Raw genomic sequence first — 59,873 nt, 5'->3', positions numbered from 1 at the left:
AGATGACTCCAATAGTTAAATTTTGTAGATCTTATTCTCCTCACTAAAACACCTAGAAACTTATCACGTGAATCTCAAGGGAAGACTGTCGATATTGTGGCATAATTTAATTGGGATGTTTACACTATTGTATAGCCGTCCACCAAAACAATAGCCGGCATATGTATATAGTTAATAACATAACACATATCGCTATGGATCAGCCATTGAAGGACTACTACTACTACTATCAGTTGGTACCTATATTTTTTCAGAAAGTATAACTAATCCAAAACTATTTTTCGCCCCATTAAAGTAACTTAAACTTTACTCACTAATTTTGTGACTTTGTATATAGTGGATATTATATGTGAAATTGACGCTCCACCAACTACGTAAGTCAATATTCGGGTAACAAATACTATCTGAAAATGCTTGTTCACTTTTTCCTTTTGTATTACCTAAAAATTAACCACAATCTTCAGATAAAAAGTTCTAATACACTTCAAAAACTACAGAAATCCTCATCCACATTTACTCTTCTTAATATACTATTCAAGACTTCAATTCCACAATGCAAAAGGTCAATGAAGATTATCACATTGGCATGAAGCTTACTAATTCTCTGGTGGTTAGATTGACACACACCATTATGGAAGAACCCAAAGCACTAAACTCTAAAGCATAGTTAGAAAAGAAAGGCATTTTTCATCTTCGTGTATAGGTGCATTGTGATATCGACTGTAAGGATTCACATAAAAACATGAACTATTGTACAGGTGGGTATAAGTAAAGGTGAATAATCATTTCAGCATCCTCCTAAAAATTAGTATAAGCGAACAACTAAGAAACAATAACATGGTCTTTTTTATTATCCAGTCATTCCCAATGTAATAAGCAACTACATATCAGAAAGAATAGATATATTTGTTCAAAATGCAAAACATAACATAACAGTTGAAAGACAACAGAACAAAGTAGAACAAATATACATCAAGAGTGTGATTTGATTCAGCAATGATTAGATTTGCTGTGTGAGGGCGAGGGATGAAATCATTTGTCAATCATGGCATGGAGAAACTATGAGGTGAGCAGGGCAGCAAAAGAAGAAAGCAACCATAACTTTCTGAAATGAAAAGAAACCAGAGGGTACAACCTATGTCAGCATAAAAGTTAACTGTCCAAACGAATTCATTCACACCTGTTTGAAAAGTGGAGTTCCGTCTGTCATCAGATGAAAACCAAAAAGAATTATCTATCTCTTCAAAATAATCGGCAGGGAAGCACCTCTTCCAAGTTGAGTAGACGACTCTCAAAAATATACTGAGTGATGTTGCTTCAGCATAGAATCCACTAGACTTCAGTGTCAAAAAGGCGGATTGCGACATTTGAAACCATTCTACGGGCAAAAGGAATATAACTTAAACTGTACCTGAAAACCAAACAATATAGCAAAATAGTAAAGATAACTCTGGTCGGTTGTTGGGAAGTTCCAAGCAAATCATTTTCAAAACAATTCTTTTCTCAATTCTCAGTTTCTTTAATTTTCAGATAATGTATAAAGTGCATATATCTGTTAACAAGAAAACATTTCCTCTTCAAGATCACTTTCTATCAAGTGTATAGGAATCACCTAGCAAACTAACACCACTTTTGTCTTAAGTAGGACCTACAAAATCAAGTGGAGTATACTGTATACTGACGTGTGTGCAGAGGAAGAGGAGTGATGGGCCGGTATGAGAAATGGGTGCCAGTGTACTGGACGCATATGAGATGGGGTGGAAAAATGAATTTGTTCATTCTCTGGTTGAAGCAGCTTCACTACAAGTTGGGTTTGGCTACCAGTGGTAGAATACAGTGGGTAAGTTAGTTTCAACTACCAAAATTAACTGATTCAACCCTTATACTTATCAATTCCACGCTGGGACTGTTTTAATTATGCCTGCTAATGGTGATTTTGGATAAAGATGAAATAGCAAGTAGGAGAAACCGATCCGGAGTTTAACTGAAATAAAACAAAATCAAAAGGCAGGAGCTCTAGCTGGTAACAAACTAAAGCTTCACATGTCTTCTTTTTTTCCAAGTTGAAAAGGGTTCAGGTTGAGCAAGACCAAGACAAAGTCGTTGGAGTAAAAGTTTAGTGACGTAACTCACGAGACAGATGTAGAAGTGAGGATTGATACGCAAGTCATTTCCAAGAGAGGAAATTTCAAGTACCTTGGGTCAATAATCCAAGGAAATGGAGAGATTGAAGATGATGTTACACATCATATTAGAGCGAGTGGATGACATGGAGGCTCACATCCGATGTTGTTTGTGATAAAGATGTCCCACCAAGACTTAAAAAGATGCCGTTCAAAACCTCGCACTTCTAGAAGATGAAAGTAGTGGAAATATGTATGATGAGATGGATGTGTAGCGTACAAGAAAGGATAGGATTAGGAACTAGAATACTCTAGACAAGGTGGGAGTGACCTTTGTGGTGGACAAGATAAAGGAAGCGAGGCAAAAATGATTTGGACATGTGAAAATGAGATGCCCCAATGAGGAGTTGTGAGATGTTGGCTATAGCAGGTCTGAAGAGAGGTAGAGTTAGTTGAAGAAGTATAGGGGAGAAGTGATTAGACAAGACATAACACACCTGCAACTTACCAAGGACATGGCCCTAGATAGGAGGATATGTAGGTTGAGAATTAGGAAAAAGGGTTAGTAGGTAGTCAAGTGTTGTTTAGTTTCCTTATCAATGTTGGTATTATTACTCTCTTAATATCTTATTCTTTGATTTTATTTTTACTTATTGTCTCCTTTATTTAAGTTATTGTATTACTTGTTGTTGATACCATTCTCTTCCCCATTATTTTAGGCATAGTGACATTCATTTTTGTATTCTTTTACTATTGTATTTCCTTTTCAAACCTACTTTGATATGCTTTACTTGAGACAGGGGTCTATCGGAAACAACCTCTCTATTTTTGCAAGGTAGGGGTAAGGTTTGCGTAAACACTACCCTCCACAAACCCCACTTGTGGGATTACACTGATTTGTTGTTGTTGTAAAAGAAAATAAAGCATGATCGCGAACGGCAGATAAACTGGTTAGCGGAGAATAACGATGACTAGTAGCACACTGAAATCTAATAAAAGGGGGAGTAGGTAGTCTTTAAAAACTAGGGTTGCTTTCGTTGTTGGTCTAATTCGCCATAAGGTGGAAACAGAACATCAACTCTCATTGCTGCTTGATAACCTATGTCAGTTGCGTTAAGCTTTCAGTTTTGCACAGAGTGCAGGTGGGCGTTGCTCTTTTGCCTATCTACCACCCTATGTCAATTCCTTTCTCACCCTTTCTAATGTACTAGCTTCAAAGCCTTACCATCTCTTCGCTGCCTACCACACAGAAAGATTGGTCACTTCCTTATTTTGGACTAGTCTCTTAACTCAAATTCTCCTCTAAAATGGTACAACAGATGATGCAGTGTTGTCTACGCATTAATTAGCTTCTAAAGCCTTCAGTTCAAGCTTTGAAGCTAAGTTCGGTTGTTAGGTGAGGAAAAGTGAGAAAATGATGAGAGTAGTTTTTGACTTTGTTATCCAAATATAGTGGCATGAACATAATGAACTAACCAGATTTTAGAGATGCTTTTTTTTTTTGGATAAGTCAGAGTCTGAACATTCCTTACAAAATTACTGAGAATATCTCAAGCTTCAACGAGTTGAAAGCTGAAGGTGAAAATTAACTCATCAATCTTACTCAAGATTTACTGGCATGTACTAAGAAAACCTGATCATGGAATCTCAACATTGTTAAGCAGCATTTTAACCATCCATATCTCCAGTTTCCCATTCATCCTCAATCCGGTGGCCTGGACTGCCTCAACCTATCAAAACAGCGAAAGAAACCCACCCACATCCTCCCTTTGACATATAAGTGCTCCAAATATACCAACCCCCCCTTATCTCTACTCTTTTACCTATTTCAGCATAAAACCATCTGACCTATGGGTGCTAAGAAATCACAGATGGAGACCCTTTTTAGCACTTTCTAATAATAACTAATTTCGGGTCAACATGACATATGTAAGGCAGGTTTAGGCACCAAAAAGTTTTGCTGAAAGAACCTGTATAAAATGATTGAAACAATAAAATCAAGTCTACTAATAAGTTGAAGTGGTGATGTAACTTCAACGGAGAGGTTGAGCGGATCTGAGTGCTATCTTTGCATTAATTGATAAATGCCTTCGTACCTCATGTACTACTATGACAATGCTGAGATATCCTTAAAGGAAAATCAAGTTTTTAATGATACTTTTGACCCAGCTTTGGTCGGCAAGCAACAAAGAATGGTCTATTAACCACAAATAAGACATTTGTTAAAACATTTTCCCCTTAATTCCTTATTGTAATTTGTGCAATTAAATTTGAATTTCAACTTCACATTTAAGATGGAAACACATAGCTTTATCCTAACACTAGAACCCTGTCATCTCCTTTCCTACTTTTGGGATAAAATGTAACTTATAAGGTTAAAAAGGATGTAGATTGTATAAAAACAGTACATGCAAGAAAAACTATGCTAGATAGATAAGGAGTTAAGCAACTGACCAGACAAGGGCACATATTTCGCATATGATTGCAAGTAGTGTCAGAATCTTACTGTGGATCTGCAGGAATACGTAAACAATAAACAGAAGAAAGATTGTACTTCAGATAACTATGATCAATGCATGTAACACAACAAGGTAGAGTGAATAGTGACATATATCTTTGATACTTGGACCATGTGAAGCAGCAACAAGGGCAGTAAAAGGGACATCAATGTTTTGCATCACATAGCAAGAAAATAATACACTTTTAGGATAAGATTTTCAACATCAACACCTTAAAACTACTATTAAACAAAATTTATCTCGCTATGTAAGTCATCTTCCTCTCATATCAAGAGAGGGTTTCTTGTCAAACTGGCCATAAATAATAATAACAATAATAATAATAATAATATCTTTCTACTTTCTAGATATCTTCTCTCAAGCAGAAATGAGAGGAGGGATGACCATTAGTTTAGTTGATCTCTTATCTATCTAAGAAAAAAGAATATTGGGACGCAGAATAATTTTTTCCTTGTATTGGATTTTTAACAACACTATATTTATTTACCTATAACTACAACTTCCTCGTAGAAAGAAGGAACTCCTACACGATAACCTTCACCTTGGAAAGGAGACTAGGCAAGGAAGAAGATATCTCTACTGCAGTGTATGAATTATCGCATTGTCTTCCTTCAAAAAGGAGGAGAGCAACTGATTTGTGACATGCCCAAAAAAAGATGAGTGCAAATCAAAGAAAAGAGTACTGGATTACCTTGTATATCAGAGGAAGTGAACTCTAATATATAATCCATCTTATGTTACTATTTAGCACTACTATTTAGGAAGAGGATCACTCTAATAGATAAATCCATTGTATAGAAAAGACACTTACCCAGAGTGCACAAATGAGAGCTAAAACAACACATCCCACATACATGGATGTGGCATAGGCACGAACTGGATCCATCGTCATTGAAAGTTGCTGCATAGGTCCAATGAGAAAAGTTGTGCTGCAATGAGAATATCCAAGTTCAAAACACAATAAACTGTAAGATGAATGAAATTCAAACGCATGGCTTACATACAACAACATAAATCTACCCAGATACTAAAAAACTGGTTATACTTGAAGAATTGGAAATTTTGAGCAACTCCATGCAAAAGCAATTTGCTGCTATTGGTTAGAGAGACACATTTCTATTTCTAAGCCCGACCTTCTAGCAACCAGACATAGGGATAAATTGGCAAGAATTAGAAATGAGAGGAAATAAAGGGAAATGAAAGAAAATGGAGAAAATGGTCATATTTTGACTTTAAAATGCACTTCTTCTTAAATCTTACCTTCACTTCATTTTGATTCCTTCAAAACAATATATCCCGCAGAATTCATTTTTCACAATGCAAAGTAGAAGTAAAACCAAATCTTTAACAATTTTAAAATGGCAACAACCAACTGCATGGTTAATTAGTTCCAACAATTCATATTTCTATAACCAAGCAGATTGTGGCATACCTTCCAATGGCCAACATGTTGCCAAAAGTAAATAACAAGGCAAATTTAATGGGCTTGATGAACACAATCATTGACTGCATGCAAAAAGTAAAATAAAGAGAAAAACAACAATCAGCTGAAGAATTTGTCACTGAAAACGGCAGTAGAATGATTACAACAACTGAATAAGTGGTCATACCAGGAACATACAAATAAAGCCAGCGAGAAGACAAGCCGCGAAACCATAAACTCTCTGCACAATCAAAATCCAGAAAGCCACCATAAATCATCAACTTAGGTTTTAGGAGAAAAAAATTTGGATCTTGTCCATAAAAACAGTACCTGTAAAGGGGAAACAGAGCAGAGGGCTTCTTGGTCACCAAACAGATTATCTTGCTGCTCTTCATTTTCCCCCAAAATGGATTCGCTTAGCCTCCACATTTCGTTGAGAGTTGGGTTTATTACTCAGCGGATCATCAATACCTTACACCCTACCAGAAAACTCAACAAGTTATTGCAATTAATCAGAGCACAATGATAAATCCTTGAGAAAAAGTCCAAATTAGTTCTTTATTCTTGGGTTAAGACACAAAATAATCTTTTAAAATTTCACATGGAGCACTAATAGTCCTCATGTTTGCAATATTGGTGCACTTTTGGTCCTCCCCAAACTTGTCTATTTTTTAGATGAATTGACACATATATACAACTCTTAGATTAAATTGGTGCCAAATAAATATTTAACAAATAAAAGCCTAAAAAGAATTGGCATATAATAGCCATACATCTATTTTGCACAAAAATAGGAAAAAATTCCTATTCATGCCCACCTCTCTCTTCAAATTATTTTTATTTAAAATATAAAAAATATTTGCTACCATCTCTCTCTTTTAACTTCCAACCATTTTGTTACGCCCCGAGCCAAGAGGGGGTGGCCAAGAACCCTATGAACACATGTTATACAATTGACCTGTACTAAGTGGAGAGAAATTACTATTCATAAGACGATATTAAAGGACTGTACATAAACAATATTGTACATCTAGCCGAACAACTACAATAAACAACTAAGACTATTACTACACATGATAATTTAACACTCTCCATGAACCCTCTAATAGAATTCGTAGCTATACAATGACGTATGATCGAGCAGGGCATCGACATACTCAAATTATAACTAAAAGTATGAATAAAGAGTACTTGACATCCATTTGCTTAACATATAATGTGTTATACCTTGTTCGTTATTTTAGATCACCTAATAGTTTGCCTAGGTGGTGTCCTGTGGAAATTTTAATACAAATGATCATATGATGGCCTAACAAAGGTGATCTATGTTAATGTATGGCATGTGTTGCATAAATACTTATGATTATGATTTCATACTCATAATTTTAATCCATTGTGGGCTCGCATATGAGGGTCTTGCCCGCAGGACATATATGTCATCTATTGGCTCGAGTCAGGGGAACCAGTGCATGACATTCCTGTTGACTCCAAATCAAATGATGCCACAAGGGTGGGTACACCACAATCTTTAGGCTCACTATAATGGTCTAGTCTCAATCATGTGCATAGAATCACGTCACACATGTGTGTCAAGTAAAACCTATGAAACCCTCCCCTCGATAAGGGTAGATTTTATCAAGTGATGCCTTCAAGGCCTATGACAAGTAGATTACGATAAAATCATTTTTACTCTCAAGTATGATATTTGTATAACAGTTGGCTTCTTTAATCATGCTATCTAATTATGATAGCGTTAGTTCTTGGTTTTATTTTATGTCTATGTTGTCAATGAAATCAAATATACACGTGGATCTGTGATATGGCCATTTATTCTCATTTATAACACGAGACAGATATACCATATGACTTGTAAGGATTTCGAGTAAAGACATTTACGGTCATGCGAAACATTATAAGTACTCAACTCGAAGGAGTAATATGAATATTGTGACTTCAATAAATAGACGTAAGACGTGAAGACAAGAAAGTTTAAGTGGGACGAGAATATAGGTATTTTACCATATTCGACATATTGTCATGTGTTTGGCATGTAGAAAATGAAGGACATATTCACCTATATCAAGTAAACTATATTGACTCTTTTAGGAGAAACAAGTGACTAATTAAGGTTGTGCCTTAACGGTGGATAAGATTTTAGCTTTCCATATCTTTGGTACCTTCCTAGCTAATCGAAGTACCACAAGTCTCCAACAACTCAACCCACAGGGTGTAGCCTTTACATAGCCCACTATTACCTTTAATCATACAATAGGCAACAATTTTACTACAAAAATATGTATACTTTCATTCATAACTCGTAGGTTCATCTAATAATTTACCCCAAAATTCATCACTTATGTTCAAACCCAATCAAATTCCTTAACAATCATTTGGAGTAAATTCTTTATTTTTAACTTACAAAGTTCGATTTTAAATCTGTCCCATCAATAGGAACACCCAAAACCTCCACCTTTATCATAATTTCATCTTTTCCCCTTTTCAAGAACCCTAATTAACCAGACCTATTTCAAGAGCTAGTATGAAATTCAAATCAAATGGTGACTACCACTTTATAGTACCTCCCAAATATGTAATCTATAATTGAATTTGAGTAAGTGGTAGAGAAATTACCTAATTGAAAACAAATTTCAAGTTGAAATCTTGAAAAATTTCCACAATTCTTGAATATTGATGGATAGGTGTCTATGAGGTATGGCCAATGTATGCCCCCTTATTCTTTGAGAATTATTGATCAACTTTTGAGTTCTCTTCACGTTGAATCCACTGAAGAAGTGGGGGCAGAAGAGTACTTGTGGGCATATTTCCTTCATTTTCTCTCCCTTTAGTTATTTACTTCACCTAAAATACTCATTCAGTTCACTTTTAACTTCTCGTTATTTGACTTGGCATACAATTTAGAAAATAATTAGAGCTCATTTAGTAGAGTATATAAAAATAATATTAAATAGAGTGTATTAGTAATATTTATATTAGCAATATATATATTAGTTTTATTTGCATTAATTATACATAGATTATTTTTATGCATTGTTTGATTTGATTCATTAAAAATAGTATGCATTGCATTAAAAAATTATTTACCTAGATACCCTTCACCATTATGATGGAAAAGATATAAAAAGGTATTGAAGAGCAATTGGATTTTTAATTGAGTTAATGCATGCATTAATACTATTGCATTGCTAATACCTAAAAATCCATGGTATTAGCAATCACACCTTAATACACAATACAATGTATATTAGTTATACATTTGATATTGTATTTCACTAATAATTTGAAGAATAAGTATTTAATGTTGAGGGTAAAACATGAGGGAAAAAAAATATGTTTTCTTGATATGTCAAAAGTGACAAGTAAAAATAAACATCTATTTTAGAAATAAGTAATAAATGAAAGTGAATGGAGGGAGTAATAATGAGTTAATGACCCACTTACCAAGTATTGATATGTTAAGTGACGTCACTTAGAGCCTGTTTAGGTGGACTTAAAAAATTTGGTCAAATCTATTTTAAAGTTATTTTATGTTTTTAAGAATATTTATCAAGGTTAAAAATAATTTAACATAAGTTTAAATGACATTTAAAAAAGTTAAAAATCAAAAGTAGAATTTTCCTACTTTTTATTTTTTTTACTTTAAAATGTTTGACTTTTATTTTTTGATTTAAAAACTTTTTTTTAAAAATCAATCCAAACCAAATGTTAATTTTGTTTTCCGAGCAATCCATAAAGTGCACAAATACCCACTAACAACCAAATAATACATACTTACTTAATATTTGCGCGTAGTATAGTAATGCACTTGGGAAAATAATCATATAAACATCTTTGTATACCTCTTTTATTACCTCCAAAAGATTTAGAACGGAAATTACTATTTGTATTTCATCTAGAACTTCTCAAGTGTCAATCTATTTATGCAGCTAGGAGGTAGATTTAAAGATCATTAATTTAGTTTAGGGAAAAGACATAGAGTCCCCTCTGAACTTGTCCTGAAAAATTAGTTACACGTTTAAACTATCATGGTGATCTATTACATACCTTAACTATTCAAAAGTGAATTTATTACAACCCTGAGACGTGTAACACCACTCTTACGTTATGTGGTGTATTACACTCGCTGCCACATCAACGATGCGTCAGTGTCATGTCATAAATTATAATTTTTTGTTTTGTTTCCTTTATTAATTAACTTTTCTTTTGTTAACTATATTTTACTCTAACTAATCCCTAATTAATTGTTTTAATTCTCTAATAATTATATCTTCTTCATCACTAATCCCACTAATTTTCAATTCTCATTTCATCGGAAAATCATATTCAGCCCCACATTCACTATTGATTTTGTTCTTCACCATCACTATATCACCTTTAATTCTTCTTCTTCTTTGTCACCCAACACCAAATATCACCACCACCATTATCAATATCTATTTTTTCTTCTTCACCACCTTCAATTACCTCTTTTAATGTTCGTCACCCGCCACCCATCACCACCAAACCCATAAAGTTGTTATTATCACCAAAAGAAAAAATTGATTAACAATCAAAAATTCTTTAACAAAGTCCAAAAATGAAAAAGATAGAAACAATCGGTCAAAAATTTTCTAGATAAAATACAATTATTCACTAACAAATCTATGGGAATTAACCTAATTGTGAATATTAAAAAAATTGTGCTTTAAGATTGTGATAAAAAATAAAGAATGAAGAAGAAGAGGTGTGGGGTGGAAAAGAGGATCCTACCTTTTTTTTAACTTTAATTTCAAACAGACGCGCCTATTTTTTATTTTGTTTTATTTTTTTGCCACGTCAGTTTTAGGGGGTAAGAAAATTCACTTTTGAATAGTATAGGTGTGTAATAGGTCACTATGATAGTTTAAACGTGTAACTGACTTTTCAGAACAAGTTCAAGGGGGAATTTATGCCTTTTTTCCTTAAGTATATAGTGCACCACATGACCCTTCGAGAGTTATACTCGTCTAAAGTATAAAAATTAAATTAAATTTCCTTTTATTTAGGCTCTACACATTTCTCCTTAAAACTAATAAAATATTTATTTAGAACTATAAATCTCCTTAAAATTAGCAAAAATATTTAATCATGGCTATTCGTCTTTCAAAGGATATTCTTACTTGTAACTTATGAAATATCATATCAAAATATCTCTATACCAAAACTAAAACTAAAAATAAAATAAAATTGATATGTTAATTCAATATTTTCTAAAAGTATGCATGCGTTGGATATATCATAATTTGGATAAAAGAGAAGTGTTGGCCTTTAAATAGATATTGTAATTTGTTCAAGTAAATCATAGCTCACATACCATTGTAATAATCGAAAGCTTCACTATTTAATATAATATACATATAAATTATAATATATCCTTACTAATATTTCTCAAATATCTGTAAGTCGGAAGAACTAATTCGAGATTCTTATTTTAATTTTTCAAATCAAAAGATCCATAAATCGGGGTGCTTTTACGGACTCTACAAACCATTTGAAGTATCTTGTTTTGTTGTGCACTATGCTTTATTTCATGTAAAGAAAATAAAACCACCAACCTAACTAATCAAACTCATAGATGTGTGTTGTGGTGCACTGGGAATGTTTCACCCTTAATCAGATATTTTGAGTTCGAGTTTGAGTTTTGGATATGATGAAAATTATGTTGGGAGCGTCATCTCTGAATGAGCCCTGCAGTGTGCTATCTACATTTAGTCGGAGCTCCAAATATGAGCTCCGGATATCGGATGGAAACAAAAAAAATCAAACTCATACGTCATTTTAACCACCCCTAATTTCCCATTTAATTACACTGTGACCTCCTCTCTCATCATTTCCTCAAATTTCATCATAATAATCACACTCTTCGACACTTTCTCTCCCATAACCAACCACCCCAAATAATGGCGCGAGGCTCTTCTTCCCAATCCACCTCCTCCTCCACCACTCGCCCAGGGACCACCGCACCCCGTGGTTCTGCCGCCGCTACAGCTGGTATGCGCCGACGCAGGCTCGGTGCTTCTTCCTCTGCGGGCGGTGGTGGTGGTAACGCTGTAGTAGGCTCCGGCAACGCTAGCAACATGCTTCGTTTCTATACCGATGATTCTCCAGGTCTGAAGATCAGCCCGACTGTCGTCCTTGTGATGAGCCTATGCTTCATCGGATTCGTTACTACTCTCCATGTCCTCGGCAAATTCTACCGCTACCGATCTGGCTCTGGCTCCGGAGCCTGATTATTCGGGTTCGGATCTTTGATTTCGGATCATGGTGATTTTGAAACACACGTCATACAGGAAAAAATTAGTTTGTTTGTTGTTTTTAATTTCAGTTTTCGTTTCACGATCGTTTGCTGGTTCTGTTTCCGTTTTAGTTTTAGATGGCTGAATTTGACTCAGTATATTAGGAAGATGATAAAAGAAGCTTCCAATTAAGGGAATTTTGAACGTTTACATGTGCTTTTTGTTTGTTTTAATCAGTAATGCATAGTTTTTGTTCAGAAAAGGAATATCAATTCGGAATTTCGATCCATTTTACCTATATTTATTCGTTTGTCTTTTATGTTTTTCATGTGCTTTTGAATACGTGAAGATTTGGATTCATATGTGAGATTGATGAATACTGTGCTAAAGAACCATAATAGAATGAAATGCAGAGAAGTTAAAAAGCTGGCCATAACTAATTTGGGATTAAGGCCCTTCTTGTTTTAGCAATCACCACAATTCAGAGGCACTTGTAATTGTTCGTAGTTATAACACATGATTCTAATTGATTTTGGAGTAGCACAGATTTTTCTTTGTGCATTTTACAGTTACAAGTCTTAGAAATTTCTTATAGCTATTCTCCAACAGTTGCAAGGCTATGGAAATATCAACCGGAAATCCTTAGTTACCTTCCAGTTCCCTTTCATGGTAGTAATAAGTAGATTTAATACTATCAGATTAATCTATATAAAAATAAAAATATCTCTCAAATCATGGTATTTATTTTTTTAATTTTATGTTTTATATTTGTACTAATAAATTTATTTAAATAAGTTGGCTGATATTACTTACTCTATATTTTTTAAATTTAATAATTATAAACGTGAATAGAGAGCAACTTAGGGTCAAGATGACAATTTCGTAATTTAATCTATATTTAGTTGGCCACTAATTTCACTTTTAATTGTAGCTTCATTTTTGTGGTTTGCTCGATGACTGCCAAGTGGAGCTGCTAGAGCAAATTGGAAAACTGACCTGTCCTATTTTCCGTTCTATATTTATGTTTTTTTCCATTTTAATTTAACACACTTAAATACTGCTCCCTTCGTCTCATTTTATATGTCATTTCTCTCTATAAATAGCTGAACCACAATACTTATAATTTTATAAAATTTATGAATAAATTATCATATTTTGCCTATTATATCCTTGATAGAGTAGTTAATTAATTTTGAAAATATATTTATCATTTATTATAAAGTTGACTTAAGAAAATATTAAATAAGAATAGAAGGGTAAAGTTACATAATTTATTAATGCAAGTGCAAAGTAAAAATGTGACATATAAAATGAGACGAAAAAAGTAATTCTCAAGTCCAAATCCCACAATAAACTTCATGGAACGTCTAACAAAGTTGATTGAGATTAGCATTTGGACATGTAAATCTTCGAAGAAGACATAAAAAATTAAAAATACTTCCTTTGTTCTTTTTGTCATAATAAGATTTCACACAATTATTAAAAAAAAATTACTTTCTCTGTTTTTATTTATATATCACCAAGTTTATCTTTGTACTTTTTTTATTTTTATTTTTTATGACAAGGAAAACCCATAGCCGCTACCCTTTGGGTGCACATAGGGTAAAACCCCTGCTAGTATTCTCTTGAACTTAAATTTTTAATAAATAAATAAAAATTATTTTATTTTGATTAATTAATTGGCCAATGAACATGAATTAACCATTTAGTTTCTCTATGTTGGTCAAATTCATACTTTCAATGCTAATGACTCTCAAGGGTAAAATAAAAAAAAATAGTGTCATTTATACATTAATATTGTGAAATCCCAAATATTAAGAATTATCTATTTTTAATAAAGATGACATATAAATATGAATGGAGAAAGTAATATTATTGTTTAACTAATATATTTCCTTATTAATTCTTTAATTTTTATCTGGATACTCTCTCTATATATATATCTCTTAATTCTAGAATAATTATTGCTAAAGGCAAAATTGAAGAAAAAAGGATATACTGACAACTATATTTTAGAACAAATATTTTTAGTGACAAAAGAAAGGAGGAGCATCATTATATTTGAAACTAGTAAAATTACTCGCGCTTCGCGCGGAAATTTTATATCATGAAATTTATAAATAATACTTAAAATCTATCAATCATTAAAAGTAAAACACTATATTATTTTACATACAAGATTACGTAGTAACAAAATTAATAATGTAAAGAAAAATGAAAATTATTACATCTTATCATTTATCCTTATTCTTAATAACATAAGCAAAATTAATGACTGTAAAAATACATATCATGATCTGTAACATAAACAATGGTGTTAGTGAGCCACTCATCAGGAGCAAAGTGCACAGATATTTAATTGTGAAGAAGAATAAGAGATTCAGAATTTGTTGTTTTAAAATGAGAGGAAATTCGTCTATTTATAGAGAACAAAGGATAGTGTGAACAAATATTTATTGTGTCTTATAAAAAATGTTACAACTATTTGAAAAAATTGTAACCGTTCAAAAATGTGACAACTTTTCATAAAAATCGCAACTTCTCGTCACTTTTGCTCTAAATATGTAGTGCGTCAATTCATTTGTTAGGGTTCAAGATATATCAACACTCACTTCAATTCTTGAAATTTCTAGTATTTTGTTACTCGTGTCATTATTTATTTCTATCAGTAACTGTTTCTACATTGTGCAGGGACAAAGATCATGGTCTTGACTATGGAACCTTGTAAATATTCAACATATTTCTTGAAATTTAAAGAAGGGGAAGGTAATTCTTGTCGGCAGTATTGGTTCTGTTCCCCAATCATCTTTACCCAAACTGTGAGAGAGACTCCAAAGTCTTCCTATCACTTACTCATGAATGATTCCATGTCGCCATCATATTTTCCATTTCTTTCTAAAGGTTCAGTTGACTTACTTGTACTAATACTCATAGTTGAAGGTGTCACAAATAGTCTCCATATCACTTTCGCTTTAAATCCTTCAAATATGTACTGTGTCAATTCATTGCTAGGGTTCCACGACATCATACCCAGACTCTCTTTTAAGCATCATTATGGCGGCGACTAACAGAGTTCCAACGTCAATAAAGCATTCTGATTTCTGGGTAAAGTATGTCATGCTGTTTTCCTGATTTTTTTTAGACAATTCTCACACAGTTTTTTGCGCATATGGTACAGGGGTGCTACTATGTATGTGGTGAATTGTCCTCTTAGTTTGTCAAAGGTCAAGAAGATGCTAAGTATACAAAAGAGATGCTGTCAGCTTCATTACAATTGTCTATGCTATAGCAGGAAGCTGATAAGCTACACAAAGGTTATACTATAACTATTTAGAATGTTAGCCCAAAGAGGCGAAAAACTAGTCTATGGGCAACTCCCTCATAGGTTTGTACATATGCTTACTAACTGAACCCATTGTCTTGATTTGATAAGTAGATATCTCAAAAACTTTTGCCTGGGCCCTCTATAATGAAGATGTTGTTGGTAAACATTTGCTCCGTCTGGTTCTTGATTGATATATTCTTAACATTATGTTTGCTAGTGTGAATGTTAAATCATTAGAGGCTTCTGCACTCTTACATTTGAGACTTTCGTGAAGTTTGAACCTTTTGTGTATAGGTGCAATGGTTGAGTGCTTTGAATATCTGCCCTGTTACTTGTTATCACAGTACGCATTAAGAACTTTACCACTGAAATTGGAAGCTTTGTATTGATGCAATAGCATATGCATGCCAGAGAATATCTCCCCCTTAGACATTTAACCTTATATGGATGCTCATGCTGATAGATGCATCAGCCTTGATTTAAATGTAAATTGAAATGGTAAATTAACCAATCTATAACTTTTGTAAAGATATTGAATGATACCATGACCATAGTCCATACAAGTTGAGCTAATATCGTTTATGTAAAGGTGACTTGCTCGTGCTTTCCATTAATTTTCTATGCCCAACTTCAGGAAAGTAATCTTTACTTATTCTGCTCTGCATTTAAAGAAGAAGTGATCTAGAGTGTGGTATTCTATGTGATTTTCTGCAGTGGGATTCTCCAAGCATTTTGATTAATCTTATCCATACAAGTTTGTCTTTGTACATAACTAATGCAAGTTATACCGATACACTCTATTGTGTATTACTAATACCATGGATTTCTAGGTATTAGTAATACAAGAAATTTAATACATGCATTAGCATGGTTAAAGGCTCAGTTACCCCTCAATTTTTTTTTTTTACATCTTTTCCATCATAAACGACATCTTTGTAAATAAATATTGTTATGCAATGCATGCTATTTTTAATACACCAAACCAAACAATGCATAAGAAATAATCTATGTATAATTAATGCAAGCATTACTAGTACAAACATTATTAATGCAAGCATCACTAATACACTCTATTTAATATTATTACTCTACCAAACAACCCCTAAGTTTATTACATGCATGTCTTAATTTTGTATATTTATGCATGCTCCAAATTCAAAGCAGTGATTTTGGTTAAACCAGCCTAACTAGATTTGTCTCTGTACAGGACCCGAGACTTAGTTCCTTAACCTTTTTAGACCTTTTAATACGTGAGACCCCCTAGGTTCTTGGTGGCAACATATTTGATTTATTCAGTTTTCCCTTTCCTGTTATGTTTTTAGAAAAACAAATCTTTATTTCTTTTTTGAGAAGGAAAAAAATAATAATAAAGATTTGTATACTCGGATATTACTTCAATAGGCTATAATAGTTGTAGTGTCATGGACTAACATTGCATTCCACTACATTATCTATTGCAAGACCCGCTGCAAATGTATTTCTATTTCTGATACCCGAGATAGATTACAATACCGAGTATAATTTTCTTCTTTTATTACTTTCCTATTATATCCTAAAGTTGATATAGTTGCTAGCATAAACATTACTAATCCGAGTTTTAACATAAAAACGAATAAGGTCCGAGACTGAGAGCTTCTTACTGCTATTATCATCTTTATATTTCTTTTGATCTTTAGATTTTGGCGGTATTCGTTCATAGCCGAAGCACACAAAAAGGGTAGAGAAGAAGTGAATCTACACACTGTACAGATTACTGTAATCTTAGCAGGGCATTTATTAGTATACCCTTTTTGGCAAATTCCTTTAATTGAAACTCAATTTTAAGATGGCAAGCCTGAAAATTCATGCAGTTAAGACAACCTCAGTCCTACTCACACACTTAAAATTGTTCCTTAACAACACTAAAAGTCCTACTCACTCATTGACAGATGTGCGCTGCCTGTGCTGTATGCGCTCCAGTTTTCACATACCCCCTCTTTTTCTCTCCATCTCTCTCTTGCTTGTCCTTTGTAAACTAGTACTGGCGTTACCTTTTAGGTTTTTCTACACTTGCGTTTTTTCCTTTGCTCCCTGGTGATTTCTTTTGGATTTTTGAGACTTATAACCTGGTTTCTAAATTGCGGTGCTCTGGAAAAAGGAAATGATTTCCCTAGCTCGTGCTTCTGTGTCTGAGGAGGAATGCAACAAAAAGCTTCTTGAAGTTGGGAATGAGCTGCTTCAGCAACCCCCATCGTCTAAAGAGGAGCTTCTGGAGAAACTTGATGTGAGAGTGTTTTCCCTTTCCTTTTTCTTTCGTCAATGTCATAATTGAAAAGTACATAACAACCAATGATCCCTTTTTTATGTATGTAATGTAGATTGGTCATGGTTTGCATCAGTTGAAATTCTTATAAGCACCCCTAGTGAAAGATCATCTCCTATAAGAGGTTTATTTCTTTATCAGGACATTCTAGTAATTAAAAACTTGTCTATGTTTAATTAACTTAGCAAAGAGGGGCAAAGTCCAGATAAGGGATGCGGTAGGTTGATTCACTGATTCTCTTAATAGGGCTGAAATTGCGGAAGGGATACATAGGTTTCATACAGCTGACCCCCTCTAGTTTGGGATTGAATTGCAGGGCTTGTACAGCCAGATAATGTAATACCTTATCCTTCAATGAATATTATACCACATTGGATGGTTCTTAAGTTTTTGAACTTTGCTGATTGTTGGGTTGGGTTTTACTTTCTGATCTATTAAGTGTAAACAAATTTACCTAACCTAAAAGCTGGGCCTCGATTGTGATATCTACTATTATCATTATGTTCCTTGCACATAACTAGGGATTAAGGATCAGTCAACACGATCCATCTTGTATTATGTTTATTCTAAAGGAACTTGGCATAGCTTTTTTTCTTGTGCTTGAACTTAGGTTTTATCATAGATTAGGATTTCCATGTGACATTTCTTATTTACACTAAAGTGAATGTTCTCATTTCGGAAGTTATGTCGACTCAATTAAGTATTTAATTTACCCCTTAATTTGGACTTTCTTTGCAGGCACTGGGTTCTGTCTCAAACACCAAAAAAATCAATTTCCCCAAAGCCTGTAAAAAACAACGTAAACAACGTAAAAGGAAGTACTTTCTATCACAAGAAGAGGTAAACATCTGTTATCATTAATTTGATCTGGCTTTCAGCTATTAATATTAGCCTACTTTCTGTAAGTGCTTAGTAAAGTGAATGAATGTATTTGTTTTGGAATATTATGTCAATTCAAGTCAAGTGTTTGTTCTACCCCTTATTTTTCCTCAACCTTGTTGGATGCGCAAACTGATTCTAAATATGAGTTCTCCTAGGCATTAATTTATGATAATTGGTTCTTGTTATATCCTCTTAAATTAGTCTTTTTCACCCTGCACGACAACCATTTTGGTCTCTTAAAGTGTTCAATGTGTCATTGTGAATGGCAAACTGCAGCAGAAGTTTAGATGAGAAAGTAAACCTAGAAAGCATGCATGGCGAAGTGATAGAAATCTAAAAACATAATCTTAGTATTTATTTCATAACACTTGTCTATGCTCGAAAATTTGGCAGGGGGAAGCAACTGATGATCCGACTCCTCCAACAATGTAAGTTATTTATATCACATTTAGACCCTCTTTGCATAATAATGAATGTAATTCGAGCTGAACAAAGTTTTTTTTTGGTAGGACCATGCAACATAATTTAACTCCAAAAGGAGTACACGGAAATAAGGGGGTCAGGGTTGATGTGCATGGCTATAAAGTAAAAGTGAGCAGTGGTCCCATACTCACTGCCATTTTTGCCAAGTATGGTGACATTGCAGTCAATTGTCACTATAAATCACTGGCTTTCAGAGCTTCCCTTCTTGATATAGTTTGTGATGTTGTAAGGAGGCTGAAAACCGGTGATGTTGGCTCTACTTCCATCAAAGATATGAGAGCTTTGGTTTCTGCTGCAGCGAAGGTCAAGCTTGATGTAACTTGGCTGCAGCAGTATCTGGATGAGATTTCAGAAGAGGGAGATATGGAGAAGAAGTTATCGGATTTGATGGAGTTGAGCAAGACTACCATGCTTGTATCTATAGCAGCTAAAAAGGACATGGTAGAAAGGAATAGGAAGGTCTTCACTGCAGAGGAACGGCTCAAAAAGGCTGAAAAGCGCTTGCAAGAGGCCCGAAGCCGAGCAGGAGAGGTGGAAAGGTCTGTCAAAGTGCTTGAAACAGTGGGTGAAAAAATTCAGCAGGACATCAAGGAGGTTGAGGATCAAGCACAGTATCGACTAAGTAGGTTAAATGAGCTTTTGTAGAGCTGTTTTATCCTTGCTACTTTTCCTGAACACTATTGCCAAGTAAATCTAAAACATGTATTAGATCAACTTTTTAAATTTGATTTCTGGAATGGTGTATATACAAGTAAGTCTGTCCGTGTGGATATGGGATATTCTTGTTTGTTGAATTGTGGAGCAAGACAATTTCTCAGTAAAATGAGTTTATTAACATTCTTTTTACCAACACAAAGTTTTGTTGAATATCCTCTTCTCCAACAATATTTAGGATTCCTTGAACACATTCATGTATATTGCATAGCGTTACACATTAAATTGTGCACATTCATCACTTGAATTTTTTTATAATCCATGACATAGAGAACAATAATCCACAATCAATCTATTAATTCATCACTCAAATACTAATTCTACCGCCCAAATCCCACAATAACATCATGGAGCATCACATGAGACTAGCTATCGGGCTTGCAAAACCCAATAAGAAAATTATAACAACAATAAAATAAGGTGATAAACGAAATACAATAAAAACAAAATGCTATACAGGTAGAATAACTTTTTATATGACAATTTATTTTGAAATAATTAAATCCGTAATTTAGTTTCAACCAAACGATCCCGGTACGACTAGTCCTACGGAACAACGTATTGAAATTATGAAGCCAAAAGGTATGTAAAGCTTGACCTCCCGCCATTCAATCTTTTCCAAACCGGAGACGAACGCTTTCTTCTATACAAAGAAGTACTTCGGAAAGTCCTATCGTCTATTTCTCTTCATATTGCATTTTCTTGAAATTTCTTTGAAGTTACTTCGGTTACTTATTTCTATCAGTACTTTAGTAGTAACTGTTTCTATATTGTGGTGGACAAAGATCATGTTCTTGACTATGGAAACTTGTAATATTCATCTCCATATCACTTTCGCTCTAAATATGTACTTCATCAGTTCATTGCTAGGATTCAAGATACCAACACTCGCTTCAATTCTTGAAATTTAAAGAAGGAGAAGGTAACTCAGGAGGATTTCCAGTTACTTCTGATACTTTATTTCTATATTGTGCAGGGACAAAGATGGAAACTTGTAATATTCATCTCCATATCACTTAAGCTCTAAATTATTCTCACTTCTTCCTCATCCCATAAATATGTACCGTGTCAATTCATTGTTAGGGTTCCACGCCATTATCTCAAGAGTAGCTTCAAGATCTTTTAAGTACCATAATGGCAGTGACTAACGGAGTTCCAGTTGAGAACTTTTGATGGAATTATTTCAATTAGTAGCTGCATTAACTATTTCTAAATTATTATTTTGCTAGCACAAAGTAAGTCTGTTATGCGACCTTTGTACATCAATAGGCTATGGTCTTATCTGCATATGGTAGTTATGATGCCTGGAGTAGTTATTTTATGAAGAAGAGAATCAGTCGACTGTTGAAATAAAGATGTCCATGTGATTTATGAGGTAGGGGTAGAAATACTCTCAGTTGAGGATCTGTATTCTAAAAAATAAGTATTAGTACGTTTTTATCTTTCTAAATTGATCTTTCAGTTGACTTTGGAAACTTGTAATGGCTTCAGATATGATCAAGAGAATCAGCGGACGTTGAAATAACACTGTCATTTGTGATTTGTGAGGTAGGTTAGGCTAGTACTCTCAGTTGGAGAAGAATTATTTTGGGTAAAGTATGTTATGCATTTTTCCTTCTTTAGGAAAAATTATTGAGATCTCCTGAAACGTTTCAGGGGACAGCTTAAATTGGACTCTTGCGTAGGGCTTTGGGCATATTGTACATGGGTGCTACTATGTATGTGGTCACTGGTTCTCTTAGTTTGTCAAAGGTCAAGCATCCTCTTAGTTTTTTTAATTTTATGAAGTAAGTAGATTTATTGTTGGCATGAAGATACTAAGTGTACAAAAGAGATGCTGTCAAATTCATTATAATTGTCTATGCTATAAAAAGGTTATACAAAAATATTTAGAATGTTAGCCCAGTCCCCAATGAGGCAAAAGACTATTTTATGTGCAACTTCCTCTTAGGCTTGTATATGTGCTTTAGTATCCTTCAATAACTGAACCCATTGTCTTGGATTTGATCATTAGATATCTCAAGCAGTTCTCGTTATCTATTCATCTTTCTATCATTTACACTCCAAATTGTTCTCCCTTATGAATATGTACTATGTCAATGCATTTCTACGGTTCAAGAAACCAAGACTCGCTTCAATATGGCGGCGCCTGACAGAGTTAAATAATTCCATGTTGCCATTATTTTTCTTGAAATTTAAAGAACGAGAAGGTAACTCATGAGGATTTCCCGTTGATACATATAACTGTATTTGTTATGTTACTTATGTAGATCATATGATTATTTAGTTACTTTGATGGGATTATTTCTATTAGTAGCTGCATTAACTGTTTCTAAATTGTGCAGGGACAAAGATCATGGTTACAAATACTGTCAGTTGTGCAAGGACAACTATTTCTGTTATGCGACTGGTTCTCCCGTATTCTCACATTTGTCAAAGATCAAGCTTCCTCTTAGGCTTGCATATGTGCTTTAGTGGTCTTTAACTGTTCTCCTTCTGTAGCCGAACCCGTTGTCTTGGATTTGATCACTAGATATCTCAAAAGCTGCTATCTGGGCCTTCTAATATTGAAGATGTTGTTGGGAAACATTTCTCTATCTGGTTCTTGTTTGACGGTAATGCCCAGTGCTCCCTCAGGCATATATTTTCTTAAGATTATGTTCTTCAGTCTGAATGTTAAATCATTTGATGTTTCTGCACTTAGGGTGTGTTTGGTACATGGGAAAATGTTTTCCTAGACAATATTTTATTGGAAAATAAGTGGGTTTCTAGTAAGAAAAATAATATTATTCCAAGAGCATTTATATATGATCTAGCAAAACACTATGTGGCGGGATGAGGTAGGGATTTGGGGGTTCAGGGGTTGAATGATTAATGGGGTGGGGATTGGGGATGTTTGGTGGATGGGGAGGACACAATGAACTTGAAATGTCACTTATGAAACTTGTTTTCTCTACTTTCATTAGAGAAGTCTAGACTAAATGTTTTCCAAAATATTTTGACCAACTACACATGAGAATATTAGACAACATTTTCCAGAAAATGTTTTCCTCAATACAAAACACACTCTTAGTGAAGTTTGAAGCTTTTGAGTAAAGTTGCAGTGTCTTAGTGCTTTGAGTATCTGCCCTGTTACTTGTTATCACAATATTCAGCAAGAGCTTTACCACTGAAATCACTATTACAGGTTTTGCTAGTGAATGGCTCCGTCTTAGATATTTAACCTTAGACATGCTAAGGAAGATGGATAAATTGGCCTTGGTTTAAAGATAAATTGAAATGATAAATTAACCAATCTATGGCTTTTGTACAAATATTGCATGATACCATGTCCATATACATATGTTGAGCTAATATCATTTATGTAAAGGAGACTTACTTGTGCTTTCCATTGATTTTCTATGTCTAACTTCAAGAAAGGAATCCCTACTTTTCTGCTATGCATTTAAAGAAGTGATCTAGAGTGTGGTATTTTATGCGATTTTCTGCAGTGGCCTTCTCCAAGCATTTTGATTGATCTTATCCATACAAGTTTGTCTTTTCTACTGAAGGTTAAAGCTTTTCTCAGCTTAAGGTTTCCTTGATCGTCTTTATAGGGTAAGGATTTATTATTCTGAGAACCGTACGAATTTCGATAATATAGCTGAAGGGTTGATTCTGTTACACCAATGACGAGAAAACATCCTACTATTGTGTTAAGTGGAAGAAGCTATAAAGAAATGAAATCTACCTATTTAGAATGGAATTGTGCCAAAAGTCAACGCAGGACCAAATTGGTGGAGAAAATTATACTTATCAACCTTGTATAGCCGAGGGATGTAAAACCGAAAGTTAACTAGATTTCTTCTCTTTTACTTTACTGAGTTCAGTATACTCTAGATTTGATATAAACGCTCATTTGGAGCCTATTAGGTCTAACCTATTTGCTTAGCTTGCTGCCTTCATATATCAGTATAGGATCTAATATGTTTGGAGTAATCATTTCTAATAATTTACTGATCTTCAGGGCCGATGATATGGCCTTGGGACTCTGTGAACCAGATATGGAATGTTATGTCTATACTCGGTAGCTTCAAGATTTAAGCGGACACAGCACCTGTGTCTGATGCTCTCTTTACAAAGTACAGAGATGTTTCAACCAACTGTATGTCTATGCAAGTGCAAATCCACAACAGTATTGCTCAGGGTCATATGCAATACTGTTGAGTTTCTACAACTGAAATAGCATATGCATGCCAGTGAATGTCTCTCCCTTAGACATTTAACCTTATGGGGATGCTCATGTAGATAGATGAATCAGCCTTGATTTAAATGTTAATTGAAATGATAAATTAACCAATCTATAACTTCTGTAAAAGTATTGAATGATACCATGACGATACACGTTAAGCTAATTTCATTTATGTAAAGGTGACTTTCTCATGCTTTGCATTGATTTTCTATGTCCAACTTCAGGAAAGGAATCCCTTCTTTTCTGCTCTGCATTTAAAGAAGAAGTTATCTAGAGTGTGGTATTCTATGTGATTTTCTGCAGAGGGCTTCTCCAAGCATTTTGATTAATCTTATCCTTACAAGTTTGTCTTTTATGCAGAAGGTTCAATCTTTACTTAGATTAAGGTTTCCTTGATTGTCTTTGTAGGATAAGGATTTATTATGCTGAGAACTGTAGGAATTGTGATAGATATAGCAGAAGAATTGATTTAGTTTCGCCAATGACGAGGAAATCTTACTATTGTGTTAAATGGAAGAAGCTATAAAGAAATGTTATCTATCCATTTATAACGGAATTGCGCCAAGGAGGCAACACGTACCAAATCTGTGGAGATAATGCCTATTAACGTGTAGCTAAGTGATGTAAATTAAAAGTTAACTTTCTCTCTTTACCGTACTGAGTTTAGTATATCTGTATTTGATATAAACACTCATTTGCCGCCTATTAGGTCTAACCTATTTGCTTAGCTCGCTGCCTTCACATTTCAGTTAAGATCTTTTATGTTTGGAATAATCATTTCTAATAATTTGCTGATCTTCAGGACCGATGATTAGTCCTTGGGGCTCTCTGAACCAGATACGGAGATGCTATGTCTATGCTATACTCAGTAGCTACAAGATTAGAGCCGGCATTGCACCTGTGTCTGATAACATCTTTACAAAGTATAGTGATTTTACTGTCAACTGTATGTCTATTCAAGTGCAAATCCACGGAGCTGAACTCCTTCCTCAGGTAATATGCAATACTGTTGAGTTTCTACAATTGTATGCCCTTAAAGAAATGTATAACACGATCTAGGATGCAGAGTCTGATGGTCTTGAGATATCAAGGAAGCATAGGATGATAACAACAGGGTCATTGAGTGGGCAGCCACTAAGGTGATGAAAACATTGTTTACAAGAAAGCCAACTTGTGTGTACTGCACGTGAGTAATATATTTGCAATCCTTATCAGTAAGTTTATTATATCTGCATGTCTTAATTCTATAATTTATACATGATCCAGACTCAAAGCAGTGATTTTGAATAAACCAGTCCAACTAGATTTGTCTCTGAACAGGACCCAAGACTTTGTCCCCTTACCTTTTTAGACCTTTCAATATGTGGGTCTCCCTAGGTTCTTGGTGGCAACAAATTTGATTTAATCAGTTTTTCCTTTCCTGTTACGTTTTTAGAAAACAAATCTTTATTTCACATACTCGGATATTATTTCAATAGGTTATAACAGTTCTAATGTCTAACATTGCATTCAACTACATAATCTATTGCAAGACCTGCTGCAAATGTATTTATATTTCTGATACCCAAGATAGATTTACAATACTGAGTATAATTTTCTTCTTGGATTACTTTCCTATTTATATCCTTAAGTTGATATAGTTGCTAGCATAAACATTACTCATATGAGTTTCAACATAAAAACGAATAAAGTCCGAGACTGAGAGCTTCTTATTGTTATTACACCTTTACATTTCTTTTGATCTTTTGATGTTGGCGGAATACGTTCACAGCAGAAGCACACAGAAAGGGCAGAGAAGAAGTGAATCTATATAGATTACTGTAATCTAAGCAAGGCATTTATTAGTATACCCTTTTTGGCAAATTCTTTTAATTGAAACTCAATTTTAAGAGGGAAAACCTGAAAATTCACGCAGTTTAGACAACCTCAGTCCTACTCACACACATTGAAGTTTTTTCCTTAACAGCACAAAAGGTTGGGTTTTTGAATAACTCGTTGACAGATGTGCGCAGCCTGTTCTGTAGGCGCCCATTTTTCATAACCCTCTTTTCCTCTCTGCCTCTCTCTTACTTGTCTTTTGTATACTAGTACTGGCGTTACTTTTGAGGCCTTTCTGCACCGCCGTTTTCCCATTTTCTCTCTTGTAATTTCTTTAGGGGTTTTTTGCATCTTAAAACCTAGTTTCCAAATTGCAGTTCACTTCTTGTTCTTTGTGTGCTTTGAACAAAGGAAACGGTTTCCATGGCTCGTGCTTCTGTTTCTGAGGAGGAATGCATCAAAGGACTTCTTGAAGTTGGGAATGAGCTACTTCAGCAATTCCCATCTTCTAAAGAGGAGCTTTTGGAGAAACTTGATGTGAGAACCTTTTCTTTTTCTTTCCTCAATGTCATAAGCAAAAAGTACATAACCTTGTTGATTTTCATTGGGTTTTGATAACTGCAATTATTAACGTGTTCCTTGCACATAACTAGGGAAGAAAGATCAGTCAACATCATCCATCTTCAATCATGTTTATTCTGAAAGAACTTGGCCTAACTTTCCTTCTTGTGCTTCAACATATGTTTTATCATAAATTGGGATTTCCACTGTGACATTGCTTATTTGCTTGATCTGGCAGTCAATTATCTCGCTGTGTTTGTTTACTTCTTGTTGTTTAAAGGCAATAATCAGGCCTCCTGATGGATGAAAGAACATAAAACTGTGGAGAGAGAGATATGTTTGACCTTGTGATTTTGTTTAGAACTTTATCATTCTTTATTTTCTACCAAATCTCATGAATTATGATCTAGATTTCATTTGTTATCCAGAGAAGCGTTTCCAATGTATTTGACATAGTTCAATCACTTCTTTTTGGTATGCAATTTTCAGAACTTGGAGCATCTTTTGTCAATGGTGAAGCAAGTTCCCCCTGCATCGGTGCGAGATGCTATTAAGCCTGCAATGGAAGCACTGGTTACAGATGGAGTTCTACGGCATCCTGACATAGATGTGAAGGTGTCAGTTGCATCTTCCATGAGTGAGATCATTAGAATTACAGCTCCAGATCAACCATATAATGATACCAGACTTGTGGCAAGTACAACTCATACAGCCTTCTTTATTGAAATTGGAAGTCAGACTGGTTGCCAGTCTCTCTTCTAACTATGCTGTTTTGCTTTTTAATTGATGGTTCAGATTCTGTAGGTAGTTTTGCATATATGATTTTCTTGGATGCATGAATAGTATTTATATGTACTCTTGGTTTGGTTTCTTGCTCAATTGGCGGACAGGACTTTTTTGAGCTTGCAGTTTTGGCATTTGGGAAATTGTCTTGCTTGGAGGGTCGCTGTTATTCAAAGGCTGTCTCAATTATTGAAGTTCTTGCAAAGTACCAAACGTGCGTGCTGATGTTGGATCTCCAGTTAGATGCATTGATTGTTCAGATGTTTCAACATTTTTTAAATAGTATAAGGTATACCTCCAATTATGATATACATTCATAATTTTCCTATAGGTAAGAGGAATTGAAACCGACCACATGGTTGTTACTTTGCTGGTATTTTATCTATTATTGTTCATTTATTTCTGGTAATATGATATATGCTCTGTCCTTGCCACAAGTTTAGTTATTTGTGCACTAAGACCAGAAAATAACTGCAAACTGTCAACTTTAAAGAGCAGAACGCTCATGGATGAGAAGAGTAATTGCTTGTGACTAGTGCTATCTTGTGGTGGTTTAGTATATTTCAGTTAGCTACTTGGCTTAGAGTTTGTCTTGGTCAATTTCTGTCTTAGAAGAACTTTTATATAGGTGCCTCAGCTGTTGCATGTCCTTGAACAATCGCTCCAGCTGAGAACAACCAAATTCCGTGAGCCATTTTTTGAATATAAATTGTTCTATTTGATTTGACTTGGGCTTTGAAGGTGGTCAATCAATTATGCCCAATTCAGAACATGTAGAGCTAGTTAAATGGGAGTGGAAATGTGGAAAAGAACAGCAGTGATTTACAGTGTTGTTTTCCTCATTTTTGTTTTGGCGACATGAAGTAAGTTGGTATGTTGGTATTTGTGGATCAAATGATGGATTGAGTTAAGCCCCCAGGGATGAGCTCAACAGGCACCGGTTGAGGGACTTGTGTCTTAGGTTACAAGTTTGAGTCCTTCCCCAAGTGAACTAAATCCAATATTTAAGTGGAGAAGGATAGAGGAGAGGGCCCATCATCCCCAAGTTCCGAAGGTTGCATTTGGCCCAAAGGGTTGGCTCCAGATGGATTTTTCAATCTTAAATAAGATTGGTAGACTTGAAAAGTAAAAAAGGAAGGAAGTAATGGCTGAAAGACCAGGGGGAGTGGTAGAAACTTTGTCTCATTGCTGGCACTAATCAACTACTAAGTACAGTTTCAGCAGCTTCAATCATGTTGAAGAGAAGTCACTTCCAAATGAATTTACCCGCTCACCAGTTAATTAATCACCATTCTAGTCCATAATTAGTCAATATAACCTTATCCATGAAGCATGCACATTTTTGTCCGTATAAAATCTCCACAACTTACTCTAAGAGAATTGTATTATAGGTGGATAGTGGTCTAAGTCCTGCTCACTCCATTTGGGAACCATAATCTTCTTCCCCTCTCTAGTCTCTACTAGGTGAAGCTCGTATGACCCTTCTTTCCCTTCCAATAAAAATCACCAAATTGTTGAAACCCTTACAAGCATGCAAAGACAATATATTTAAAGCATGTGGGCATATTAAAGAGCGTTGATGTAAATACTGTTATCTTCCCTCCTTTGGTATCTAGTCTTCTCATCCACTATTTTTTTCTGAAATTTCTAAAGAACCGGCTGCCAACTTTTAAAAATTCAATGTTTGTGACTGTTCAAATTTGGATTCTGATAAGTTGATGTTTTCTTTATCAAGCTATCTCTTTGACTATTAATTAGATAGTTTTCAGCTATCACTAATTTATCACAAGTCAATTATACACCCTTAACTTGGACCAATCAAACACTGTTATAGCAAATGGTATGGAGGGAGTCTATGACAGTTTTAGCAGTATATTCACCGTGGTTATTCTTATATTGAATGCAGCATAAATGAAATTATATGCTAAGGTGCAAAGCATGTCAAAGTCTACCAGATTCTTTTTTCCTTCATAACATTCAAAGACTACCAGTTTCTCAATTTATCATTTTTTTCTTCTGGGGAATGGCTGACAACTGTTTTGTCTCTTTCCCTATTTTAAGGCCGGACCACCCAGATGAAGTATTCATGAACATGAAAGAAATAATGACCATGATAATAAAAGAGAGTGATGATATTCCAATGCAGCTTCTGAACATCCTTGTGAGCATCCTCATAAGTAGTGTAAAGAAGGAAAATCAGGTATTGCTTTTCCTCTATAAGGTTATTCTTTTATCTTTCTCATTGTTTTTAATGACGTCTTATTTTGGTTTAGAATGTTTCACCTCGTTCCTATGTGCTGGGAGAGAAAGTTCTTCAAGAAAGTGCTGTCAAACTTTATCCATATCTTCAAAAAGCAGTGACGGACCTTGGCATTTCCTTTAACAACTATTCAGAAGTTGTTGAATTAATGTGGAGGGAGGCGATTAAAACTAAAGCTATGGTGGGTCTATCTGATATTCAAAGTAATTGCTGCATTTATTTAAAAAATCTATGATTGTTTAGTTGTATAATTCTATGCTTCTCCTTTTCCTGTCTAATTTACAAAGAAATGGAAGCAGATAAACATGCAATAAACCGATCATGAAAAACTGAAGATCTAAGAATCTTAGGAAAATGAGGTGGGAAAAGAAAGAAATTTGATACTAACTATAAAAAAATAGAAGAGGAAAGAAAAATGTAATCCTTGATGTCAACAGTGACAGTTCCGATAAAGGAAATAATGACATGTTTGACCGTTCAAATAAGATGACTTGGACCCTCCTTGTTAATACGTTGAAGGCAATCTGTAGCATCAGCTGCGAGTATTTATCATGGATCATTACACAATGTGCTACAGTGCTTTTTAAACTTTGATCCCATGTTCTTTGTTAAATTTAAAGCATTGTGATCCTAACTTGTCAGGTGATGTTTCTCTTAAGTTCTTTTTACTTTTCCAAACTCAGGAATGTGTACACATGTAGTTTTCCACCAACCTGTCCTCATTCTTAGACTAGCTTGAGAAAGATATAAGGTCCTTTATGAGATAGTCAGAAGCTCTTGTTTTGCTGATTAATTGTTGATATAAAGGTGTGATAAGTAAAGGTAACTTCACTGATAATAAGTGATCTGGATTTATAGTAATGATGTGAATTCTTCCTGTGCTACACACTTGTCAGGTGGAAAGTGCTCCGGAAGAGCTTGCACCACATGCTGCGCATAAGAACGATGATGTTGTTCTAGAGACAGTTTCATCGTTAAAGGAATCAGAAGCAACCAAAGAAGCAGTAGATCCAGAAGCTACTCAAACTTCAAAGAAAAGAGGTTGGAAACCTACTTTTTTGAATAAAGCAGAGGAAGGATATGATGATGCTTGGATAAGTGGAGAAAGGAGATCAAATATAAGACGGCGGTCATCAGTTGGTGAATCAAGAGCTGAGGTAAATCAAACAGTTAGCATTAATTGACTGAGCTCGTTTAGGAAGTTGTGTATTTAAGTATATCATTTATTTCTGCCCCTTAGTTCTGGACTTATTATATACATAAATTAAATTGTACGGGCATTGGGCTCTGCCTTTTCAATCACCAAAGAAATCAATTTTTCCAAAACCTCTAAAGAACAATGTAAAAGTAAGAATTCGCTATCAGAAGAAATGGTCAACATTTATTTCAGTATCATTAATTAGAGCTGGCTTATTTAATTATATTAGAAAATCTTCAATAAGTGATTACACTGACGTGAATGTCCTCATTTCGAAAGTTATGTCGACTCAAGTAAAGTATTTAAGTTACCCCTTAATTTGGACTTATTATGTACATAAATTGATCTCTGCAGGTACTGGGTTCTGTCTCAAACACCAAAGAAATCAATTTCCCCAAAGCCTGTAAAAAACAACGTAAACAACGTAAAAGGAGGAGGAAGTACTTGGCATCACAAGAAGAGGTAAACATCTGTTATCATTAATTTGATCTGACTTTCAGTTATTAATATTAGCCTACTTTCAGTAAGTGCTTACTAAAGTGAATGAATGTAGTTGTTTTGGAATATTATGTCAATTCAAGTAAAGTGTTTGTTCTACCCCTTATTTTTCCTCAACCCTGTTTGAAGCTCAAACTGGTTCTAAATAGTGAGTTCTTGGTTCTTGTTTTATCCTCTTAAATTAGTCATTTTCACCTTGCACGACAACCATTCTGGTCTCTAAAAGTATTCAAGTGTATCATTGTGAATGGCAAATTGCTACAGAAGTTTAGATGAGAGAGAACCTAAAAGCATGCATGGTGAATCGATAGATATCTAAGAACTTAATCTTAGTATTTATTTCATAACACCTTTCTATGCTCTAAAATTTGGCAGGGGAAAGCAGCTGATGATCTGGCTCCTCCAACAACGCAAGTTATTAATATCGCATTTAGACCCCCTTAGCATAATAATGAATGTAATTCGAGCTGAACAACGTATTCTTTTTATGTTGCTGTAGGACCAAGCAGCATAATTTAACTCCAAAACGAGTGCGCCAAAATAATGAGGTCAAGGTGGATGTGCATGGCTATAAAGTAAAAGTTAGCAGTGCTCCCATATTGACTGCCATTTTTGCCAAGTATGGTGACATTGCAGTCAATTGTCACTACAAATCATTGGCTTCCAGAGCTTCCCTCCTTGATCTAGTTTGTGATGTTGTAAAGAGGCTGAAAGCTGGTGATGTTGTTTCTTCATCAATCAAACAGATGAAATCTTTTGTCTCTACTGCCGTGGAAGTCGAGCTTGATGTAGCTTGGCTGCAGCAGTATCTGGATGAGATTTCAAAAGAGGAGGATTTGGAGAAAAGGTTACATATGGATATCGATATCCTTCTTCATTGAATTGTGGAGCAAGACATCAATTTCTCTGTGAAATGAGTTTATTAACATTCTTTTTATCAACACATAATGTTTTTGTTGACGATCCTTTGCTCCAACAATATTAATTAGGATTCCTCAAACAATCTGATTGATATGTTTTGTGTCGGTGTGAATTAGCATACATGTAAATTGCATTGCGACGCACTTAAAATCGTTTGTGCTCATTCATCACTTGAAAATTTTCCTACATTTAATGTGAGTTTAATGTGCTGAATCTTTCCTTTGTCACCTGATTATGCACAATGAACTCTGGCCTTTCTTTTGAATATTTTCGTTATCATAATATTTTGCATAACCAAGTTATGCAGTAAGGCATTATAGTGACTCACAAGGCCAAAATATATATCCAAGAGAAAGAAAAAACAGACCCAAAAAAGCATAACTCTAGTTTCTAAGTACTACAACAACTTTGTGAAAATACTATTTATCTTATGTTCCGTAACTTAATTTCTATATAATATATGCGAGAAAAATAAAAGTTTTAAGTTTAGATAGCTCTAAACTTTTAAGGTATGAATAAATAAGGATACTTCAAATCTTTAATTCACAATCTTTTATTTAATGAACTGCAGGGATAAAAATTAAACATTTCAGAAATACGAAGGAAAACTAAAATAATAATCATTTGAGAACAGGATAATTTGTACAGAAACTTCATATTTTAGCTGAATGCAATCTAAATTGACTTATAAAAAAAATTTGTCTTGTTTTTTTTCAAAAGGGTGTATTTTTAATTTAATATAAACTTATATCAAGTAAAATTTATCTGTTAACTTAGGTGTAACATTATAAAAAAAAATCACAATTTTTTATCACTGAAAATATTCAGTGTCTATTATCACAAATATTTTGATTTAATCTATAAGAGAAAAAGAACTAATAGTATTTTTATATAAATGAAAACTGAATTTTTTTCCATTATTTCAATGAATTGATTTGAAAGGAAAAATTATATTATCAGAAATAAACCTTGAGAGACTGGAAAGTTCTCCTTTTCATCTTCTTGAAATCACTTTGGTCTCTACATCAAGAATATGTATATTTGCAATTCACTGCTAGGGCTTCCACTCTACCCAGACTCGCTTCAACATCTATGGCGGTGCCTAAAGGTCGCGAAATTTCTTTTAATTTAAAGTTATCACTATAATGCAGTTCTCAGTTGAAGATCATGGTCACGAATATTCATTGTTTTTCTTGAAATTTAAAGAACCCGAAGGTAACTCTAGTTGGAGGCATTGTTTCTGTTAATTCTATGATCTGTTACTTTTGGTGTAGTTATTATTCTGCAAGGACAGAGTAGGTTTTGTTATGTGACCTTTGTACATTAATAGGTCATATGGTAGTTAATACTAGTTATGAAGTTTGGAATCGTTCTTTTATGATGTAGAGAGTTAGTAGACTGTTGAAATAAAGCTGGAGTTATGAGAAAGGGGTAGAAATACTCTCAATTGAGGATGTGTACTCTAAAAAACTTTTAGGTTTTTTTTTATCTTTTTAAATTGATTGTTCGGTTGACTTTGGAAACTTGTAATGGCTTCAGATATGATCAAGAGAATCAATGGACCGATGAAATAACACTCTAGGTAATGATTTATTATGCTAAGAACTGTAGGAATTGTGATTAATATAGCAGAAAGGTAGGTTCAGTTACACCAATGACGAGAAAAAATCTTACTATTGTATTAAATGGAAGAAGCTATAAAGAAATGGTATCTGTCTATTTAAAACAGAATTACACCAAGGGGGCAATGCCGGAACAAATCTGTGGAGATAATGCTTATCGACCTTGTATAGCTGAGGGATGCTAAATTAAAAGTTAACTAGCTTTCTTTCTCTCTTACCTTTCTTGGTTCAGTATATTCTAGATTTGATATAAACACTCATTTGCTGCCTATTAGGTCTAACCTATTTCCTATTTCAGTTAGGGTCTTATAAGTTTGGACTAATCATTTCTAATAACTTGCTGATCTTCAGGGTCGATGATATGGCCTAGGGACTCTCTTAACCAGATATGGAGATACTATGTCTATACTCAGTAGCTACAAGATTGAAGCCGGTACTGCACTTATGTCTGATGTCATCTTTACAAAGTACAGTGATTTTACAGCCAAATGTGCGTCTATTCAAGTGCAAATCCACAAGAGCTTAATTCCTTGCTCATGGGCATATGCAATACTGTTGAGTTTCTACCACAATATGACCTTAAAGCCAATGTATAACGTGATCTCGGATGCAGAGTCTTCCATTCTTGAGATATCAAGGATGCATGGGACGATAACAATATGATCATTAAGTGGGCAACTGCTAAGGAGGTGGTACACAGGCAACACAAACCGCTATGTGGTCTTTCAACCTGTTCGTGAGAACTGTTTACAAGTAAGACAACTTATGCGTACATGCACGTGAGTAATATATTTGCTATCTTTATCAGTAAGTTTATTATATGTGCATGTCTACTTTAGAAATCATTTTGTAGATCTATACATACTTCAAACTCAAAGCAATGGTTTTGGTTAATCCCGCCTAACCAAATTTATCTCTGAACAGGAGCCGAGGCTTTGTTCCTTAACCTCTTTAGACCTTTTAGTACGTGGGACCCCTGAGGTTCTAGTTGCCAACAAAATTGATTTACTTGGTTTTTCCTTTTTTTATCCCAATTTTAGAATTGATCTATACACTAAAGTGAATGTTCTCATTTCGGAAGTTATGTAAAGTATTTAATTTACCCTTTATTTGGGCTTATTATGTACATAAATTGGTCTCTGCAGGTATTGGGTTCTGTCTCAAACATTAAAGAAATCAATTTCCCCAAAGCCTGTAAAAAACAACTTAAACAACATAAAAGGAAGAATCGGCCATAACAAGAAGAGGTAAACATCTGTTATCACTAATTTCATCTGGCTTATAGTTAATAATATTTGACAACCTTCAGAACGTGCTTACTAGAGTGAACGTACTTGTTTTGAAATTTTTTGTCGATTGAAGTGAAGTGTTTGTTCTACCCCTTCGTTTTGGACTTATTATTTACATAATTTGAGTTTTGCATGTATTGTGTTCCATTTCAATCTCCAACATGGTAGCTTTGTTTGATGTTACTCTTGTAAATTTACCTAGGGGTGTCAAAAGAATATGAAAAATCATCGAACCTAATCGAATCGATTTATATCATTTTTTAAATAAAATCGTGAACTTTTATTTAAGTGTATAACAGTCCCAAACAATAGGACTGATCTTTTTAATTTATAAAAAAATCCGAAAAATTTCCGAACCGGAACGAATAATCTTACGTATATGTAAATATATTTTATATATTAACAATATATTAAATTTAATATATAAATATATTTTATAATATTTTTCAAATATAAATAATATAACTTAAGTCCTAGGCCTATGGTGACGGGACGACTTTAGATCTTTGCTCTTTAATTAACATTTAATTAATTATGTTTAAAATTAAAAGAGACTATAATAGATACTTCATCAAACAATTCGACAAAATCTATACAAGCACTCCTATTAAATGTTTAAGATCAAACAATACGGCAACAAGGTTTTACATTCTTGACTTTTTGGTGAAGAATTGAAGTGTTTCTTCAAGAACATACTTGCGAAAGAAATATATTGATAATAATGTATTTTGAGGTGTTATTTTAAAAAATAAAAAAATGAAAATTAACTAAATTGTATTGATACCGAAGAGAAACCGATATGATATCATTTTACAAAAAATCTAATTTTGGTTATACATTATATAATACCCGAAAATTGGGATGACATAATTTTTTTAAAATAAACGACCAAACCGTCTCATTGACACCCCTACTCATACGTCCACACATAAATCTCTCAAAAAATTCTCTCTACTTTCCTACCGTTAGAATCTAAACTAGTTGCTACTCCTCCTCTTTGGTTTTGATGGGGACGCTGGCCAGCGGTCCTCTACCGGCTATAGTAGAAATAAACAATCCCCCGAAAGGGGATCCCTATAACCCCAAATTATCCAAAGATATATCTCCTACCTATGCTTCTTCAGTGACATATCCATATTCTAATATGACCACAAATCGTATGGAACAAGGGATTGCAATCTCTCGAAGAACTACTCACAATGGGATGCCAACTGTTATATTCAAAGCCTCGGATTACTACGGAGTGATGGCAACTTCGTGTAGAAGAACTATTGTGGGGAGATTCTTGAAGTCCCGACCTTAAATTGATACTATCAGATCGAGGTTCTCAGAAAAATTTCCTTTGAAGGGGTCTGTCAAAATTGGTGTGTATGACAATTTCAATATTTTTCTTACCTTCACCTAATGATGAAGACTTCAATTTAGTGTTATATAAGAGGGCAATTGAGCTGGAAGGGTTTCAAATTTGGCTACAAAAATGGACTCCGGATTTTAAATCGGAGGAAGATATCCCCATAGTTCCTGTCTGGGTTCTTCTCCCTGGTCTGCCTTTTCATATGCATAACTGGAACTATGTCAAACATATTATTAGGGAAGTGGGAAAACCGATCGAACTTGATATAACCATCAAGACGATGACTAGACCTAGTATGGCTAAAGCAAGGGTGGAAATCGATCTATTGAGGCCTCTTGTCCATAACGTTTGGGTGGGAACTGAAGATGACAACACTCCTTTAAGAGGGTTTTCTCAAAAAATCGAGTATGAAAATATCCCCAAATTTTGTAAACACTGCAGAAAGCTTGGACATAGTATGATCAATTGTAGAGTTCTAGAAAGGATAAAAGAGATTGAAAAGAAAGAGGCCCTACAAAAGGATCAACAAGGGAGAAATAAACAACAATAAAGAAATTCGGAACAAGACAACAGTGAAACAAAGCTGCCTGAAGAAGATGAAGTCACTCCCAACAGAGGAAGGGAAATGCAAAATAAAAGGGAGATCAACAAAGGAAAAACTAGAGGAAGAAGTGAACCCCCAAGGAAAGCTTATAAACCAACTGGGAACATCTTTGGAGTTGATAAATCTCATCCTACATCTACGACAGATTGTGAAACCAATGCAGAGATCACAAAGATTAATAGTGAAAACAAGGCACATGATCAGGCCAACAATCAACTTGTGTTCCTGAAAAACAAATTTGATATGGCTAATAGTGACATTTCCCCTGCATCAAAAGATAAAGAGTTGGAACATGAGGTTGCTAATACTGAACATGTCAATGAAACAGGTGATCAAGCAAAAGAGATTATCGTTGAGAATAATATGAATGATGGTAATCCGAAAAGCCTCACAACATCAGTTTTCAATAAAACCATACCCATTAAGAGTATCAACGAACTCACTGAGAATAATATGAATGATGGTAATCCGAAAAGCCTCACAACATCAGTTTTCAATAAAACCATACCCATTAAGAGTATCAACGAACTCACTGTTAATAATTTTGATGGGGAATGGGAAGAAGTTGTTGGCAGGAAAACCAAAGTGGGAACTTGCAAGAAAGCTAACACTCAAATTAGGAGACAACAAGTTAAAATTATGAATGAAGAGCAGGCTGCCGATATCAATCAAAATAGCTTTGATGAGTTGATGGTGGGAGATGAGGAACAATTGGCAAGTACTTGCAAAACTAGACTAAGAAACAACAAGAAGATTGACAATGATTACAATGGTGAAGAACCAGATTCCCAAGATGAATGGGCAGATATAACATCTTCAGAGGGAGAAGAAGAAGACGACACTTCGGAGGAATCTTCTGATGAGGAAGGAAACAAGCAAGAAAAGGGAGAAATGGCAGCAACATTAAACAAAAAGACATCGATGGGGCTAATCAAAGAACTGGAAATCAAGCTAGAGCTTACTTCAACGAAAATCAAACGAGCAAGATGGGTCGAAAGGAAAATACTAATCCTGACGTGAAAAAACAAAAAGGAAAATCACAAAAACCTCCTAAATTCAATTTTCATGATTAGTATTCTCAATTGGAATATTAGAGGCATGAAGTCTCATGCCTCTACTGCGAGGCTCAAGTTTTTGATTGATAATCATAAAGTCTCTTTAGTAGCTATTCAAGAACCTTTCATAAAAGAGACAAAAATTGAAATGTATGCGAAATGTCTTGGCATGCAAAACTCTTTTGCAAACTGTAGTAACAAGATCTGAATCTTTTGGAAACAAGAACTCAACTGTACAATCTATGCTAGTGAGAACCAAATCACAACTTGTAAGATTCAAAGTGAGGAACGTGCTCTCTTTCTCTCCATTGTTTATGCTAAATCGAAGTCCTCTGGTAGGGAAGATCTCTGGATGTACATGAGAGCTCTTGCCTCCGTCATCAACCATCCTTGGGCTGTCACAAGTGATTTCAACAGTATTTTAAGCAGGGAAGAAAAGCTAAGGGGCATACCACACACGCTAGGTAAAAGTATGGCCTTCATGGAATGTCTAAATGACTATGCACTTTCTGACATTGGATACACAGGTAGTGACTTTACTTGGTGTAATGAAAGAAGTGGTAAGGACATCATTTGGAAAAGATTAGACAGAATGGTTTGCAACACTACGTGGAGTGATGGTTTCTCTCAGAGTAGTGTGCACCATTTGCCTAGAGTAGGATCTGATCATTGTCCTTTGCTTATGAACTTTGGCAATATTGCTGACCATCACAACAAATATTTTAAATTCTTAAATTTTTGGCCTAACTTTGATGATTTTCTTGATGTAGTCAGGAAAACTAGATTTCTCAATCAGATGGCAATATTTTTTGGCAGGTTCATCAGAAAATGAAGATGACTGGTAGAGCTTTGAGTCATTGGTCTAAAATGAAAATTGGAAATATCTTTGAGAAGTCTCAGCAACTGGAGAAAGAGGCTGAACAAAGTGAAGAAAAGTACATGAAATCTATGGATCCTATTGACAGAATAAACATGAATAGAATAAAAGCAGAATTGATCACTCATCACAAGCATGTAGATACCTTTTGGAGACAAAAAGCAAATCTCAAATGGAACCTAGAGGGTGATGAGAACACTAGATACTTTCACTCCATCGCTATCAGATCCATAGAATTAAAGTTTATGAAAATTGGATTGAGGGGGATGATAACATTGACATTGCTGCTGCAGAGTTTTACCATGACTTGTTTTCTGAAGGAAAAAATAGGGTGGATAATAGCTTGCTTGACCTCATCCCTAATTGCATTAGCGAGCAAGACAATCAGATACTGATAAGAGATCCTACCATAGAGGAAATAAAACAAGTTGTTAGTAGTATTAACCCCAATAGCTCTCGTGGACCTGATGGTTTCAGTGGGCTTTTCTTCCAGAAAGCTTGGTGCATAATTGGTGAAGATATTACTCAGCTTGTCAAAACAGTGTTGAATGGACAACAAATGTCCAAGTACTTCACAGGCACTTGTTTGATTCTCATTCCGAAAGTGGAGTCTCCTTAATCTTTCTCTGAATTCAGACCCATCAGTCTTAGCAATGTTACTCAGAAAATTGTCTCTAAAATAATGAATCACAGGCTCACCCATATTCTTCCGAAGATCATCTCCCTCAATCAAAGTGGTTTCATTAAGGGTAGAGCTATAAGAGAGAATGTTCTTTTGGCTCAAGAAATTATTCATGAGATCAAGACCAAGAATAAAGGGGGAAATGTTATATTCAAGATTGACATGAACAAAGCTTACGACAGAATGGCCTGGCAGTTTATTTGCATTGTTATGAAAAGAATGGGTTTTGATGATAGATGGATTCATAATGTGTGGAATCTCCTTTCCAATAATTGGTATACCATCACAGTTAATGGCAAGAGACGTGGTTTTTTTCCAATCCAAAAAAGGAGTTAAACAGGGCGATCCAATTTCACCTTCTCTTTTCATTATTGCTGCTGAATCTCTTTCTCTAATGTTGAATAACTTATATGAAAATCCTTCCTTCAATGGATTTAGCATGGCTACCATCGGACCAAGGATCAACCACTTAGCTAATGCTGATGATTTAATTATTTTTTGTTCAGGTAAAACCAAAACATTGAAGCTCGTTGTAGATTGCCTGAGGAACTATGAAGAATGCTCTGGACAACAGATGAATAAAGGGAAGAGTTGCTTCATAATGGATAAAGATATCTCTACTAAAAGGATCAACATTGTTTCCAGAATTCTTCAAGTCAAAAAGGAAGAATTCCCAATCACCTACCTAGGATGTCCACTATTTATTGGGAAAAAGAAAAATGAATATTTTGCAGACATGGCCACAAAGATCATTAAAAAGATTAGTTCTTGGCAATGCAATAGACTCTCAACAGGGGGTAAGATTATTCTTATTAAGCATGCTTTGAATACTATGCCTATTTATCTTCTCTCAATGTGTCAGCCCACAAAAACAATCATGTATCAAATAAAGAAGATTTTTGCCAACTTCTTACGGGGAAGCAAAGAAGGAAAGCAAAAATACCATTGGGTAGCCTGGGACAAGTTATACTATCCAAAAAAGGAAGGAGACATTGGCATTAGATCTACTATGGACATCTCTGAAAGCCTGGGAGCCAAGATATGGTGGCAATTCAGAAACAAGGACACCATTTGGACCAGATTTATGAAAGCTAAATATTCAAAGAGAATCCATCCAATGGCTAGGAAAGTGAGTTACAAATACTCAAAATGTTGGAGAAGAATGATGATGATCAAGGAAGAAGTAGATCACCTAATCCAATAGAGATTGAATAAAGGAAATTCAAGCTTCTGGTGGGACAACTGGACATGTATTGGTAGACTTTCTCAATTTATTAAAGCATTTACCTCTATTAAAATTCCCGTCTCTGATTTTATTCATCATGGTAGGTGGAATACTTATAAGCTCAATCAACATCTTTCTGTTCACTTAGTTAATTTGATCCAAGGAATTATTATTAAATCTTCTAATCTAGATGATACTCCTTTCTTGAAGGCTAACTCGAATGGAAAATTTATTAGTAAATCTGCTTGGGATCTTATTAGGAAAAAAGGCAATGTCAATCTTACTAATAAAATGATTTGGCATAATAAGAACCCTTTTAAAATCTGTTTCTTTTTATGGAAAGTGTTGCGTAACAAAGTGGCTGTGGATCTAAATCTCACTAGATTTAAGGTCCACCTACCTTCTAGATGTTCTTGTTGTTACAGGATTTATGAAGAAGAAACAGTTGAACACTTATTCTACAAAGGTCAGATTACACAACAAGTTTGGAGACATTATAACAAACTATTTGAGATCACCCATAATCGTAATTATTTGATAAAACTATTGATAAACTGATGGATTTCAATGGAGAAGAATCCGGTCCAAAATTTCGTTCTTCAAATCCTTCCTAGTATTATAATTTGGCAAGTGTGGAAAGCAAGATGCAAGCATAGATATGAAGGCATAAAGATGAACTTCAAGAGCATCACATACAATATTAATAGTCAAATAATTACTATAGCCCACAAACAGTTCCAAAGCATTAATCCATTCATGGATTGGGAGAAGTTTTACAACATCGTCGAAATGGCTAGGGACAAGATCAGTCATGTTCTAGTTCTATGGTTAAGACCAAAACTAGACCTCTACAAGCTCAACACAGATGGTTGCTCCAAAGGAAATCCAGGACTAAGTGTAGGAGGCGGTATAATTAGAGACAATCAAGGTAGGATGAAAATTGCTTTCGCAGAGGCTTATGGAAGCACCAACCACAACATGGCAGAGACACTAGCTCTAGAAACAGGTATTCACTGGTGTGTCAAATGGAATTAGGAACCTGGAGGTGGAGGTTGATTCTAAACTTCTAGTGGATTGTATCTCAACCTTCAAGATACTTCATGGATCCTATGGGAGAAAATTATCACCATCAGGAATCTCCTTCAATGACTGGACAATTGGAGCCTTCAACATTGCGATAGGGAAGGAAACAAGGTGGTTGATTGCCTCGCCAATTGGGGTCTCCAGTGCGCTAACATAACATGGATCACTCATCATCATCAATTGCTAAGTCAAGCAAGAGGAGAACTGATTTTGACTAGAATAAGTGTTCCTTCCCTCAGAACGATTACCAAAAAGAACTCTTTCTCCCTAGATAGAGACTTGTATAGAATTTTCACTTTTGATGTTCCTTAAGGAACTTTTGTGCTGAGGTTTATACCTCATTTAGTTATTTTTTTTTTTAGAGCTTACATAGAAATCCTACATTGGTATATAGATTGGGGGTTGTCCCACTCTAAGTAGGTATTAGGATTTTTTCTCCCCTTTTTGTACTTCTTATGGTATCTATAAAAGCCAAAAATTAACTTAAAAAAAAAAAGACACCCCTACTCACACCATTTATAGAAAAATTAAATAATAGGATTATCTCAATAAATTTAGTCAATATTAGTATAAAGAATGTGATGTATATGATTCATCAATTGTTAATCAGATGTCTTGAATTCGAAAAAACTCTTAATAGGAAATGCTTCATTTTGCGAATCCAAGCTAATCGAGAATTTAATATAAAATATCAGACATTGAATGAAAAACACAGTTAATACAATTTACAATTTATTTTAAATTCCATTGAAATTGTTTTATTTAGAAGAATAATTTTTCTATAATAATAACTTCCATCGAAATTATTTTATTTAGAAAATAATAAATTTCTATAATAATAAATTGTCACACTTAATATGCCATTAAACTGTGTTGATTTTTTTACCTTTCATTATTAATGAGCTAGTCAAATGTGTATGCAATGAGAGTAAAAGTTTATCCAATTGTGTAATGCTAAATGACCAGAAATTTAAAAAGTTTATAATATCTTTTTTATTTTAAAATAAACTAATTTTTTTCTAATTAAAAGGTATTAAAGTTAAAAGGGTAAAAATGTTCAAAAAGGTAAAATAACATAGTGTGAAATATGTTATTTTACCATTCTGACCAAATTTTTTTGGACAAAAAGGATTTTTCCTTTCCAATTTAATAGTCAAAACATTTTTTTCCAATAAAAAAAAAGAGACAACAAAATACAAAGAAATCAAAGTTTGTTTTGCCGCTAAAAGTGTGTATGCAATAAAAGTAATTTTTTTCCAATTTTAGACATTTTTAAAATAGAAAAAGACCACCATTCAAGTAATTAAGTTCACTGTTCGAAGGACAGAACAGTCCAATAAATAAAGTGTCTCTCTTTTTCTGTGTCTTAAAAAGGTCTTTTCTTGAACTTCTTGAAACAAAAAATTTGGTGTCTTTTTGCACTTTTACAGAGCCACGTAGAGTGGAAATGCCAAATTAAGCAAACAGTACACGAGAAAAGCACAAACACCCTGAAAAAAGTTGTGAATTTCAAACTCAAAATTTGAGAAAAAAATGCAATTAACGTGAGTGGTTTATGTATGCCAATTTTGTCCCTAAATTTGCTCCCAAACACAAAACCCATTTGTATATAATCAGCATTTGTTGTGTCTGAGGTTGCATTTTCTTCCTAGGATGTTATTTATTTTTAGGGTTCTTGAAAGGGCAAATTTTTATACAAGTTTCTTGAGGTTTTGAGACCGAGAGTGAATGCTCCTTCCCAGAAAGAAATTGAAGATGGGCTAAAAGATTGTGGGAATAGCCTCATCAACATTCCTCATTCTACTGAAGAGCTCATCAGTCTTCTTGATGTAAAGATTCATTTTTTATCTTTCTCACGTTCTTGAAATATAAAATACTAGTTTTATCTGTGTGTTTTTGTGCCCTATTATTTTAGATTGATTTTATCTTGATAACAGTAAGAACTTTTTAGGGGAAGGGTTGTTTGTTAGATAAATTTGATGCCTGGTTTTCCTTATGTATCAAGATGCATTTTTGTCTCTAAATTGAAGCTTTTTGTTCTTAATCTAGTAAATGTGTGTTTTTGCCTCTTTTTGTGCCCTAATATATTAGATTGATTTTATTTTGATAACAGTAAGAACTTTTTAGGGGAAGGGTTGTTTGTTAGATAAATTTGATGCCTGGTTTTCCTTATGTATCAAGATGCATTTTTGTCTCTAAATTGAAGCTTTTTGTTCTTAATCTAGTAAATGTGTGTTTTTGCCTCTTTTTGTGCCCTAATATATTAGATTGATTTTATCTTGATTAACAGTAAGAACTTTTTAGGGGAAGGGTTGTTTGTTAGATAAATTTGATGCCTGGTTTTCCTTATATATCAGGATGCTTTTTGCCTCCAAATAGAAACTTTTTGTTCTTAATCTAGTAAATGTGTGTGTTTTGCCTCTTTTTGTGCGCTATTATATTAGATTGATTTTATCTTGATACAATAAGAACTTTTTAGGGGAAGGGTTGTTTGTTAGATAAATTTGATGCCTGGTTTTCCTTATATATCAGGATGCTTTTTGCCTCCAAATAGAAACTTTTTGTTCTTAATCTAGTAAATGTGTGTGTTTTGCCTCTTTTTGTGCGCTATTATATTAGATTGATTTTATCTTGATACAATAAGAACTTTTTAGGGGAAGGGTTGTTTGTTAGATAAATTTGATGCCTGATTTTCCTTATACTCTGAATGAATTGCTTTGTCATAAATTTCTGAATATGAATAATGCATCAGCTTCAGTTATGATGTCAATTATAGAAGTAGGTAAACATTTTGTCAATTGTAGGAACTAGATAACTCCTTTAAAGATTTGCTCTGTTTGAATCATGAAGACATACTGGCATACATTGGACCCCCAATTAACTGGACGGGGCAGAGAAGAGGGAATAGGATGGTCAACTGTAATCTTAAAGTCTCTCGCTATATGTCCAGGTTCATTTGTTGTTGGAAGATGTTGTTGCTCTACAAGAATGTGATGGACCTTCATCCGTAGAAGCATTTCATTTTTTAGATATAAAAGTAATCAGTTGAAGGACTGTTTTAAAGTACAAAATGTTTTTCTCTTAATAATACAATGAGGTTGGTCCAATTTTAAAACTGTATTAAAAAGAACATCATTTCTTAGATTCTTTTCTGCAATATTACTTTCCTATTCTAAATCTTAAACTCTATCATAAAGTTTAAAATTTAGTCAAATGCATAAAATATCAAATATTCAATAACTTAAACTATCTCCCCCCACCTTTCCCTTTGTTTTTGTTTAACTGTTTTAGGCTGCTTGCGTGTGTTTGTCAACTATACTTGTTGAGAGTTGAAATAGCAAGGATCTAGAAAGGTATAAAACAGAGATACTTCATAAGCTTCTTTGTTCATCTCTCCTCCCTTCTTGCTACACGTCCAGGTTCATCGTTGGTGCTACTAGAAGATGTTGTCGCTCTACAAGAATGTGATGGACCTTCATCCGTACGCTCAACCTTCAGCCTCTTAGCAGCCTGATCTGGGAATGACTTATGGGAGATTTGGATTTGTTATTATTAGGAGCTAGTTGAATTTCTTTGGCTGCAGCATCGTCACTATTTTTAAAATGAAACCTTGCCAAGCAATGTTGATGTATAAATTTCATAGAAATAACATAATTGGATGTGTGCAATGCATGGTTCGTCAAGCAGGGCTGGGAGTTAAAACTTGTATAGTACGGATCCAATTATGTTATCTTTGACCAAAGAAACTTAACCATCTCCTGATAATAACAAATTCAAAACTCCCAGTGAACCATCCTCAGACCAGACTGCTTAGAGGTGGAAGGTTGAGCGTACGGATGAAGGTTCATCATTCTTGTAGAGCGACGACATTTTCTAGCAGCAGCGATGAACCTAGACATGTAGCAAGGTAGGAGGAGAAACGAACGAAGAAGCTAATGAAGTACCTTTGTTTTATGCCTTTCTAAATCTTTGTTATTTCAACTCTCAACAAGTATAGTTGACAAACACATGGAAGCAAACCTTGGAACAGTTTAATAGAAATAAAGGAGAGGGTGGAGAGAGACAATTTAAGCTATTGAATACTTGATATTTTGTGCATTATACTAAATTTTAAACCTTATGATGAGTTTATAATTTAGAATAGGAAAGTAAATTCTGCAGAAAAAAATCTAAGAAATGATGTTCTCTTAAATATAGTTGTAAAATTGGAACAACCTTATTGTAATATCTAGTACTTTCTATAGTTCTGCAAATGGTTACTTTTATATTTAAGAATGATGTTTCTCTTTGCTACACGTCTATATTTATCGCTACTGCTGGAAGATGTCATCGCTCAGCCTCTTAGCAGCCTGATTTGGGGAGATTTGAATTTGTTATTATCAGGAGCTAGTTGAGGATCTTTGGTTGCAACATCATCACTCCCGTTAACAAGAAACCTTGCAATGCCGATATACAGATTTCAGAGAATTAACATAAGTGGATGTGTGCAATACAAGGTTCGTCAAGCTGATAGCTTTTAGAGATCTTTCCCTTTTCGTCGCGTGCCTTATTTTCTGACAAACAAGCCTCCCTTTTCAGAATGTGGTTGGGAGTTGCTCTTTTCTTTTGCTTTTTATTGAAAAAAACAATAGGCATGAATAGTTAATACTTCATTTTCAAGTTATTTACAGTTCCTTTCTAGCATTTTTGTTGATAGGGGATTTCTTTATATGGTAAATTTGAAAACAACTAAAAGTCAAGCACCGATGTATGTGAACAATAAATCAACAAAATAGTTTTATTTTGTACTGAAGTTCTTTTTTTTTTCTTTTTTTTATCCGTTTTGAAGTATTAATGAACTTCTGAAATAAAACCCAGTAAAAGAAGAATGTCCATGCAATTTTGGTGGGCGTTTGATATGTTTGCTGATTGTATTCCATGTTAATTGTACAATGGTTCAGATTTCAGTAAATTTTTCTAATGCATCAGCAGACTACTGGGACACTTCACGTAATGCAAAAACAAAGTCATTAAAAGTACTATGTTTTCTTATGAGCTTTGGGATAAGATACTATGTCACATTTTAAATTTCATAAAGTTTATGTTATACTTCGAAGCTATTTCTTTCTCAATTATCGATGTGAAACAATATTAGTGATTGATAAGTATTTTACATAAATTGTGAATGTGCAGGCGCCTTGATTGCATTATTGATTCATCTCGTCATATAAGGAAAAAGAAGAAGGTGAGAGTACTTGTTCTTATTAAAGTTTTCCTTACGAAGTCATGTCTATGAAGTGTTTGATTAATTGTTTGTTAAGGTTAATGTGTGTTTAATTGGAATGAGTAAGCTCCCATTTACTTATCGTGAGTCTGTCCATGTGACCAAGCCATAATGTCCCACTTCTCTAGACTAATGTGATTCTTGATTTTGGATACGGCAAAGCTCGTCAGTAGTGTTCCTTGAAAACCACATATATCAGCTCCAACCATTGGAGTTCTAAACAATTCAAAGTTTAAGATAGAAGGAATGGGATATGCCAAATCGTTCCAGGTAGCACCATTGTCTCCAGTCCAGTGTGACGTGTATTTGCCAGAGTCGAGAAAAGTTAGGCTTGCAAGAATAAATGGCCTTTTTCCAGTGTTGTCATCTAGCTAATGTTAAATAGTGCTTCAGTGATTTTAAATTTTAAAGTGTTTTAATATAACTGTAGAAAATGTGTAGCTGCTATGATTATGATAAAGTTAAAATGTTGAAACCTTAATGCGAACTCTGATAAATGGTAACCATATAAAGGGTTACTAATCTTGTTTTAACGAGGCATATCATAAATGGTAACTGTACAAAGAGTTACTAATTGCCAGAGCTGGGCGTAATTAATAAACGTTCAATTGACTGAAACAACTTAGAAAATGAAAAGAATGAACTAAGCTATAAGTTTTAGGTGATTGTTTCCTGCCTCATGGTTGTATAATACTTTAGAATGAATTGTGGCGTGTTTCCTCTCTTATCCCTTCATTACCCTCATTTTTTTATTCGAGGTCTCCTAGCGACTTTAGTGAGGAGAATGTTGAGACTCACTGAGTACCATTAGTGGTGTACTGACATTCTCTTTGTGAAACCTACATTGACCTATGTCAATGTAGACGCAGGTGTCATAGACGAGCAGATTACGAGATAGGTTGCTTTATTCTAAAAGTTTATTTGGTGAGCTCTGTCATTGACCGTGGAGCTTCTTCTCTTTCAGTTAGACAATTTTATTCATTTATCCGGTATTTGTATTGGAGATTAGCCAGGAAATCTCTGTCTTGTGCTTTCCTCTTAGCACTCCAGTCTAGACATATTTTTAGTTGGGTTATGGTTGATCACTTTACTTTGGATTATTTTAAGCACATTTTAGTATTTATAGATTTCAATTTTTATTTGAATTATTTTAAGAACTGTTGAATTGAAGGTTCTAACAAAGAGATTAGTTATTTATTTTTATATGCATGTGGGGCATGTGATATGAACGTACAAGTTAGAATAGTCAAGCCGGTTCGCTGGGTCAAGTATTGCACTGGTGCCGGTCACGGCTTTGTTTAGAGAACGGGTTGTGACAAGTGCTACCTTTGTATGGCAGCAAAGAGATGTAAAAGAATGTCCAAATTTTCACACTTGCTCTGTCCTCACACCATGGCTGCTCCATTTGTAGGTGAGCTGTGAGCTGTGGCTGTCAAATGCACTAGTATTTTCCTATGTGATTAGACTCTTGTTCATAAATTGAGATTAAAATTATTATCGCTCCTTTTGTAGTTTGTTTTTCAGGGTTTGGCTGGGGTTGTTAACAGGCCCCCATTTTGTAGTTTTCTTTATGCTGCAGCATTAGTAAAGTGGTTTATCTTTATTCTTTGAGTTCAAGAGAGCCGATGCTAAATAAACCAGCAAGAGAGTTCACATTGCTACTGAATATGTTGATTGTTCTTATGGCAAATTTTATGAAGAAGAAGCAGAAAAGTTTATATATGTAATGACGAGAGAGAGGCAGAATAAGTTCACATCTTCTACTGAATCTTTTCGCATGTAACACAAATTAACTCTAGTAATCTTTCTCTTCCGTAGATTCTCCACCATCTGGATCACTCCCCTCGTAATTAGCCAAGGGGTGGGTCCATACCACCAATATATGCGTGAAAAAAGAAAGTTTAGTGGTGAATTTGTGGATTAAATCCAACTTTGATATGATAATTTCGATTCAGTTCAATAATTCGCACCAAAATTGATTTTGGCAAACAAATTCATAAATTGCACCCAGAATGAAAAGACCTTGTCAATGCACTACTAAAATCTTAAATTAACTTACTAATAAGATGAGAAATCTCTACTAACCTTTACTAAACAAACATGACGTGTATTTATTTCCAAGTTTTTTTTTTTTTTTTTAAACGCGTGGTAGTTATTCCCATATAAAACACCGCTTCCGAGAGTCGTCCTCATCAATTCATCTTCCTATCAGTTCTCTCTCTCCTTATGAATATCTACTGCATCAATGCATTGCTAGGGTTGAAGATACCAACAAGTGATTCAATATGGCGGCAGTTGCGAATAAACATATTCATGTCTCCTTATGAATATTTCTTGAAATTTAAAGAACATGAATATGTTTGTTCGCAACTGCGTCAATTCATTCTTAGGGTTCCCGTATCAGTATCAGTATGGGTGGGGTCTAAAGAGTTGAATAATTGCATGTTGGCATCATGAAATTTAAAGGTAACTGAGGATTTCCAATTGATACATACAGCTTCCAGTGGGCGGTATTTTGGTCTGTGATCTATTAGTCTGTTTCTGAATAAAGATCACGGTCTTTGACTTTGAAAACTTGTAATACGTCACAAATACTCTCTGCCTCTGCCTGAAACTGTTCTTTGTATGATCAAGAAAACTGTTAGGTCTCTGATTTGTGAGGAATCATTAATTTGGGTAAACTATGCTATGCACATTTCCTACAGTACAATAAAATTTTAGGGGAACAACTTAAATTGGACAACTCTCATCCAGTACTTCGGGGATATGGTGCTATTATGTGACTGGTTCTCTCGTATTATCACATCAAAGTTCATGCTTCCTCTTAGGTTTGTATATGTGCTTTAGTGGCCTTAAACTACTATCCTTCAATAACCAAACCCGTTGTCTTGGATTTGATCATTAGACATCTCAAAAACTCTTCCCGGCCCCTCTAATATTGAACATGTTGTTGGGAAACATTTTCTGTCTGGTTCTTGTTTGATAGTAATGCCTAGAGCTCCCTCCAGCATATATATATATATATTCTTAAGATTATATTTGTTAGTCTGAACGTTAAAACATTTGAGGTTTCTGCACCTAGTGAAGTTCAAACCTTTTGAGTAAAGGTGCAGTGTCTGAGTGCTTTGAGTATCTGCCCTGTTACTTGTTATCACAATGTTCAGTAAGAACTTTACTGCTGAAATTACCATTGCAGGATTTGCCAGTGAATGGCTACGTCTTAGATATTTAACCTTAGACATGCTGAGGAAGATGGATAAATTGGCCTTCTCCAAGCATTTTGATTGATCTTATCCATACAAGTTTGTCTTTTGTACAGAAGATTAAAGCTTTCCTCAGCTTATGGTTTCCTTGATTGTCTTTGTATGTTAAGGATTTACTATGCTGAAAACTGTAGGAATTGTGATTAATAACAGAAGAGTTGATTTAGTTATAACAATGACGAGAAAAAAGTCTTACTATTGTGTTAAATGGAAGAAGCTATAAATAAATGATGTCTATCTATTTAGAACGGAATTGCACTAGGGATGCAACGCCGGACCAAATCTGTGGAGATGATTATGCTTATCGACCTTGTATAGCCGGGAGATATAAAATTAAAAGTTAACTAGCTTTCTTCTCTCTTACCCTTCTTAGTTCAGTATATTCTAAATTTGATATAAACACTCATTTGCCACCTTTAGGTCTTAAACTATTTGTTTAGCTCGCTGCCTTTTCATATTTCTGTATAGGATCATATACGTTTGGACTGATCATTTCTAATAATTTGCTGATCTTCCGGGATGGTGATATGGCATAGGGACTCTCTGAACCAGATACGGAATGCTATGACTATACTCAGTAGCTACAAGATTAAAGCCGGCACTGCATCTGTGTCTGATGCCATCTCTACAAACTACAGTGATTTTACAGCCAACTGTACGTCTATTCAAGTGCAAATCCACAAGAGCTTAATTCCTTGCTCAAGGTCATGTGCAATACTGTTGAGTTGCTACAATAGTATGACCTTAAAGCCAATGTATAACACGATCTCAGATGCAGAGTCTGTCAATCTTGAGATAGGCATGGGATGATACAACATGATCATTATGTGGGCAACCACTAAGGAGATGGAACACAGGCAACACAAGCCGTGATGTGGGCTTTCCACCTGTTCGTGAAAACTGTTTACAAGAAAGGCAACTTATGTGTACATGCACGTGAGTAATATATTTGCTATCTTTATCAGTAAGTTTATTATATATGCATGTCCATGTGAAAAATATTTTTGTAGATTTATACATGCTTCAAATTCAAAGTGATGGTTTTGGCTAAACCCACCTAAATAAATTTGTCTATGAACAGGAGCCGAGGCTCTGTTCCTTGACCTTTTTATACCTTTTAATACGGGGGACCCTCTCAGTTCTAGGTAGCGACAGAATTGTTTTTCTCAGTTCCTCCTTTCATATTCACTTTTTAGAATAAATCTTTTATTCACATACGCAGATTTCAATTCAATGGGCTTGTAACAGTTCTGATGACATTCCACCACTCTATTTCAAAAGACCCGATGCAAATATATTTGGGTATTCTGATACCCAGAGATAGATTACAGTACAAAGTCTAGTTTTCTTCTTTGATAACAATTAGAAGTCTTGAAGTTTAGGGAGAATTAGTTTCGTAAGTCACTTATAAATTATTTTAGTTTTATTGTCTTTCTATAGAAATCTTCATTTATGTATTTTACACATAAGAGATATGAAAAGTCATTTTCTTCTATTCAATTTGTAGCCAAGAGATCTCATTTTTTCTATAAAAAATAGGTTCATATAGTTACTACCATAAACATTACTCTTCCCAGTTTCAAAATAAAATTGAATGGTCTAAGACTGATAGCTTCCTATTGTTATCATTGTCTTTATATTTCTTTTGACCTTTGGGTGTAGCTGTATTCATTCATAGCAGAAGTGTCCAAGAAATATAGGGAGGAAAGATTAAATGAAACAACAAAAAGGTCAAAGAAGAAGTTAATCTGTTCAGATTACTGTAATATTTTATCAAAAAAAAATTTATCAAAAAGATTACTGTAATCTAAACAGAACATTTATAAGTAAAACCTTGGAAGTGAATTCCTTTTATTGAAACCCAATTTTAAGATGGCAAACCTGAAAATTACGCAGTTAAGACGACCTCAATTATTCTCACACTTTGAAAAAATTTCGTAACTGCCCAAAGAGTTATGCCTCAAATTTTCATATAATCCCTCTTTTCTCTCTTGTCCTTTTGTACAAGTACTTTTGGGATTTTGAAATTTAAAGCCTGGTTTCAAAGTTGCAGTGCTCTTCTTTGTGTGCTGTGATAAAAGGAAATGGTTTCCCTGTCTCGTTCTTCTGTTTCTGAGGAGGAACACAACAAAAGCCTTCTTGAAGTTGGGAATGAGCTGCTTCAGCAGCCCCCATCTTCTAAAGAGGAGCTTCTCAAGAAACTTGATGTGAGGGCCTTTTCTTTTCTCTTTCCATCTGCTTAAACCTACTAAGTGAAAAGTACATAGCAACCAAGGGGGCTCAATTTTATCTATGAGATTCTGAAAAGTTATAAATGACTTCCTAAAATGGTTGAAATTTATTTCTGGTTCTGGTCAACAATTGTTAGTTAATCCTAGGATAAATTGATCACCTTATTTGGAAAATTTTAGTAGTTTAGTTGGTTTACTGCCTAATTTTTCACCTTAGAAGTGAGGTTTTGATTCCCATCTTGTAAAAAATGATCCTTTTTTTGTATATAATGTAGAATTATCTTGGTTTGCATCTGGTGAAATTCCTATAAGCAGTTCTAGTGAAAGATCATCTCTTATAAGAGGTCTATTTCTTTTTAAGGACATTCTAGTAATTAAAAGATCTGTCTATGATTGCATCACTTGTGATATCTACTATCATCAACATGTTCCCTGCACATAACTAGGGAAGAAGGATCAGTTAACACGACCAATCCCTATCATGTTTATTCTGAAGGAACTTGGACTAGCTTTCCTTCTTGTGCTTCAACTTAAGTTTATCATACATTAGGATTTCCTTGTGCCATTGCTTATTTACTGGTCCTGGAAGTCAATTATCTATGTCTCCGTTTACTTTTTGCTGTGTAAAGGACATAATCAGGCTTCGTGATGGATGAAAGGAAATAAAATTGTGGAGAGAAAGAGAGAGATGTTTGACCTTGTGATGCTGTTTTGAACTTTATTCTTTATTTTCTACAAGATATCCTGATCTAGACTTCATGTGTTATCTAGAGAAGTGTTTCCGATGTATTTGACATGGTTCAATCACTTCTTTTTGGTATATGCAATTTTCAGAAGTTAGGGCATCTTTTGTCACTGGTGAAGCAAATCCCCTCCATATCGACACGAGATGCTTTTCGGCCTGCAATGGAAGCACTAGTTGCAGATGGACTTCTACGACATTCTGACATGGATGTGAAGGTGTCAGTTGCATCTTGCATCAGTGAGATCATGAGAATTACAGCTCCAGATCAACCATATAATGATAGCATACTTAAGGCAAGTACAACTCATACAGTTTTCTTTGCCCAAACTGGAAGTCAGACTGGTTGCGAGTCTTTCTTCTAACAAAGCTGTTTTGCTATGTAATTGATAGTTCAGATTCTGTAGTATTTATGCATCTATGATTTTCTTGGATACATGAATAGCATTTATACATACTCATAGTTTGGTTTCTTGCTCAATTGGTGGACAGGACTTTTTTGAGCTTGCAGTGTTGGCGTTTGGGAAATTGTCTTGCTTGGATGGTTGCTGTTATTCAAAGGCTGTCTCAATTATTGAAGTTCTGGAAAAGTACCGAACATGCGTGCTCATGTTGGATCTCATGTTAGATGCATTGATTGTTCAGATGTTTCAACATTTTCTGAATGGTATAAGGTATATTTCCAATTATGCTATACATATTCCTAATTTTCCTAAAGGAAAGAGGAATTGAACCCGACCACATGGGTGTAACTTTGCTGGTATTTTATCTTTTATTGTTCATTTGTTTCTAGTAATATAATGTATGCTCTGCCCTTGCCACAAGTTAAAGTATTACATTTCCCTTTTTCTCAGTTTCATTTACTTATTTGTGCATTGGGACATGTAAAGAACTATGCTACAAACTGTCAACCTTAAAGAGCAGAATGCACATGAATGAGATGAGTAATTGCTTGTGACTAGTGGTTAGAGTTTTGTCTCGGCCAATTTCTGTTTTAGGAGTACTTTTATATGGGTGCCTCAGCAGTTTCATGTCCTTGAACAATTGCTTCAGCTGAGAGCAAGAAATTCAGTGAGCTCTTTTTTGAATATAAATTATTCTAGTTTTAATTGGCTTGGGGTTTGAAGGTGATCAATTGATTATACCCAATTCAGAACATGTAGAGTTAGTTAAATGGGAGTGGAAGCGTGGAAAAGAACAACGGTGATTTACAGTGTTGCTTTTCTTCTTTTCTGGTTTGGCAACATGAAGTAAGTTGGGATGTTGGTATTTGTGGATACAATGATTGGTTGACTAAAGCCTCCAGGGATTAGAACAATAGGAACCGGTTGAGGGATTTGTGTCTTAGGTCACACGTTTGAGTCCTGCCCCAAGCAAACTAAATCTAGTATTTAAGTAGAGAAGGGTAGAGGAGAGGGCCCATCATTCCTGAGTTCTGAAGGCTAAATGTTGGTATTTGTAGATACAATGATTGGTTGACTTAAGCCTCCAGGGATTAGCTCAAACCGGTTGAGGGGTTTGTGTCTTAAGTCACACGATTGAGTCCTTCCCCAAGCAAACTAAATCTAGTATTTAAGTAGAGAAGGGTAGAGGAGAGGGCCCATCATCCCCGAGTTCCGAAGGTTGCTGTTAGCCCAAAGGGTTGGTTCCAAATGAATATCTCAATCATTGGTATACTGGAAAAGTTAAAAAGAAAGGAAGCAAAGGCTGAAAGACCAGAAGGAGTGATAGAAACTGTCTCATTGCTGGCACCAACTAATCAGTAGGTACAGTTTCAGCAGCTTCAGCCTCATGATGAAGAGAAGTCACTTCCGAATGAATTTACCCTGCTCACCAGAAAACTAATCACCATACTAAAAGCATTGTATATTGGTGGATAGTGTCCTAATTCCTGCTCACTCCATTTGGGAACCATAATCTTCTTCCCTTCTCTAGTCTCTACTAGGTGACGTTCGTATTTCCCTTGTTTTCACTTACAATAAAAACTCTCCAAATTGTTGAAACACTTCCAAGCATGCAAAAACCATAGATTTAAAACATTTGGGTATATTAAAGAGAGTTTATATAAATACTGTTATCTTCCCTCCCTTGGTATATAGTCTTCTTGTCCACTATTTTTTTCTGAATTTCTCAACAACCGGCTGCTAAATAAGATATTCTTCTATGCAACTTTACAACTCTTAAATATTCTATATTTATGACTATTCAGATTTGAAATCTGACAAGTATGAAATTTTATTTATCAAACTATCACTCTTTGACTCTTAATTAGATATTATTCGACTATCACTAATTAATCACAAATCAATTATACATCCTTAACTTGTACTAATCAAACACTCCTATAGCAAATGGGATGGAGGGAGTATATGACAGTTTTAGCAGTATATTCACCGTTGTACCTTCATATGTTGAATGCAGCATAAATGAACTTATATGGTAAGGTACATAGCATGTCAAAATCTACCGGATTCCTTTTTCCTTCATAAAGTTCAAAGACTACCAGTTTCTCAGTATGCCAATTTTTTCTTCTGGAGAATGGCTGACAATTGTTTTGTCTCTTCCCCTATTTTAAGGCCGGACCACCCTGATAAAGTATTCACGGACATCAAGGAAATAATGACTGATAATAAAAGAGAGTGAAAACATTCCAATGCAGTTTCTGAGCATCCTTGTGAACATCCTCATAAATAGTGTTAAGAAGGAAAATCAGGTATTGCTTTTCCTCTACAACTTTATTCATCTATCTTTCTCATTGTTTTTAATTGCGTCTTATTTTGGTTTAGAATGTTTCGCCTCGTTCCTATGTTCTGGGAGAGAAAGTTCTTCAAGAAAGTGCTGTCAAACTTCATCCATATCTTCCAAAAGCAGTGACGGCCCTCAACATTTCCTTTAAAAACTATTCCGAGGTTGTTGAATTGACATGGAGGGAGGCAATGAAATGTAAAGCTACGGTGGGTCTATCTGATAATTCAAATTAATGCTGCATTTATTTGTAAAATACATGATTGTTTAGTTGTTTAGTTGTATAATTCTCGTCGCACCGGGCTTGCCTAGTGCGGGTTACCTCTCCTATGTGGTTTGCGAGCTATTGCATAGGAGCGGGGGTTTTACCCTGTGCGCACCCAAAGGGTAGCGGCTGCGGGTTTCCCTTGTCATAAAATAAAAAAAAAAAATCTCTGCGTCTGCTTTTCCTGTCTAATTTACAATGAAATGGAAGCTGATAAACATGCAATGTTCATTTTGTGATAGACCATCTTTGCTATGACTTTCAAGTTCTGTATTCTGTCAACTTATCCTCTTTTCTTGGTTATGATCGAATACATCACAGGTGGAAAATGCTCCCGAAGAGCTTGCAGCTCATGCTGCACCGGAGAGAGTTGTTCCGTTCTTAGATCAACCACCTAACTTGCTAGGGAAAGATGATCACAAGCATAAGGACGGTGATGTCGTTCTAGAGACGGATACAACTTCAAAGGAATCAGAACGTGAAAATGCAATGAAGCAGCAGAAAAGTACCAATTCAAGGACCACGTCGCGACCTGAAAACTTGGGTTTCACAAATACAGTCGAAAAGGCTCTATATCCAGAAGCTACTCAAACTTCAAAGAAAAGAGGTTGGAAACCAAGTTTTTTGAATAAACTAGACGAAGGATATGATGATGCTTGGATAAGTGGAGAAAGGAGGTCAAAATCCCATATTCTCTCTAAGTGTTGTGGGAAAGATGCTAAAAAGAGGAGAAGCAGTTCACCTAAATGTGCAATCTCCAATGGTGAATCAGGAGTTGAGGTAAATCAAACAGTTATCATTAATTGACTTAACTCTTATAGGAAGTTGTGTATTTAAGTATAGCATTTATTTCTGCCACTTAGTTCTGGACTTATTATATACATAAATTAAATGGTGCGGGCATTGAGCTCTGCCTTTTCAATCACCTAAGAAATCAATTTTGCCAAGGCCTCTAAAGAACAATATTCACCATCAGAAGAAATGGTCAACATTTATTGCCGTATCATTTATTAGAGCTGGCTTATTTAATTATATTAGACAACCTTCAAGTGATTACGCTTAAGTGAATGTACTCATTTTGAAAGTAATGTTACTCAAATACAGTATTTAATTTACCCCTTAATTTGGGCTTATTATGTACACATATTGGTCTCTGCAGGCATTGGGTTCTGTCTCAAACACCAAAGAAATCAATTTCCCCAAAGCCTGTAAAAAACAACGTAAACAACGTAAAAGGAAGAACTGGTCATCACAAGAAAAGGTAAACATCTATTATCATTAATTTGATCTGACCTATAGTTAATTATAGTGGACAACCTTCAGTACGTGCTTACTAAAGTGAACGTACTTGTTTTGGAATTTTTGTCGATTCAAGTGAAGTGTTTGTTCTACCCCTTAGTTTTGGACTATTATGTACATAATTTGAGTTTTTCAGGCATTGGGTTCTGTTTCGATCTCCAAGAAAAGAAACTTCCCGAAAACCTCTAAATAACAATGTAAAAGGAAGAACTCCCTATCACAAGAAGAGGTAAAACAGTTATTATTATTAATTAGAGCTAATAACATCAGACATTCTTCAGTAACTAGTAAGTGATAGAAAAATGAATGTTTTCGTTTGGAAGTTATGTGGATTCAGGTACGGTACTTGTTCTACCCTTTAGTTTTTGGCTTATTATGTACGAAAATTGAGTGGTGCAGGTATTGGGTTCTGTCTCAATCACCCCAAGCAAAGCAACTTCCCAAAACCTCTAAAGAACAACGTAAAAGGAAGAACGCACCTGCGACATTGTTTATTATTGATAATTTGAGTTAACTTGCAGTTAATGAGATTAGAAAACCTTCATTAAGTGATTACTAAAGTGAATCTTCCATAAAATTTACCAATGAGGTTATTTATGTGCGGAAACTAGTTCTGCTTTTGTCTATTTAGCTAAAGAGTTGCGGATATTTTCGTTTTTCTATCTTCAATGTATCTGTTCTCTATATGTGCTATAATCCTGATGTCATGGAATTTTATAAAGAAGTTATCAGTTGTAACTGAAGTTAAGACTTTTGACCAATGAAGAATCTGATGTGCATCTTTTTTATGCTTCCACCTCGTCTCTATATGTGTCAGCGTTTGCTCTCTTGATTTATGAGCATCTCTATCATCTTTTCCTTGGGATTCCGCGGATAAGGTTTTCAGAGAGCATGGCAAGGAGCTGGTTGGCTGCTAAGTAAGGGTTTGGTGGCCACTTGATCAAGTGTGTGTGATTTCACTGAATTGCTAAGTTCGCAGACTCTTCACTTTTGATGTTGCATCCATGTCAGATTCTCCAAAAATGCACCCGTTGACATTTTTGAAGAGTCCGAACAACATAGATGAATTGATATATCTTTTTTTTTAAGTGTTGGCTTGCTCTTTTACCGAGTGTGTGGAAATTTTTTTCATCTGAATAACTCTTAATGAATTGCTTTGTCATAATTTTCTTAATATGAATAATGCATATGCATCAGCCTTAGTTATGATGTCAATTGCAGAAATATTTTGTATTTTGAGGGCCTAACATTGTAGGTTATATTTGAGAAAGATAATGGTGCAGCTGCTTCTTTATGTTTTAATAGAAAGAGGTCTTTTTTCTCCTCCCCTCTTCCCTTACCTTCCAATCAAATGAAAAGAAAAGGTTTGTTAGTATGGGAATATATGTTTCAAATCTGATGTTAACCAATGGTGAGACCTTTCTTAAGGTAAAATATGACAAGTTAAGAGGATAGATGGATCTGATTGGTTGCCATGCTTTGAGCCTTGATCCTGGGCTAGACCGACACTCAATGCCTTAATAGTTTTAGTTGAATGACATAGTGAATATCAAGCTCAAAGCTGAGCATATCTTCTCTGCTTTTCTTTATCTTGTTTGGTGGTGCTTGAGTTGAGATAATTATATTTACATTTTCAATCTGGTTAGAATATTAGTCATATAAGAAAAGGACAATATGTCCTTAACGTTTTCCAAATATTCTTCATCATGATTGTTTCAACTATTCAAATATTATTCCTGATTAGTAATTGTTTACATTTAAGATTGTACAAAATGATATTCACAATACCATGTCGATATCAATCCTCCTCCATCAAACTGTATGGCAACTAGGTTTTGATGCCTTTCAAATTGTAGAACAAGACATTGATTTCTTAACAAAATGAATTCATTAACATTCTTTTCAACACATAATGTTTTTTTTTTTAATGATCTTCTACTTCAACGGTATTTACGGTTTCT

General features: G+C 34.6%; 4 protein-coding genes, 2 long non-coding RNA genes and 1 pseudogene across 8 annotated transcripts; 6 read left to right on the top strand and 1 right to left on the bottom strand.

The window, feature by feature from the left end:
* Positions 1-1,118: 1,118 nt before the first annotated feature.
* Positions 1,119-8,897, bottom strand: LOC125832710 (uncharacterized). 3 transcript variants are annotated; one of them, XM_049511926.1, is made up of 8 exons: positions 8,697-8,789; positions 8,236-8,320; positions 6,396-6,546; positions 6,253-6,306; positions 6,075-6,148; positions 5,454-5,571; positions 4,578-4,636; positions 1,119-1,411 (listed from the first exon to the last, which is right to left on the bottom strand). In XM_049511926.1, exons 3-8 carry the CDS (start codon positions 6,492-6,494, stop codon positions 1,333-1,335), a joined length of 483 nt encoding a protein of 160 aa, XP_049367883.1. In that variant the 5' UTR covers positions 6,495-6,546; positions 8,236-8,320; positions 8,697-8,789; the 3' UTR covers positions 1,119-1,332. The 3 variants fall into 3 exon arrangements, with proteins under 3 accessions (XP_049367883.1, XP_049367885.1, XP_049367884.1); XM_049511928.1 differs by lacking the exon at positions 8,236-8,320 and having other exon boundaries at positions 6,396-6,544; positions 8,697-8,897; XM_049511927.1 differs by lacking the exon at positions 8,236-8,320 and having other exon boundaries at positions 6,396-6,555; positions 8,697-8,800.
* A 3,045-nt stretch (positions 8,898-11,942) lies between these two features.
* On the top strand, positions 11,943-12,635 carry LOC125832711 (protein transport protein Sec61 subunit beta-like). Its single transcript, XM_049511929.1, has one exon. It carries the CDS (start codon positions 12,002-12,004, stop codon positions 12,329-12,331), a length of 330 nt encoding a protein of 109 aa, XP_049367886.1. The 5' UTR covers positions 11,943-12,001; the 3' UTR covers positions 12,332-12,635.
* A 5,167-nt stretch (positions 12,636-17,802) lies between these two features.
* Positions 17,803-20,058, top strand: LOC125832258 (uncharacterized). Its single transcript, XM_049511403.1, has 4 exons — positions 17,803-17,925; positions 18,703-18,804; positions 19,240-19,274; positions 19,356-20,058. The coding sequence occupies exons 1-4, from the start codon at positions 17,803-17,805 to the stop codon at positions 19,972-19,974; spliced, it is 879 nt and encodes a 292-aa protein (XP_049367360.1). The 3' UTR covers positions 19,975-20,058.
* Positions 20,059-23,123: 3,065 nt separating this feature from the next.
* On the top strand, positions 23,124-25,989 carry LOC125832713 (uncharacterized). The gene is made up of 3 exons (XR_007443245.1): positions 23,124-23,617; positions 24,661-25,267; positions 25,341-25,989. It is a non-coding gene; the product is annotated as an uncharacterized LOC125832713 (long non-coding RNA).
* A 526-nt stretch (positions 25,990-26,515) lies between these two features.
* On the top strand, positions 26,516-32,368 carry LOC125832257 (sister chromatid cohesion protein PDS5 homolog D-like). The gene is made up of 8 exons (XM_049511402.1): positions 26,516-26,629; positions 27,143-27,346; positions 27,544-27,725; positions 29,498-29,636; positions 29,710-29,877; positions 30,593-30,853; positions 31,768-31,802; positions 31,892-32,368. The coding sequence occupies exons 1-8, from the start codon at positions 26,516-26,518 to the stop codon at positions 32,271-32,273; spliced, it is 1,485 nt and encodes a 494-aa protein (XP_049367359.1). The 3' UTR covers positions 32,274-32,368.
* Positions 32,369-34,247: 1,879 nt separating this feature from the next.
* On the top strand, positions 34,248-45,162 carry LOC125832714 (uncharacterized). Its single transcript, XR_007443246.1, has 3 exons — positions 34,248-34,368; positions 34,549-34,688; positions 45,055-45,162. It is a non-coding gene; the product is annotated as an uncharacterized LOC125832714 (long non-coding RNA).
* A 2,052-nt stretch (positions 45,163-47,214) lies between these two features.
* Positions 47,215-58,365, top strand: LOC125832256 (sister chromatid cohesion protein PDS5 homolog C-like; annotated as a pseudogene).
* Positions 58,366-59,873: the final 1,508 nt, after the last annotated feature.

Source organism: Solanum verrucosum, unplaced genomic scaffold (assembly GCF_900185275.1).
Source record: "Solanum verrucosum unplaced genomic scaffold, falcon-dt-bn FXZP01000009.1, whole genome shotgun sequence".
NCBI lineage: Eukaryota > Viridiplantae > Streptophyta > Magnoliopsida > Solanales > Solanaceae > Solanum > Solanum verrucosum.
The sequence above is the reverse complement of the archived record's forward strand: the minus strand, read 5'-3'. Positions and strand labels throughout refer to the sequence as shown.

What these genes read in the sequence shown, in the direction of transcription:
- LOC125832710 (XM_049511928.1), bottom strand. Translation starts at nt 6,494, where the DNA reads ATGTGGAGGCTAAGCGAATCCATTTTGGGGGAAAATGAAGAGCAGCAA. An exon ending in AACATGTTGGCCATTGGAAG is followed by an intron (nt 5,572 to 6,074) that starts GTATGCCACAAT and finishes TTCTCATTGCAG; the next exon opens with CACAACTTTTCTCATTGGAC. An exon ending in CTCTCATTTGTGCACTCTGG is followed by an intron (nt 4,637 to 5,453) that starts GTAAGTGTCTTT and finishes GTATTCCTGCAG; the next exon opens with ATCCACAGTAAGATTCTGAC.
- LOC125832711 (XM_049511929.1), top strand. Translation starts at nt 12,002, where the DNA reads ATGGCGCGAGGCTCTTCTTCCCAATCCACCTCCTCCTCCACCACTCGC.
- LOC125832258 (XM_049511403.1), top strand. Translation starts at nt 17,803, where the DNA reads ATGATTTCCCTAGCTCGTGCTTCTGTGTCTGAGGAGGAATGCAACAAA. An exon ending in AGCTTCTGGAGAAACTTGAT is followed by an intron (nt 17,926 to 18,702) that starts GTGAGAGTGTTT and finishes CTTTCTTTGCAG; the next exon opens with GCACTGGGTTCTGTCTCAAA. An exon ending in ACTTTCTATCACAAGAAGAG is followed by an intron (nt 18,805 to 19,239) that starts GTAAACATCTGT and finishes AAAATTTGGCAG; the next exon opens with GGGGAAGCAACTGATGATCC.
- LOC125832257 (XM_049511402.1), top strand. Translation starts at nt 26,516, where the DNA reads ATGGCTCGTGCTTCTGTTTCTGAGGAGGAATGCATCAAAGGACTTCTT. An exon ending in CATTTTTTAAATAGTATAAG is followed by an intron (nt 27,726 to 29,497) that starts GTATACCTCCAA and finishes CCCTATTTTAAG; the next exon opens with GCCGGACCACCCAGATGAAG. An exon ending in GTGTAAAGAAGGAAAATCAG is followed by an intron (nt 29,637 to 29,709) that starts GTATTGCTTTTC and finishes ATTTTGGTTTAG; the next exon opens with AATGTTTCACCTCGTTCCTA.